Below are 72,089 nucleotides of genomic sequence, written 5' to 3'. Positions count from 1 at the left end.
CTTTGGTTTAGTTGCGATTTGCTTCATGATTGAAGTATCTGGTGAGTCACTTTACTCTCCGCTGGACGGTTCTGTCTAAACCGTCTCAGTAATATTGCAATTTGACTATGTTACTTCAGTTGGCCTCTTGGTTATTCAGTTTAGTATTTCTCTTTCCACTATCAATCTCAGCATTAAGGCTGTTTGAAGAAGAGCTTGGTACACGAACCAAGACATCAGGAGCCTCATTCTTCTGGGACATATTTCAGTATAAACTGCATCTTGCATATTTTGGTCACAAAAGGAATTGGACACAGAGAAATATAATGGCAGAAAGCACACAGATGCCCCTGCATCTAACACTTTGTCACATGCCTCAGGTTTCCAGTACATTCTCACGTGCGTCATGGTAACCCTGCCACAACTCCACCATTCTCACTTCAAGCACAATTTCCCACAGTGCAATGGGGTTTTAAGAGAGTTTATCGGAGAATGTAAGTGGCCAACGGGTTGCAGTTGCACTTCAGTATTTTAAGAAAAGATATCAAGGGGATGTTGTCAATAATTCTCCCAGTTTTCTGCTTTTACTGATTTTTGCACATAAATACAGCCAGAAAACACCGTGTTTTCTGACTATATTTATTTTTGTAAGTGAACAATAGGGAAATTTGGTTTCTTGTGAGTGACTCTTCCTGTTGCCTTTCATGAATTCCTGGCCAACAGCTGAGCAGATAGACAGCATTGGCATTAGAAATCAGGATGAGATTACCTGCAATACAGTCATGTGTTGACGTACATTTATAGTATAATGTGAACATTCACATGTAGTGTTTTGATGTATTTGGCTGCTTAATTTGCTAAAACACAATAGGCATCAAAGTCTGTTTATCAGTTAAATAAATGTGGACCTACACCATTTTACCACTACCTTTATTCTCCAAATATAAAATAAATTGGATCAGTATTTAAAGGAGGACCACAAAATAGACATGTAGAAATACAAAGGTGAACTGTTAAAAATATTAAAGCAACGAGCCTTAGTTATGTTTTAAACAAATGAAGGCGGGTAAATAATACTTTATTTCTAAAAGGCACATGCCATGCCCTGTTCATTTTGCATGTAATGCCATAGCTGTGTGAGAAACTAAACTGCATTCAACGTTCAAGGCACAACCACACAGAACTCAGAACTGTGTGTCATAAGTGCAAAATCTAACCTGGTATGAACCTAACAGTGTCAGAAGAATGGTAAACCCAATCCTGTTTTCATTCAACGCAAGGCCACCTTGGTAGCAAGGGCAGGGTGCCAGGTCCCTAACTGTTCCCCAAGCATCTCCTCCCACACTCCCATCTGATGCTGTTGTTGACATATGTTTTCTGCAGTAATTCGGGGATCCTGGAGACATTTTCTCTCATCCCATCAATCCCAAATGGTGATGAATATCACACTTGTAAATCGACACCGCCATCTGCTAGAAGTCTGTTAGAAGGAGCTCCGACAATTTCTTCCGCACACACACATTTTACTCTTCTGGCCCACAATACACGTTGAGGAGAGAGGGATCGGGGGAGACAGAAAAAGTTTTTCAAAGCGTCAAAATCAGCTTTTTTGATTTCCAGCTCTTTGCTTCCTAAATAAGACGCATTTGTTAGGATTATGTATATGTAGTGTCTATTTGTCGACAGGTCAACGGGCACATGATTATATGGGCAGTGTGTTCACTTGGCATGATACATGTGTTCCCTTCGTTGTGTTTCGGTGGTGCTGATAGAAAACCGGTCGGACCCTAGTCCTACAACGCTGAAATGTAGCCATAGTTTTATGTGGATTTTGTGTAACATTCTTACCGCTGTGTCGTTCTTGACTTTTAAAAGACAGTAGGGCTTGTATTGTAGTTTGCTTGTTTTCGCTGTGTACAGTATCTTTTAAAAAAACAAAATCAAGGTAGGAAGACGCACTATGCTGAGAAAGGATTTCCCATTTTTTTTATGTCTGCAGACTATTTTTTTTTTTAAGCTGAATTACAGTAAACATATAAAGCAGTGTAAAATTAGTGGGATCATGCCAATATGTAAAAAAATCTGAAGTTTGGGTGGGGTTTGAGGGCTTTGATGTGGCTTGAGTTGCCATCCATCCCACAGTAAAACACTGGCCATATGCTTTAAGATTTTGCAAAGACGTGGATATGCCACTTGAAAAATAACTTTATATAAAATCTCTTGTATTCATTTTCATATTGGCTTTTCTGTCTTTATTTCTAAGTCATGGGTGAATAAGGGAGCTCTGGAACACATTTTAAACTGCTTTCTTCTTATATATACTATTTAAAATATGTACTGGTAAGGGGGTAAAATACCCCTTTTGGGCTGTTTTGCTAATGTGTGTAGTGGTCAGGACATGTTGGTAACCCTCTATGTCTGTGTTTTACTGGGGTTCAGGGTAGCCTTGAAGAGAAGCACTGGCCACAGCTTTCAGGGAAGAGACTGGCTAGGACTTGGAGAGGTAGGATGCTGGTTTGGAATTCAAGAATGGGATTTTAGGACTGACAGCGATTGAAATAGAAATATAAAAGTGCAGGTATGCCGTACCCCAGAGTAACTGTTCTCTACTGAGAATTGTGGTACTCCACTGTTAAAAGTATTGCACCAATGCTGGGCAGTGCTGGTATGCTTCCATTCAAATGAAGGAAGTCCAGCCAGTCAATACCTGACAGTTGAAGGATAGAGGCTGGTTATAGCTCCAGAGAGGACACCTCAGTGGGGATTTTATGTGGAGCTTTTCATGGGATGTGTGGTTCTGAGTTTTGAAGATTGGCCCTAACCTGTGTCGTGTAGAACAGTGGCTCCCAAACTTTTGACTTCTGTCGACCCCCATTTTATCATTACTGGAACCCGGGGACCCCCACTAAATCATTATTGGAATACGGGGACCCCCAATGAGTCATTGGGGACCTAAACTGTTAATATTGTTTCATTTTCTGAGCAGTCGCGGGCCCCCTGAGAAGGCTTCACGGACCCCCAGGGGTCCCCGGACCACAGGTTGGGAACCACTGCTGTAGAATATTTCTGAGTGGTGCTCTTTAGAATGTACCCTGAGTAGGGCTTTGCAGGTGGTGTCTGAATGGTGCTTTGTAGAGAAAGTCAGTACAGGGCTTTTGTAAATTGTGTTGGAATTGAAATTTACTGTGTCCAGAATATGACTTTATAGAGAAACATAAGGAAGACTCTTTTTCAAAGGAGGTCTAGATTTGGTTTTGATGAAGACCTGACTATGACTTTTGCCTTCATGGAACTCACATATGCTGAAGATTTAGTAACTCTTTCCCGTTCTCCATCCCCCCGATTCTAAAGTTTAAGGGTGGCTCAGTATGACAAAGTTTGAAGACTACTGCATCATGTGCGCATATGAAAGAACAGCAGTCTGCCCAGTATTTGGATAAACATAGGTGATCTTGCAGCTGCCTGCCCCAGATCACCTCTAATTCATAATACACCTGGCACAGATTTACTAGATTCTCACGCAGCACAGCAGCCAAACAATCTGTGCTGTGCTGCGTGTGAAGGAGAGAGCAGGAGGGCAAAATATTTATGGAAATATAGCTCTCTCCTCCCCTCTCCCTAGCGCTGGTGCTAATTTTAGCTGCAGAACACCACACACTCACCTTAGTGCCACAGTGCTAGGGTGTGTGCATAAGTCTAGCATAGGTTTTGTACTGAAAGGATACACTTCCAGTGCAAAATACTATGCATCAACACACTTTAAAACTTTTCCTACGTCGTATGTGTGCTCCACGGAGCAGCAGGCATGCAAAGTTGAAAAAGAAAGGAGAAATTAAAACATTTCTCCTTTTGATGCCTTGTTTTCAGCTGCTTTGATTTTTGACGCTAAACCCTGTCTACTAATGTTAGCAGGTGGGGTTTGGCGTAAAAAATTATGGATGGTTGCATGGGAATGCCCATGTACCACCCATGTCACGCCCCCTTTAACATTAAGTAACACAACGTAGTGCTTCACACTGCTTTGTGTTACCTTTAGTGTACTTTTCAGCACAAAATTTTCTTGCCTGAAAAGTAGGTAAGAAAAGATTTTATGTCAATTTGCATCACTTTTGTGACACAAACACGGCATAAAATCTTAGTAAATATACACCACCTGTGTTTAGTAAGACTGCAACAAGTTCACTCTTTCATCAAAATATGTGTGGTGCCATTTACTTTAGGTCACAACACACTTAAATGTAGCTCAAGGTATATTGGTTATCCAATCAAACACATCACATAAAGGGCAATATTAAAGGAGAGGGCAACACAATGCTGCTTCCCATGTCACGCTATAAAGTCATATTAATCTGCTATGCTGTTTACAGGATGCAATATAGGGTATCACTGCTGGTAGGGCTTGGTCAAAGCACATGAAACATCACTTTAAGGGTCAGCATGGGAAGGGCTAACTGCAGGGATGTATGTGTGTGCACACTGAGGCAGGTTTCATAATGTATGTCGAAGAATAACTGTTGTATCCTGGTATGTAGGTGTGTCTAGGCTTCAAGATCTACATAAGCCATTCTAAATATTCTTTGAAGATAAGCAATAATGTTAAATTCAGATGCACAGTGGGCAAAGGGTAATCTTCTCAATTACCATATCATTATTTTCTCTAAAAAGGCCGCTAGTACTATGGCGAGTGAATCTCATGTTTAGACATGTCTTTATGAATGTATGAGGAAAACAAGCACTATTTGCCTGTTGGCTAGTCTTCACCAAGTCCATATATATTTTAATCTCTGTATGATCAAGAAATCCCTGTGTTTGCTTGCTCACCTTGCGAACTGGACTTTTTTGTCAGTTTAGTCAATCAACGAACGGGCATTAGAGAGAGAGAGAAAATAGTGGCATACAGAGTTGATGGGTTTTGCTTTAAATCCAAAAGATTGTATGTGCAGTGGTCCTCCTCCTGAACATCTATGCTGCATGTTTTGACCCTAGGACTGGGTATGTGGGTCTTTCTCAGGACAGGCAGTACGGACATCTGTTGGTGGACCATAGAGATGTTCAAGTACAGGAAAGCTATAGGAGAAGGAAGTGTGGAGTAGAATTATACCTGAATGAGGAGACCTGTTTGTAGAAACTAGGGGGAAAAGGATCAGTATCAGTGTAACACAAAGAGAAGAGTAAAGGACACTTCCAAGTTAAGGGAAAAACATGCTTATTCAAGAGAGGGCAACTGGTTCTGAAAAAACGGTGGTATACCTGCTAATTCTTGTTGTTTTTTTCTATGTGAACAAGGTAAAAAGAGCAAACGTATTTTACTTTGCAGTTTGGGACTTGAAGTCTTGGAAACTTCTACAGATTTTAACTGGTGCATTGTGTGTCTTGGAGCAGTGAGACAGTGTCACGTGCACTGGGAACCTGACATAAATTTCCCTGGATCCCTCTGTCAAATAGACCGAAAAGGAATAGTGTGGAGTGCACTGTATACAAAACCAGGAGGTCCTGTATATTATCCTGTAAGGGAGAGCTTGACAGGGATTCTTGTCCAACCATGGACTGTATTGGGGTAATCTTTTTTTATGGTAGCCACTTCAAAACAAACCAGGTTTTACATGTTGAGGCCTCGGTTCTAGACGACGCGCATGTGCTGTCTCAAAACAAGACATGCTGTATCTGCTTTGAGGGCTTAAGCCCACCTGTAGACTTGCCATTTGCTGCCTTCCATGTCACTCTGTTATTCTGTCCCCCCATTTGTCCACGGTATGCATGTGTCATGTCCCTTCCCATCTTTACCACTCCAGAGAGCAGGGACCTAGTACACTATCCCTCCACTATCCCTCATTTTATGACTAATTTAGGCACATTTTATTCCTTTGTTTACATGACCTCAGGAGCGCTGACACAGATTCTACATAGAGGTTACTAGACCATGTCAGCTGGTGAACGAACAGGGGCTTTTGAGTTCATCTCCTGTGCTGGGTGCTCTTAGTCCCAGTATGTCGGACAGAGGATTGCTATGACGAGAAGCACTCACACAAATGGTCAGGCTGGTGCCAATGGTGAAGACAAGCACACGCAGGGGGACTGCACAGAATGACGAGTGAGGCCTATTCACCACCCAAGCAACAGTGGATTCACCAACAGAGTGACACTTTTAGTCAGGATTTAAAATCTTCAATTGGTGCCCAGGGTTGTTCATCCTCCTAGGGCGTGAGGTTTGGTCCAACATCTGTTACTCCTTTGCCGGAGGCAAACCAAGGGAATGTACCCATCAGATACATCAGTACCCATCTTTTCAAAGCTATTACACTGTCTACAGCTCTTTCCAACATAATTTCAGAGTCCAAAAAGATATGCAGATGAGTTTGTCAATGTGCATTTGTGTGGGACGTAAGCGGTTTAACTGCCACTAAGATGGCTGCAAGCAGACAGTCAATAGGAGGGAATATTAAGAGTGATTTAGAAGAAAAGCTAACCACATGCTGTGCTGGAGCGGAGGGTGAACACAGTACACGGAAGTGGGGTAAGGCAAGAGCAGCGCTACTTCACTGGCATTACGTTGTCTCCAGCCAATGGAAGTCAAGTGCCTACTACAAAGGAGTGACTTCTCCCAACACCAAGCATGCTGATGCACCACTTAGTTTTTCGTCTGGACAATATTCACTTCAACATTTGTTTGTTTACCAATCAGATCTAGCACGGTAATCTTTCTTGTATGCTATTCATAAGCGAGACAATTAAGGCATGATGTACACACCGGGATATAACTATGAGGGAACTTTAAACTCCGTTCAGAATATGTGTAACAGTTGTTGTTTGTGTAACTTGCACATGGTATATGTCTGGTGTCCGAGTATATTGTAGTCCCTCCCCACAGGCAGATCACCATTGGTTAATTCATGTAACGCCATACTGGTGCCTTGGCTTGTCTGAGCAGCGTCCTTGGGACATCATCCTTCAGGAAAAAAGGAACTGCCTCACGGGTAAGTTATTCATGTGAATTAATTATCCACGTGTTCAAATCTTAAATGAAAATAAATGCGGTTGATTTCTTTGTGGAGCATCCGATACATAATATTTTGCATCTCATGGAGAAACGTTGTATCCATCAGGGTGAAAGGAGGATGGGATCATAGTAGCTTCTTCCGAGATATGCACTGTTCTTTGACAACACATAGAAACAGGCCCATTGGAAGTTTAGAACACACATAGATGTGTCCTGTGTTGGCTGGCAATACACCACACCATCTCAGGTTTACCAGGTTGTAGCCTGAATAGCTCATCCAGTACAGAGTTTTTGCTTTGCATTCTGGGACTAGTAGTCCTGGAGTTATAATGGTATAAGTAGGACTATAAATACCAGTATGTAAAGCAAAAACCTTGAATGAATGAGCTTCTAAACCATGGGAAGCTTGATAGCCCTGTGTTGGACCTGGCCCTTGTGGCAGGTTCATCCCCTGACTTTTTGCCTCCTTCCATTTTTTCTGACCTCTTACTGTTGGCTCTAGGACTTTGAGCACTTTATCACTGCTGACCAGTGCTAAAGTGCAGGTGCTCTCCCATCTAAAGTTGGTATGATTGGCTTATACCTAATTGGCATATTTAATTTACCTATAAGTCCTTGTACAGTGGTATCTCTATACCCAGGGCCTGTAAATTAAATGCTACTAGTGGGCCTGCAGCGCTGCTTGCACCACCCACTGAAGTAGCCTTTCAAACCTGTCTCAGGCCTGCTAGCGCAGGGCTTGTGTGTGCAGTTTTCTGCCACAGGGACCTGGCATCTAAATTTACTTGCCAGGCCCAGAACTCCCCTTTTACTACATGTAATTCACCCCTAAGGTAGACCCTAGCTAGCCCTATGGGCAGGGTGTTATGTATGTAAAAGGCAGGACATGTGCCAGGTTGCGTGGCCTGTCCTGGTAGTGCCTAATAGCCTAACTTGGTGTCTTACTGCTGTGAGTGCTGCCTTCTCATAGGATTGCATTAGAAATGCCCTGCCGTATGTGTAGGGGGTATTCTCTGATTTATGAGGGGTAGCGTAGGCATGTTTGGTATGGTTGTAATGGTGGTAAGAAATGCAGATTACTGGTGTAGGTGTATTTTGTATTACTATTACAGAAATGCCATTTCTAGAAAGTACGCATTTATCTGTGCTTATGACTCTGGTGTTTTGCAGCTTGACTCCAATCCACGTCTGGGCAGAGTGACAGTTGGGGCTTTGTGCATACTTTTCAGACAGCGTGTACACAGGGAGGGTGGAGGTGTCACAGTGGTGCATCTGCATGCTGAATAGTCTTCCTGGGCTGAGTGAAGAGAGAGGCGGGGCACACCTGCATTTGTAAAGCTGTGCCCTGGCCTCACACAATAGGGTCGTTTACCCCAACTGATGTTTGGAGCCTGTGCAGGAGGAGAGAGGGGGCACTCCCAGAACCAGTTGTAACTGGTTGGAACCTCCTTTCCCCTTCCATTGTAAAACACTGAGTATAAGTACAGGGGAGTTTTCCCCACAACGGGGAGAGACATTCTTGGAACTGGACACAGAATGCTGGAAGGACTCATCAGGAACCACCAATGTACTGCTGCTGCTGTGCTGACCTTAGACCTGCTTGGTCTTTTACAAGACAGGAGTCATGTGTTATGGATGGTTGTGCGCCAGGAAATGACGCTAGGCTGGTTAGCGGCATTTTTTTGCCTCCAACCAGCCTAGCGTCATTGTTTGACGCTCAACCTCCATCTCCTCTACCACCACCTCCACCCGGCTAGCATCTTTTATTTTGATGCTAGGCCAAGCTTAGTGCCCGCTTACGCCATTCCTTAGATATGGCGCCCAGCTGGCGCTGTAGAATGGCGCAAGCCGGCGCTAAATGTTTTGATGCTAAAGTGCGTTAGCTCAGTTTTACATCAAAAAGTTAAAATATGCCCCAAAGTTTGTGTGAAAAAAGGATCCGTTCAAGCAACAAGCAAAATTTTATCGAAAGAAACAGTTATAATATGAACGCTTGGAAAGTGTCTGCGGTTTTATTTGGTTCCAGCAGTCATAGTTAGTTAAGTGAAAATACTCTGTATCTAATTTATAGTAGATTGAGTTATTAAAAATAACCAAATGAACGAGGTTGGCCTTGAGTCAGGAATCAGCAGGTTATTTGTACTAGGCCAGACTAGTGGACGAAAAAGCAACATATGTACATGTATCAAACATAACATAAAAGAAACAGTGATTGTCTATTCACAATTACACCTCCATACTACTCCAGTAGGTAGCTGTCCCTCCCTAGAGACATAACTTGCTTTAGCACTACGCAAATGAACGCTTTCGTTTGGTAGCAGGTTGCTAGATCATAAATGCATAGAAAATGTACATTATGAAACAATGTGCACACTACTATTAACTACATCTGGCGATTGCAGACTTAACCTTTCACAAGGACGTCAGGTTCCTTCTGTGGGTTCAGATTTTCTCTTTTTAGGTCTTGGCTAGAAGAGACACCACACAATGCCACAACACACAAATCCACGCTGCATAATTCCACTACACGCAATACATTCACACATCTCATATTTACACGCCACACAATTTAACTATACACACTTCCATGCCACATCTTTCCACTCCATGCCACATAATTACAAACCAATAAACTAAACTCCAAACATTTCCACTCCGCTCCATGCCACATAATTCCACTTCACATAATACCACTCCACGTTACATAATTCCACTTCACTCCAAGCCATATAATTACACTCCAAACAACACAATTCAACTCCAGATAATTCCACTACACATAATTCCGCTCCAATCCACATAATTACACTTCACGCTGCATATTTACACTCCAGATATATCCACTCAATTCCAAAACACATAATTACACTTCACAAAGCTAAGCTTTGCAACATGCCACATAATTCCACACCATATACCACTCCACCCCATGTCACATATTTCCACTCCACACCATGGCACATAATTCCACATAGCACCACAAAATTGTACACCACACAACATAATTGCACTCTACATAATACCACTCAACGCCACATAATTTAACTCCTCACAAACACACTCTGCTCAATACCACATCAATACACCCCACATAAATCCACTCTATGCCACATAGGAACAATACACATAAATATACTCCCCACCATACCACATAATTCCACTCAACATAATCTCACTAAACGCCACATGGTTCCACCCCACACTATTCAACTCCACACATTTCCATTCCACACCACATAATTCCACACCAAACCATATAATTCCACTCCACAACATAATTCCACAACACACCACACCACATACATCCAATCCACACCACACAATGTCACATCATGCCACACAATTCAACACCTCAGCACATAATTCAACTCCACTATGTGCCACTCCACAACACACAATACCACTCACCATAATGTCACTCTATAGCACACAATTCCACTCCACATAATTCCAGTACACTCAATACCACATATTTACTATACACATATTTCCACTGCATACTATGCCACAAAAGTCCACTACACATAAGTCCACTCAACACCACACAATTCCATGCCACACAATTCCACAACAAATCATTCCAATACAACCCCCATAATTCCACACCACATACATCCGCCCTACTCCATAACACATGGCTAAAACACATTGTTATTTACAACGCCAATAGCTCTCAGATTGCTGAGACATATTGGCTTTGCCAATGTTTGTTTATCTTGAATTGATTATGGCAGAAGTGGTGCAATCTGTGCTGGATGCTAGTTCTAGCCTTTAGCGAAGAGCCATATAATGTAGACTAAATGCAAATCTTCACAACATCAAATGAACTTACCCAAGGATGTACGGAATATCTCATGGGGCAGGTACCCTTCAAGAGCAACAATAGCAATATAGGCAGTACATAGGGGAACAGAGAGAAATGAGTGTCCCTGCAGTCTAGAAAACATGGCCTCGAGCATCTGTTTGTGGTAACAGGAATATCAGCAATTCAGTAGACTCGGTTTCACCACATGGTGCAGGGAAGTAGGGTGAGTTGAGGGACACTGTGGATTTGCACATTGAGCAGTAGGCATCAGCTGCATATTACTTAAATAGGATGTATCCTATTAGTCTGATTTATGCTGTCACTAACTGACCAGTCACAAATAGCTTGCTAGGGAGGTTACATTCTGGTAGAGAAAAAGAGGTGCAACTCATGTGCTTCGCAACTCGACAGATGGTATTCAGGTGTTTCACTACCTGGATAAATAGGTATGCTCCTCTTTCCAAGGCAGAAAAAACATCGAAGAAGTTAGTCAAATGATTCAGTCCCTAGCTATTTAAGCAGTCAAAATATATCAAAGTTAAGTGACCCCAGCAGCTTTATTCACAGAAGCTTCTTTCCCCACAGAAGGTGCTTCGTACGCTGCAGGCGTTTGATCAAGCTAAATCCTCTCCTCCCTTTTCGAGATGCACTTGGCATATTTCAGAGAATGGTTGAAATCTCAAAACGAAATTGCGTCACATTCACGGGTGGTCTTGTGACGTTGCCTACCACACCTTTTTTCGACACTGTACGTCTGCTCCCATGGTGCTGATCCCAGCGACTCCTGTATTTGTAGATCTCAGTCCTGGTGGCTAGTTGCCACTCATCTAAAGTGGAAAGGCAATGTCCTGCATCAGACAATGACTAAAGATTTATGTGTGGATAGGTGGATGGCTCCATAAGGTCTGCGTCAGTCCATGGACCATGGAGCAGGCCATCCTGCAGCCTGGATTGAGCTGGCATCTATTCACCAGCCCCTCCTAACCCCCAACCTTCATCCGTTTATCTACAAGGACAGTGGTGTAAATCCAAACAGACAATAAAGTGGCAAAAACAAATATATATATATACATAAATATATATATATATATATCTACATATATTTATATATCTACATATATATATATATTTATATATATATATATATATATATATATACATATATATATATATGTATATATATATATATATATATATATATATATATATTCATATACACTCAAAAAAACAAAGGTTACAGGGATGTTATAATTAGACTCACATTTTAAACGTACAAATCCACAGAAATGTACCTGTTAGAGGCATTTCAAGTAACTATAACTCGTGCCCTAAAGTAACTAAAACTTGTGACTCCGTCATTAATAATTTTACAGCAAATGTTAAAGTTAAATGATGTTATAAAAGATGTTATGAATGTTGTGTAATTAGTAGTGCATAGTGAGCGATTTATAGTTACCTTAGGGCATGCGTTATAGTTACTTGAAATAAGTCTAGCAGGTACATTTCTATGGTTTTTGTACATTTAAAATGTGAGCCTAACTATAACATCCCTGTAACCTTTGGTTAATTAAATTAATTTATTTTTTTAATGTAATCTTAATTACTATATGGTAATCCAACCACCGCCATGCACGTCTTTCAGCCGTGCGTGGCGAATGTTGACCAGAGGAACTAAAACCACCAAACCCCACGTCGCGCATGGCCATGTGTGGCGGGGTTGGCCGCAGGGCCTGGCCTGTGGCCAGTTCTTGCAGCCAACTCTCTAAAATCACTGACTACCATGCATGGCCTTTGGCGGTGCATGGCGGAGATTGCCTGCAGGGCCTGGCCTGTGCCCACGCCCTGTGGCCAACCCCCTAAAACCACCTAACCCTGCACCATGAACAGCCATTGGCCATGCGCAGTGTGGGGTTGGTCGTAGGGCCTGACCTGTGGCCAGGCCTTGTGGCCAACTCCTTATATTCGCCCACTGCTGTGCACAGCCTTTGACTGTGCATGGTGGGAGTTACCCGCAGGACCTGGCCTCTGGCCAGGCCATGCAGCAAACCCCCTATAACTAGCCAACCATGCACCATGCACAGCATTCAGCCATGCGCGGCAGGGGTTGTGGCCAACCCTCTTTAACCACCCAACCCCATGCTTTGCACGGCTGTGCCTGGTGGGGGTTGGCCGCAGGACCAGGCCTTGCTCCCAACCCCCTATACCCACCGCCACCTTGCTCCGTGCACGGCCTTTGGCTGTGCATGGCGGGATCAGGCCCTTTGGCCACCCCCCTATAACCATCCAACCCCGTGCCACTTGCAATGCGAAATGTTCTGATAAATAGAAAAAAACGTATTTGACAAGTAAAAAGAGTGATGCAACCTTTCTGTATGTACCTTACATTTTTTAAGTTGAAAAAAAGTTTAATGCTGTGAAATGACAACTGACATACCTAGACTGAAACTCTCAACCTTCTGTGTAAGGAACTAAGGGCCAGATGTAGCAAAAATGTGCGAGTCGCAAATGGCCCGAATCGCAATTTGCGACCCCGCAAAATCGGATATGGGATGCAAAAATCCCATTTCCGAATCGCGAATTGCGACGTGAGCCATTACCGACCCGCAAATTTTGCGACCCCATTGTGTGACTCGCAAATAGGGAGACGCAATTTGCGAGTCACAAACCGTATGAAAAAGCCACTCGCAAATTGCGACTAGTCGCAAAAAGCCCATTTTGCACACCCAAATTACCACTAACTCAGAGCAGGTGGTAACCGTAACCAAAGTATAAAAGGAGACCCAGAAGGCATCTGGGTTACTCAAAATGGCTGAAAATATGTGATAGCAAGGAGGAGGAGAGTCCACGCCGCACAGCAGAGGAGGAAGAGGAGCCAGAGACAGGAGAGGATATACAGAACCAGGCAGACACTTTTCCAACAAACTGAGGAGGAGATCTATGATAAATACAGACTCAGCAGTGCAGCAATATTAGAATTAATTGATCTACTCAATCCGCAGCTTCAACGACAGACTGTGCGCGGCAACGCCATCCCCACACATGTGCAAGTGCTATGCTCACTGCATCTCTTGGCCTCGGGTAGCTATCAGGGGGTGATTGTAGTGGCAGGTGGGGTATCCCAAAGTGCACTCTCACGGTTCTTCAGATGTTTCTTAGATGCCATACTCACACACATGTCCAGATACATATACCTACCCAGGAATGAGGCAGAAATCAACAGCACCAAGTTGGAATTCTACAAAATTGCCAACTTCCCACATGTAATAGGGTGTGTGGATGGGACACATATACAAATCTGCCCTCCTGCAAATCTGGAACATCTGCTCCGCAACCAGAAGTGTACCCACTCACTGAACATCCAGGTGGTATGTGACGCCCATTATGTCATCACTGACATGGTAGCCAAATTTCCAGGGAGTACACATGACTCTTACATTTTCAGGCACAGTGGGATACACCAACGCCTAGAACGTGGGGAGTTTTGAGACGGATATCTATGAGGTATTGCTACAGACACCCTGAAGCCATACACACAGGTCACTGTAGAAACCATCCATGCCCTGCTAACATTGTTCATTTTTGCCACACAGGTGACAGTGCATATGTGCTACGACCATGGATACTTACCCCGTACCTAACACCCAGCAATGAGAATGAGAGGCGATATAACAGTGCACATAGGAGGACCAGAAATGTCACAGAGAGGACCTTTGGACTGTTAAAGGCAAGATTCCGATGCCTCCACAGAAGTGGAGGTGCGCTCCAGTATGCCCCAATAACAGCTTTCAAGATAGTAGGCGCATGCGCTATACTGCACAACATTGCCACCAGACGTGGGCTACATCTCACACCTGAAGACCCAGATTCGGAGGATGACGAGCAAGAGCTACCACATCGCCAGCCTGGAAATAGAAGCATTGCAAATCAAGGCAGACAGAGACGGGACCACATTGCAAACCAATGCTTTGGAAGGTATGTGGTAACTGTCACCACACACACTAATGTCACACACAAAGAGCCCAGTTGTGAAGTGGATCAAACAATACTTTTTAATAAGTGAACCTAATAACGAAATAACGGAACTTTTGTTAAGGGGCTGTAAATGTCCACCCTCAATGAGGACACATTCACTCCATGTGCCTCATGTGTCCTGCAGTGCTTGGGCCTAACACCTCCGCCTGGGACGCCCAGCATGGCTTGTGATAGGTGTGTCAGCAGACCCCTGACGTGCACTGCCACTCCGCAAGACACGTGTGTCTGTGGCAGATGCGCTGCTGATGGTGGACCCCTCCTCACTGTCCTGAGGTGTCTCTGCCGTGCCCCTAGCCACCTGTCTAGCCTCCAGCATTTCCACAGCGTGGCTAATGCGACCCAGTCCCCGAGCCACATCCCCTGCAAAGTGGCCCAAGTCCACCTGCAAGCTCACAGTACGTCGTGACAGCCCTGTGGTGTTCACTGCAAGACAGACGATGGATGCAGCCATGCAGTCCAATCTCTGTACCAGTTGGCGCTCACAGCGCCTTGCACTCTGTCTCTCTGACACCAGTTCCGTCACCAGTTGCCGTATGGATAGTGCAAGGTCACTGACATTGTCGTTCAAACGTGTGAACTGTGTGTTCACTTCTGCCAGCCCATTTGTGAAATTGTGCTCCATCCGTTGCATTGACCAGATATGAGGGATGCCTCAGCCGCAGATATGGATGCGTTACCTAAATCCACCTGGGACACTGCTTGGACATGGAGTCTGCGTCTGCGACGCGGTGGTGCTTCGGGGTCCTGCTGTCTCACACTGTGGCTGGGACCAGGTGCTGTGTCTCTTTCCACCATGTCCACTTGGTTAGCTGGAGGGAACTGTGGTGGTGTGGTGCTGGGCCCTGTAGTGGCTGCTGCAGCCTCCTGCCCTGCCTGTGGGCTGCTTTCTTCACCCTGGACGGTGTGGCTGGTGGGGGTATCTTGTGGGAGACCTGTGGGATATAGGGAACACACTGTCAGTATCTAACATCTGTTGTATGTCTCCTAATAAACAGTTGCCTATAAGCTGACTACTATACTACATTGCCCATAATGCACCATTCTGGTGGTTGCTAGTCTGGAATGGAGCTAGTTTGGTTGTGCATGCTGCTGTGTACTTGGTGGGTGGGGGTATAGCATTTATGGGTGTACATGCATGTTTCATGGTACTCACTTTTTGATGTCCCTGGCGCTGACGTGTCCAGTACTCCCATTCCTGACACTGCCTCAGGCTCCAGGGTCTGTTGAACCAGTTCCTCCATGGCTGTGGGTGGTGGGATGGTGGATGGGCCTCATCCTGTGCCCCTCATCTCCCTGAGGCGCTCTGCCATCCTCTCCTTTGTCCTGGAGCGCAGGTCATACCACTGTTTTTTTATTTCCTCTATGCTTCTGTGGCTCACCCCTATGGCGTTGACCCTCTCCTGGATGTCTTGCCAGATTCTCCTCTTTTCAGTGTCTGGAACACTCAGGGCAGCCTTTCCAAACAGCTGGTCATGATGCTGGCAGCATTCCTCTGTCAGCACCTGAAGTTCCTTTTCAGAGAATTTAAATTTTCTCTTCCTGCCTGCACTGCCTGAGTCTTCCGTTGTTGCTGCTATTCCTCAGCAGTTAGAAAAGGGTGTGGTCCTCCCTCCTCCCAGGTGTATTTGATGTCTTCCTGGCTCTGATGTCATCAGCAAGAGCCAGGAAGTGTTTTTCAAACTGTTTTGCTGCACCTGCATGCAATTTGCGGCACAGTCACAATTTGCGATACCCACTCGCAATTTGCGAGTTCGTTTTTAGCGAGGTCGCAAAAAGCGACCTCGCTAACAGCGGACTCGCAATCTGCGGTGCGACTTCATTTGCGAGTCGCAAAATTAAGTCGCTTTTTTTTGTTGGATCCCATTTTGCGAGTCGGAAATTGCGAGTCGCAAAGACTCGCAATTTCCGACTCGCAATTTTTTGGCTTCCTACATATGGCCCTTAGGTCCTCATTATGACATTGGCAGTAAATGCTGCTTACTGCCGCGGTGACGGCCGCTAACATACCGTCGCTGTGGCGAACATTTGTTTGTCATATTATGAGACACACACACCAAACCGACAGAATACTGCCACAAACACAAATCCGCCAGCCCAAAGGTCAGTGTTAAGGTGTTGGTATGAACACCCATACCGTTATGCCAACAAAACAATGCCCACCACATTATGACCCACAAATCACCACGGCAGACATTCAATGGCAGTAAACCATTGGCGGTGCTCATCGGCGCGCTCAGAATTGCCACCCAGATACAAAACAACACAACATTGGACAATACCAAAAACACACACCTGACACTCATACACACACCACACATACCCACCCACAGCACTATAAAACACACACCCTCATCACCCACAAACCTTTACGAATAAAAATGATTGCCACCAGACTGACACCAAGACCACTGCAACAACTAGACACACTCACCGCATACACCCATACACCCCTCACGCACCCCACTACTCACACCCAACCACAGTACCCAACACCCACACACTTACACACACCACCCATGTCCCCACAAAGCCACCCCCATTTCACAGATGAGGAGTTGCGGGTCGTGGTGGAGGAAATAGTCAGGGTGGAGCCACATCTGTTTGGAGCACAGGTACAGCAAATATCCATTGCCAGGAAGATGGAGCTATGGCGGAGAATTGTGGACAGGGTGAACACCATGGGACAGCATCCAAAAACAAGGGACGACATCAGGAAGAGGTGGAACCACCTACAGGGGAAGGTACGATCCATAGCAGCAAGGCACCTGCTCGCCATACAGAGGACCAGTAGTCCCCCATTAGTATGCAACACCACAGCACCTGCCCAGCATCCCCACACTTCTGTCCCGAGGACATGTCAAGCAATAGTGTGTCCACCTGTACAGGGACCCCAGTGCATACCTCAACCCCAAGACAATCAGGGACCTGGGGTCAGTGACAGTGGGCACACCGTTCAGGGGACACAGGCACAGGAAACAGGGACACTGGAAGGACCACTGTGCACCAGGGGGAGGACAGGCCCAGGAAACTGACTCTCCAGGAGGCACTCACCAAGATCCTGGGTGCCTACCATCAATCCCAGGACACGATGGGCCAGATCCTTGACAACATGCAGGAGAACAATAGGCTGCAAGAGGAACACCATCAGGAGATCAGGGAGGACTTGCAGGCCCCCAGCACCACCATGATCTCCATAGCAGGGGTGCTGGCAGACATGGCCAACATCATGAGGTAATGGACAGCACACCAGCGGGCCCCTACCACTAGCCAGTCTATTGACCAGCCCACCACTTCCACTGCAGTTAGTGGGCAGGAGGCCCGCCACCGGACCCACAGTCCACCAGCACCCCTCCCTCTGCAGAAGGTGAACCAACCCGTAAACGTTCCCTGCGACCCAGACAGAAGCCAGAGACACTTGCCAAGACCAAGACCACCACCAGGAAATGAGACTCTCCTGATTGTCCCCCTTGTGTCCCACCCTGTCACCATATCCTCTTTGAACTGCCTTTGCTCCCCTTTCTATGACCCCTTGGACACTGGACCTGTGCTACAAACAGTAGGTACCAATACCTGGACTTTCCTCTACCATCACCCCATTCCATTGCACTTTTCCCTCAATTTTATAGCACTACAATAAACACCCTTGAACACAACTTGACTTATAGTACTTTATGTGTTGAGAATGTGCAATTAGATGAACAGTCACATCTGGTGCAAATGATCGGAACACTGTGATAGCATACAATTAATGACCTGTAACTGTCTGTAGTAATCACATCAGGACACTGTTGTCATATCACCAACATCTGTAAAATGACAAGCCATAGGTGACAATTAAGATGAGATGCAAAGGAAGTGAATGCCATCATGCTACAGTCACACAGATGAAATCAATAGTCAGAGCAATGATCAGTTCCACTGTCTCACCTGTGTGTCATTGGAAGTATTGACGTATAACTGTTGTTCCTTTGTCCAAATCTACATCCTCTGCCTCCTCATTCTCACTGTGCTCAGGGTCCACTGCTGCCACAGGGGCGTCTCCAGTCTCCTCCTCCTGCAGAAAAGGCACATATCATCTGAGGGCCAGGTTTTGCAACATGCAGCATGCCACTACTACCTGGCAGACTTTCCCGGGTGAGTAGCACAGGGATTCACCTGTCAGATGGAGGCACCTGAACCTGGCCTTCAGGAAGCCCAAGGTCCTTTCGATTATTCTTCTGGTTCGCCCATGTGCCTCATTATAAGGGTTCTCAGCCCCTGTCCTGGCATTCCTCACAGGGGTCAGGAGCCACGATAGGTTTGGGTAGCCAGAGTAACCTGCAAGTATTGAGGGACAAACATTAGCGTAACACAATGCTTTGAGGATAGCCCCTGACGGAATATACTGACCTACAGTGGGTGGTGACTCTGGCTAATCTATTACCCACACCCTGTGCCTCTGTAGTTGGGCCATCATATTAGGGACACTGCTATTCCTCAGGACAAAGGCATCATGCACCGCCCCAGGATACATAATATGGCCCTCATTACAACCCTGGCGGTCGGTGCTAAAGCGGTGGTAATACCGCTAACAGGCCGGTGGTCAAAAAAATGGAATTACCACCATGGCGGAAACCGCCAACACAGACAGCCACTTTAACACACCGACCAACATGGCGGTAGAAACAAACACCGCGGCGGTAACCGCCAACAGACAGGCAGAACACAATGTACCGTCCACACTATTACAAGGCACCAATCCGCCAGCTTTTCCGGGGTGGTACCAACGCCATCAAAAGCACGACGGAAACAGTCTTTGGAAGGGGAACCACTCACCTCTCGACACCCAACGAGGAACCAGGACGCCATGGAGCCCGAACTACAGGTGTTACTAATGTTGGCGTATCTTCTCATCTACCAGGAGTACGAACGGCGACTGCGACGACCACAGTGAGTACTGCACCTAGCACAAAGGGGAGGGGAGGAGGGAAAAGAGAGTGACACACACACACAACACGCAACACCGCTCAACCCCCACCCACAACACCACACACACATATCCAATAACATCACAGATACACCCCGTCACCCCCTGGAAGAACGCAAGGACCAAACGAAATGAGTTTAACTAGTGAAATATTCGAACAATCAGATAGCCCAAGGGAACAGTAAATAATCAGTATATACAAATATATACTGCAAGTACACAAGTCCGTACACTGTCCCATGAAATGTCCGTGGACCAGAGGTCCCAAAAAGCATGGGCCAAGCCCACACATGACACCTGCCTCAAAACGGAGAGAACACTGCAGGGGCATCAGGTAAAAAAAAAAACAGGCACCTCAGGGGGAGGGGGAGCACCTCAGCTGGATGATGGGATGACGCCACTGCTCCTCGAGGGGGCTCCATGCCCACTGCCTGGTCCTGGGGAGTGCAAAGCCACAGTCTCTCAAGTGGGTGGGTTGCCCACTGCTTGGTCCTGGGGAGTGCAAAGCCACAGTATCTCATGTCTCTCAAGTGGATCCACTGCCTACTGCTTGATCCTGGGGAGTGCAAAACCACAGTCTCTCAAGTCTCTCAAGTGGGTCCACTGCCCACTGCTTGCTCCTGGGGAGTGCAAAGCCACAGTCTCTCAAGTCGGTGACATGTTCCACTGGTTCTGGAGGGGGCTTTGTGCCCAGAGTGCTTCATCCTGCCAAGGACTGGGTTAGTGGATGTATCTCTCCACTTGTTCTGGAGGGGGCTTTGTGCCCATAGTGCTTCATCCTGCCAAGGACTGGGTTAGTGGATGCCCTTCTCCACTGGTTCTGGAGGGGGCTTTGTGCCCAGGGCGCTTCATCCTGCCAAGGACTGGGTTAGTGGATGTATCTATCCACTGGTTTTGGAGGGGGCTTTGTGCCCAGAGTGCTTCATCCTGCCAAGGACTGGGTTAGTGGATGTATCTCTCCACTGGTTCTGGAGGGGGCTTTGTGCCCAGTGATGCTGCACCTGGGGTGTGGCAGTTCCCCTTCCCTCACCTGGGTGTCTGAGCCATGAGATTTTCAGGGAACGGGTAGCATGATACTCCATGGAGGCAGAGCCACACTCCACCCTGCGGCAATTTATGCTGCAAACTGCTGGTAGTGCCAGTGCTGGTGGTGACTCATGTAGTGGGTGCAGGGTCCAGGACATCTCCTGCAGCCTCGGACGGCTGCCCACTGGGGATGCTGCTGATGTCCGCTGTAGTGGCACTGGCTGGGCACATGGTAGGGCAGGTGGCGGTAGCTGCGGCGGTGTCTGCGGCAGAGATCCTGCCGGTGCTACCCGTGGTACAGGTGTCTGTAGTAGTGGAGGGAGACACCAGGCCGTCTCCAGCAGCCTCGGACGGCTGCCCACCGGGGAAGATGCTGGTGACTGTATTTGTGGCAGCTGCTGTGCAGGTGGTGGTGCAGGTGGCGGTCGTCGCGGCGGTGCTCACCGTGGTACAGGTTGCTGGCCTGTCATGAGAAATGGGGGTCACCAGTCCCTCACCAGGAGGCTCCGTGGCCTGAGGTGACTTTCCTTTGCTTTTGTGACCCCTCCCCACCTTGGTAGTCGCTGCTGGGACCTTGGCACTGTCCTCCTTGGTTCTGTATGAGGCCTTGCTGGGTGGGTGGTGCGTTTTTTCCCTTCTGCATGCTGGCCCCTTCTTTACCTTGGCAGGTGGTGGGATCAGTGGTCCTTAGCTTCAGTAGGTGGCACACTGGCAGCCCTGATGGGTGCCCCCTTCGATCCTCCCAGACTTGCAGGGACCACACTGGATGCCGATTTGGTGGTTGAGGTGCTGGTCTGGACTCTAGACATCCTGGCCCTAGGGGAAGGATGGGGGGGGGGGTGTAGGGAAGAGGACAATGTTAGCCATGAAAAGTTTATTTGACACACTGGGACGGGAAGATGGAGGGGGTGTGGGAGTGGAGGATGAGGTAGTGGTTATAGGAGGTGTACGTCTGCCGATTTTGGGTGCAGGTGCATGGGCTTGAGGCTGTTATGAGGCGGATGGCTATTGGGTGGGTGTGTGCCTTTTTTTGTGTACTTTGGGAGGAGGGCTCACAGACACACTGGGAGAGGACACAGGGGACGTGTGCATGGTTGTGGGGGTGGTGATTGCTCGTGAGTGGTGTGTTGTGATGGGCGTGCTGGTGATGGAGGCAGTGGCTGAGGATGTAGTGCATGCAGGTGTGAGTGGAGACGAGACAGGGAGGGAGGTGGAGGACGTGGAGGAGGGGGACACAGTGGAGGAAGTGGATGTTGGTGTGTCTGCATGGGTATGGTACTTGTGTGAGTGCCTGTGGGATGTGTGGTGCTTATGTTTGCCTGAGCCACTTTTGTGTGTTGATGTGTGTGCATGCTGGTCTGATGGTGTGCTTGTGATAGGCTGAGGTAGAGGGGATTGGGTATGGGTAGAGGAAGTTGGAGGGGGAGGCTTGACACAGGGACAATGGCTGCCATCAGTGCTGAGGCCAGAGCCTGAAATGCTCTCTGTTGGGCCGCCACGCCAGAATGAATGCCCTCCAGGTATGCATGTGTTTGTTGCAAAAGCCTCTCAACACCCTGGATGGCATTCAAAATGGTTTACTGCCCAACAGTGAGGGATCTCGGGAGGTCAATAGTCTCCTCACTGAGGGCAGCAGGGCTGAATGTGGCAAGGCCTGAGGTGCCTGGGGCGAAGGAGATGCCCACTCTCCTGGGTGAGCAGGCACGGGAAACACGCTGAGGGGCTGCTGGGAGGGCGGTGCTGGTACGGGGGGTGGTGGCTGTACCTGTAGTTGCGGTGGGCACAGAAGTGCCCACCACCGCAAGGGAGCTCCCATCAGAGGAGGAGCCGCTGTCGCTGGTGTCCCCTCCGTGGAGCTCCCCTCGCCCTCTGTCCAACTGGTGCCTTCAGACTCCGTAGATTCACCCTCCTGGGTTATGTGGGATGCAGCTCCCTCCATCTCCAGTGCCTCTGCTCCTCCGCCAGATGATGATAATGCACACAAGGACAGGGTGACAAAACAAGATGGGGGAAAAGACAGAGGAGACACTTGGTCAATGCCAGCAACACCACTACCGTTGGCGGACACAATACACAGGGAGCAGCCCTATGCACTAGGCCATGCACTACCAGTTAGTAGGAAAAACACCTGCCCATGGGGGACTATGCCTAACCCCATTTGCTGCACACCTGGAACCCACAGGAAGCTGTCTAGTTGTAGATGGCCACTACCACTATTGGGGTTGGTGTGCCACAGAGCCTGCCTAACAAGGGACCTACCCTACCACGTTTGCCCTGGCCTAGGGGAACCCACAGCCCACATCCCCCACCCAGACACCTCGGAAAGCACGCAGAGTCAGCTGAATGAGACTGTACTCACCCCCTTGTGGCTGCTGTGATGCCCTCAAGCGCCCATCCAACTCCAGATATGCTACCGTCAGGATCCGGAACATCAGGGGGGTTATGGTGCGACGGGCACCCCTTCCAAGTTGGGAGGCCATCCCCAGCTGGGCCTCCGCCGTGTTCTTGCTCCAGCGGCGCAAGTCCTCCCATCTCTTGCGGCAATGGTTGCTCTGTCTATGATAGACCCCCAGGGTCCGCACTTCCTTGGAGATGGCACGCCAAGTACCCTTCTTCTGGTGGGTGCTGACCTATAGGAAAGGTATAGGATGATAGGAAATTACTCTCCTATCTGGTTCATCATACTCATTGCCCACCACTTCCCACCCATGCCCTGACACACATACACTCACCATCCTCTCATGCAGGCCTCAGCCCCCAACCCCACATGTATCTTCCATCCACACCACTCCATACATTCATGTCCCACGCATCATGCTCCCAGTGTACTCACCTGTTTGTCTGGAGGACCACAGAGTAGCGCGTACTGGGGAAGGACCCCATTCACTAGTCTCTGCAACTCCTCCGAAGTGAAGGCAGGGCCTTTCCCCAGACACTCAAGCCATTGTTGCTTCCAGACACAGGTCACAGCAGCACTTGCAGTGTAGGTCCTCTCCTGTTGAAGGTCAGGTATCAAGTGAGTGAACAGATAGAAAATGGCGGTCCCGTCCGCGGGGGTGCGTACCGTCACCGCCGGCATAAATCGTCATTGGCTCCTGGAACCCATAGGTGCCCAGAGATCATCAATGCAGAATTGCACAGCGGTCTTCGACCGCCTACCGCTATGCTGCACAACGCCAGCACACTTACCTCATTTCCCCTTGTCCCTCCTCACAGGTCAGGCAGCCGCCATTTCAGGGTGGCACATGGCATGGCACCTAACTGCGTCACAGCACATTTGGGCAGAAATACGGACAGACAACGCCACACACAGATTTACTCACATTACTGTAAAAACACTTGTGCAACCTATGTGGTACATGACCCTCTGCTCACCATTCTTCTCCATAGGGCACATCCGCAGGGGCAGATGATGAGATGGCATTATCCTCCGGTGTACAGACCCCTGGTGGTCCTGTCGACAATGGAAGACAGAAACATCATTGTCACCTACAGACTTGATTGTGCCACAATCCAAGAACTGTGTGCCCAATTGGAGTCTGACCTGATGTCAGCTATCCGCCATCCCACAGGTATCCCCCCCTCTAGTGCGGGTCCTGTCAGTGCTCCATTTCCTGGTAAGTGGTTCTTTCCAAACAACAGTAACCATGGCATCAGGGACGTCTCAGCCAATGTTCTCTAACGTGTTGACCAGAGTGTTATCTGCTCTCCTGAAACACATGCGCAGCTACATCGTTTTCCCCCAGGTGGAGGATTTGGCCACAGTGGAAGCTGACTTCTATATCCTGGGACATATTCCCAACATAATTGGTGCCATTGATGGTACACATGTGGCATTTGTCCCCCCCCCCCCACAGGAATGAACAGGTGTACAGAAATCAAAAAAGCTACCATTCAATGAACGTGCAGATGGTGTGTTTGGCAGACCAGTACATCTCTCATGTGAATGCCAACTATCCTGGCTCTGTGCATGACGCTTACATTTTTAGGAATAGCAGCATCCCTTATGTGATGGGGCAACTCCAGAGGCACCAGGTGTGGCTAATAGGTGAGCCCCAGGTCCCCACACAGTATGAATAGGTGTCTGGGTATGGGGTAGTCCCTAAGGGTTAGTGTGTGTCTAACAGATATCCATAAACATGTGCAGGTGACTCTGGTTACCCCAGCCTCTCATGGCTACTGACCCCAGTGAAGAATGCCAGGACAAGGGCAGAGGAACACTACAATGAGGCACATGGGCAAACTAGGCGTATTATTGAGCGGACTTCCAGCCTCCTGAAGGCCAGATTCCGGTGCCTCCATCTAACAGGTGGCTCCCTATACTACTCACTGAAGAAGGTGTGCCAAATAATTGTGGCATGCTGCATGTTGCACACCCTGGCTTTGCGACGCCAGGTGCCTTTTCTGCATGAGGATGAGCCTGATGATGGTCTTGTGGCAGCTGTGGAGCCTGTAAACAGTGAGGAAGAGGAGGGAGAGAAAGAAGATATTGACAACCGAAACAACATCATCATACAGTACTTCCAGTGAGACACAGGTAAGAGACTGGCACTGCTCATCTCATATCTGACTACTGTAGGACATTGTATAAGTCAGCCTCTTAACCTCTGTGTATGGACCCTGACATTTCACTTTGGCTTCCCTTTTCACAGATCTGGGTACCTCATTCTGCCTTCTGATATGTTTACTGCTGCCCAACAACTGTCATACATTGGTATGTGAAAATGAACATTGACATTGCTATTTGTCTGAGTGGTTGTAAAAACACACTTGTGAAGGTCCTGACTGACTCCAAATCATTTTGTGATTCAAGGGTGTTTATTTAAGTGCTAATCAGTGGCGGGGTATGTGCAATGGACTGGGGTGATGGTGGAGGAAAGTCCAGGATAGAGTCCATTCTATTGGTATCACAGGTGCATTGTCCAAGGGGGCATAGGAAGTGGAGCAATGGCAGTTCAAGGTGGACAGGGTGACAGAGTGGGACACAAGGGTGACAATCAGTAGAGTCTTATTTCCTGGCAGGGGTCTTGGCAATAGTCTCTGGCTTCTGCCTGGATCGCAGGGACCATTTGTGGGGTGGTTCTCCTACTGCAGGGGAAGGGGGTGCTGGTGGCATGTTGGTCCTGTGGCAGGGCCTCCTGTCCACTAGCGGCAGTGGAAGTGGAGGGCTGTTCATCGGTTTGGCTGGTGTCAGGGGCCCGGTGGTGTGCCACTGCCTCCCTCATGGTGTTGACCATGTCTGCCAGCACCCCGGCAATGGTGAACAGGGTGGTGTGGATGTCCTTCAGGCCTCCCTGATCCCCAGGTACTGTCCCTCCTGCAGCCGCTGGGTCTCCTGCAAGTTGGCCAGCATCTGGCCTATCATCTCCTAGGAATGGTGGTATGCTCCCAGGATCTTGGTGAGTGCCTCCTGGAGTGTCGGTCCCTGGGCCTGCCCTAACCCTGTCGCACAGGAGTCCTCCCAGCTTCCCTGTTGTCCTGTGCCTCTGTCCCCTGAACCGTGTGCCCACTGCCACTGACCCCAGGTCTCTGATCGTCGAGTGTTTGTGGGGTTGCCTGGGGTCCCTGTAGTGGTGGACACACTGCTGATTGACATGTCCTGGGGACAGAGGTATGGGCCCGCTGGGTGGGTACTGTGCTGGTGTGTCCTGAGGGGGTAGGCTCTGTGGTGGTATGGGACTGTGCCTGGGTAACCGACTGCCTGGAGATCCCTGATGGGCCAGGTTGGTCATCTGGATCCAGGTGTCCAGAGCTGCTGTCATCACTGTGGGCCTCTTCTGTTGGCGGACTGGATGTTGCTGGATGTTGCTGGCACCTCCATCGGTGACGTTGTGTGGGGGACCTGTGGGGATGTAGATGCAGTGTTATTGTTTCTGCGTTTGACATCTTGTGCATGGGTGTGTTGCCCTGTATGGTTGTGATTGCCCTGTCAGCTTTGCCTTGTGTGAGTAGTGATTTTGTGGGCTAGGTGATTCTCTCTAATGTGCATGCTTAAGTGATGGGTGTCCATGCAGAGCTGTGAGTGATGTCCATGCATTGGTGTTGCATGCAGGGCTTGGTATTGGGATGGTTGGGTTGTGATGGTGGGGTGTATGTGAGGTGGTAGGGTGATGGGGTGAGGGTAGGGGTGGGGGTATGTGATGGCATGCAGGTAGGGGGGTGGTAGTAATAGAGATTTAACTTACCAGAGTCCAGTCCTCCTGCTACTGCTGTCAGGCACTCAGGATGCAGTTTTGGCAAGACTTGCTCCTCCCATCTTGTTAATTGTGGGGAAAGGAGGTGGGGGTCCACTGCCAGTCCTCTGTACAGCTATCCGGTGTCTTGCAACCACTGAACGCACCTTCTCCCATAGGTCGTTCCACCTCTTCCTGATGTCATCCCTTATTCTGGGGTGCTGTCCCACGGCATTGACCCTGTCCACGATTCTCCCCCATAGCTCCATCTTCCTAGCAATGGACGTCTGCTGCACCTGTGATCCGAATAGCTGTCGCTCTACCCAGATGATTTCCTCCACCATGACCCTTAGCTCCTCCTCTGAGAACATGGGGTGTCTTTGTGGTGCCATGGGTGTAGTGTGTGTAGTGTGTGTGAGGGTGTGTGGGGTGATGTGTTGGGGTGTGAGCTCTAAGGTGCATGGATGGTGTATGGGTGACGGTGTTCTGTGGCTCTGGTTGTGTGGGTGCTCTTGGTGCCACTCTCTCTCTCTGTTGTCAATTTATTTGAGTCGTAAAGGGTTGTGGGTGGTGTGTGGGTGCTTTCTAGTGTTGTGGGTGTGTGTGTGGTGTGTGTATGTGTGTCAGGTGTTTGTTTTTTGAATTGTCTTATGTAGTGTTGTTTTGTTAGTGTGTGTGTATTTTGAGTGCAGCGGTATGTACCACCAATGGTTTACCACGGTTGAATGTCCGCCGTGGTGATTCGTGGGTCATAACACTGTGGGCGTAGTTCTGTTGGCATAACAGTGTGGGTTTTGCTACCGGCAGTTTATCACCGACTTTAGGGCTGGAGGACTTGTGTGTGTGGCTGTATAGTGACAGATTGCTATGTGTGGGTCACAATATGAGTAGCGTAAAACAGCGGCGGCGGCGGTATGTTGGCGCATTCGCCATGGCGATAAGCGGGACTTACCGCCAATGTCATAATGAGGGCCTATGTGTCAAAACCTTCCACTCGAAAAAAAGGTTTATGTAATGCACCTGAAACTTGTTATACACATTGCAGAAATGAAATAGAAATAAGCAATATTCTCCTTTATCATTAACAATAAATAAAATGTACATCCAATCCCACTAAAGAGACACTCCTCCATGTCAATTAATTTTACTCGTACAACTCCGGACAAGAAAGAAAAAGCCCTTTCTTCTGGGAAAAGTAGAATATAAACTCCGCCATGTGGCAGACTATTTTCTAATCATCCACACCCAGTTTTAACTGCCTTGCCCATCACTCTGTTGAATTGTTTGGGGATGTCACCTCCATTATCACTAACAATAAATAAACTGTATATCCAACCCCTCTAGAGAGACATTCCCCCATGTAAATTAATTTTAATGTAATATTTGCAGTAAAAATTTTCATTAAAAAACTGTGCATGGCGGGGGCGCAAGTTATAGTTACCTTAGGGCACGAGTTATAGTGATCCCGCTCCAACTACAGTGTTGCCCCAGGAGGTGATGGTCCCCGGGGCAGCGGGGTGGCAGACGGCCCCCCTACATATTACAATAAAGCCCTGGGGAGGTGGCGGTCCCCAGGGCAGTGGGGGGACATAGGCCCCCCATTCCAAAAAATTAGCCTTGGGGACTTGCCCCACCTGGGGCATTAAAGTAACGAAGCGCAGGAGACGTGCTTCATTTTTAAAAAAAATTACGAGGAGATTCACAGATCCACCGCGTCTCAGCCCGTAAAATAAAAATGCTTTTTAGCCCGAGGAAGGCCCCTTTAGACACCACCACCAGAGCTAAGGGGTCAGGGTGTTAGTACCCAGTCCTTTTTTTAAAAAAACTTTTTTTTAGGACTCTGTTGAAGCTGAGTCCCAAGGTGTCTGACACAACACTTCAACAGCTTCTGTTGTTGAAAGGTCATCAGCCAATCAGATCTCAACATGAGATCGTTAGGGGTCCCAAATCCTTCACGTCCCTAGATATACAAATTTGTTTTCCCCTTAAATTCTCAAAAATTACTGAACGGATTTACACCTAAACAAAAAAAACACTCTTACTGGACCAGGACCTACATTCCTGCCAAATTTGGTGTAATTCTGTCATCACAAAATCGTTAGGGGTCGCAAACCCTTTGCGTCACTGACCATGTCATATGTGAGGTCATAAGCAGTGCGTTACAGGGGCACAAGTTATAGTTAGCTCTGATAACTATAACTGGTGAATTTGGTTTTTGTATGAATGACATGTGAGCCTAACTATAACGTTCCTGTAACCTTTGTTTTTTTCAGTGAATTTGTTAGGTGTTTATTATTCTATTTCCTAACTATAACTTATTTGTTACGTATGTTTTTTTCAGTGAATTTCTAAGTTGTTTTTTTTCACCATAAAGTAATGTAATTATTGCAATACAATAATCAAACCAATATAAAGATTGTATCTAGTGACTTGTAACACTAGAAAGAGCTACAGGATTACTAATCATTTTTATACAGAATATATATTTATATTATAGAATAATGTTTATTTTTTATAAAAATATTGGAAGTTGCCCACCTGCTATAAACCTCCGGGATCGTTATGCGACTCCGTTGAACATTTCAATTTTCAGAAGAGGTTAGAGGTTTTCTAACAACCTTATAAATATATTGAGAAAGTAAAGACATTGGAGATTTTTATTGTTTTAGAGAAAATTGAGGCGTTGCGACGCCACTGCGTATCTTGCCGGCACGTGTTTCCAGAATCGCGGTGGGTATGCGACTCTGGTGTTTTAAAAAAATCTAAATACCATAACACATACTTCTAAAGTTTAATTTAACTAAAGAGGTTTAGTAATAGTGATAAAAAATACTACTGGTAAGAAAATGATTTATTTCTAAAGTTGTTTTCATATACTTTACGGAACCAAAACCTGTACGTGATGGCGCCACACAGGAGTAGCGCACCCCATGTGACATAGGAAACATTGCTTCTGGTAGGTGGAACACCTTTCTATCAATAATACAGAAATGGCCCAACTCTATCATTTTGGGAGTAGCAACACATATGCACACTTCTACTGGGAGATTTGCAGACTGGATTTGGCCTTCTTATTTTGACATTTTTCTTACCAGCAAAAAAAATGGCAACTGCTGCAGAAAATGTCAAAGAGGAAGAACAGAATATTGTGGTGGAAGAAGAAGAACAAGAAGAGCCTCCAAAAAAAGAGAGACCATTGTCTGGGACATCTTCAGTATGCCAGAGGGGCAAAAAGTAAATGTTCACAAAGTTACCTGCAATGTATGCCAAAGATACTTTCAAGGGGCAGTGAGAAAAAATACAGCTGTGGTACATCCAATATGTACAAACACCTTAGCACAATTCATTCCCCTCGATTGGCAAGAGCGGAAATGAAGAGGTTGAAGACAGAAAAAAGAACAACATCTTCTTCAAACAACCAGCCGGGAACATCATCCAGCACTGCTCATGTTTCCTCTCTGCCACCTACAATTCCAGGGTTCTCCAAAGTTGGAGCGTGAGTGAATGAATGCATGAGTGGCTGTATGGGTGATTGAATGGGTGCATGAGTGCCTGTATGGGTGAGTGATTGGGTGTGTAAGTGGTTGTATGGGTGAGTGAATGGGTGAATGAGTGTGTATATGGGTGAGTGGGTGGGTGCATGAGTGACTGTATGAATGAGTGACTGGGTGCATGAGTGGCTGTATGGGTGAGTGAATGGGTGCATGAGTGTGTAAATGGGAGAGCGAGTGGATGAATGAGTGTCTGTATGGGTGAGTGACTTTGTGCATAAGAGTCTGTATGGTTGAGTGAATGAGTGGCTGTATGGATGAGTGATTGGGTGTGTAATTGGTTGTACTGGTGAATTAGTGTGTGCATGAGTGACTGTATGGATCAGTGAATGGGTGCAAGAGTGTCTGTGTGGGTGAGTGAATGGATTCATGAGTGTCTCTATGGATGATTGAGTGTGTACATGAGTGATTGTAAGGGTGAGTGACTGGGTGCGTAAGCGACAGTATGGGTGAGTGAATCAGTGCATGAGTGGCTGTATGGGTGAGTGAATGGGTACATGATTGCCTCTATGGGTGAGTCAATGGGCGCGTAAATGGTTGTATGGGTGAGTGAGTGGGTGCATGAGTATCTGTATGGATGAGTGAATGTGTGCATGAGTGGTTATATAGGTGATTGAGTGGGTACATGAGTGACTGTATGGGTGAGTGACTGGGTGGGCAAGTCTCTGTATGGGTGATTGAATGAGTGCATGAGTGGCTCTATGGGTGAGTGAATGGGTGCTTCAAGGGTAAATGGGTGAGTGAATGGGTGCATGAGTATTTGTATAGGTGAATGAGTGGGTGAATGAGTGACTGTATGAGTGAGTGATGGGTGCGCAAGTGTCTGTATGGGTGAGTGAATGAGTGCATGAGTGGATGTATGGGTGAGTGAATGGGTGCATCAGGGGTTAATGGGTGAGTGAATGGGTATATGATTGTCTGTATGGATGAGTGAGTGGGTGCATGAGTGGCTGTATGGGTGAGTGACTGGATGTGTACGTGTCTGTATGGGTGAGTGAATTAGTGCTTGAGTGGCTGTATGGGTGAGTGAATGGGTGCCCGAGTGCCTGTATGGGTGTGTGTAAATAGTTGTATGGGTGAGTGAGTGGGTGCATGAGTGTCTTTATGGGTGAGCGGATGGGAGCACGAGTGTCTGTATGGGTGAGTGAATGGGTGCATGAGTGTCTGCATGGGTGAGTGAGTGGGTGCATGAGTGACTGTATGGGTTAGTGACTGGATGTATAAGTGTCTGTAAAGGTGAGTTAGTGAGTGCATGAGTAGCTGTATGGGTGAGTGAGTGGGTGCATCAGGGGTCAATAGGTTAGTGAATTAGTGCATGGGTGTCTGTATTGGTGAGTGACTGGGTGCATAAGTGTCTGTAAGGGTGAGTGAATGAGTGCATGTGTGGCTGTATGGCTGAGTGAATGAGTGGATGAGTGCCTGTATGGGTGAGTGACGAGGTATGGAAGTTGTATGGGTGAGTGATTGAGTGCATGAATGGCTGTATGTGTGAGTCAGTGTGTGCATGAGTGCCTGTATGAGTGAGTGTCTGGGTGCGTAAGTGTATGTATGGGTGAGTGAATGTGTGCATGAGTGGCTGTATGGGTCAGTGAATGGGTGCATGAGTGCCTGTATGAGTGAGTGAATGGGTGCATGAGTGGTTGTAGAGGTAAGTAGGTGCATGAGTGACTGTATTGGTCAGTGACTGGGTGCGTAAGTATCAGTATGGGTTAGTGAATGAGTACATGAGTGGTTGTATAGGTGAGTGAGAGGGTGCATGAGTGACTGTATGGGTTAATGACTGGGTGTGTCAGTGTCTGTATAGGTGAGTGAATGAGTGCATGAGTGCATGAGTGGCTGTATGGGTGAGTAAATGGGTACATCTGTTGTTAATGGGTGAGTGAATGGGTGCATGAGTGTCTGTATAGGTGAGTAAGTGGGTGTGTGAGTGACTGAAGTTACTTGGTGCTTGAGAGTCTGTGTTGAAGAGTGAATGGGTGCTTAGGTACCTGTATAGGCGATTGGGTGCATAGGTGGGTGTGTGGGTGAATGACTGGGTGCATAAGTTTCTGTATGGATGAGTGATAGGATGCATCAGTGACTAGATGGGTGAATCCATGGGTGAATCAGTGGGTGCATAACTGACTGCATGGATGGGTGAATGGATGCATTAGTGGCTGTAAGAGTGAGTCAATGGGAGCATGATGGGTTGAATAGGTTAGTGAATAGGTGCATAAGTGACTGTATGGGTGAGTGTCTGGCTGCGTTAGAATATGTATGGATTATCTATTAATGAACGACCATTTACTTACCTGCATTACTGCCAGAAAATGTCCTTTGATCTGGAAAATAATAGTTATACTTAATATATAATTATTATATCTATTAAAGGTTCTCAATCTGTAATATAAAAGTTATTATTAATAACAAAATATAAGCAACTTTTTCTTTTTTATATGGCAGTTATACATATTATATAGACATTTTATGTTCCCTTGTTCACTGTTCTCACGTTCTATACTTTTTCACTATAAAAAAGTGTGTTTAGCTGCTCATTACTGAACAGTGGAGGGAAAAAACAGTCATATGGATGAAAAACAAACCCATTAGCACATAGAACATTATTTAAAATTAACAATACTGTGGATGACAATTGTAACTTCACAGTATTTCACTCGAAATAACTGTGATTGGCACTCAGTATAATTTCTAAAATAATGTTACTTAAACTACAATTACTATACTAAAGAAAAGTATGGGTCCTGAAAACACGTTGCTTAATATTATACCTAGTACAAAAGTATGTTTTCATAGAAATAGTATGAACATATTCATACTGAGTTCATTTTTCCATAGCTTTTCTTGACATCACCCTTGATAGGCCAAATGATATCTTAACCAGTTATGATCGATGTACAGAGAAGGCTTATACCAGTTTTTTTCCTGAAAATTATTTAAATACATTTCATGCACACAACACGTTTTTACATCTTTTTGAAGACATCATTCTTGATTGGCCGAATTATGTCTTAAGTAGTAATGATCCACATAGAAAGAAGACTGTATCCAGTATTATCCCACTCACCACCTTAGAACTTTGGTTGAAGAAGCAATAAATAATAATTAGGAAGTTTGAAAGGTAGTTTTTGTTTGAATTGCAGAGTGATATCACTGCATTCTGTCCATCCACTTTGAGTCTTTAATTATACAGTAATATGCCCAGGTGTAATATTTATGCCTTTATAGAAGATGATAGCCAACGTGCAATATGTTCTATCAGAAATTGATATCTGTCCAGTTTTAAAGTTTGGAATCTCGGTGTCCAATTTTGTTCCATTGACTCTGCATCGATGATAGCTATAATGTATTTGCCACGCCTCTGTATGATGAATGTAGATAATACATTTGATTTACAAGTTGGACAGGTCATATTTTGGTCACTCTTCTTTACTAATTTATCAAAAGACACATTTTGTGTTCTGCACAATGTGTTTGGTGGTTTTACTTGCATTGTATTTACAACATGTGGTAGATGGAAGAGAATATTGAGAACAACATTAGCATAGCAGTCAGCACCCACTAGTGTTAACTGACTGGTAACCAGCAATATCTCCATACTTTCCCAGTTGTCTTTCCTTCACGCCTTCTTTTTTATCTTTGTTTTCTCTCTTTTCTAAAAATACATTTTGATTGTTTTGTCATTTTGCGCTTAGGACACAATACTCATTTCTGATATACAGTATACATGTCCTAAATGAGAAGCATATTTACTTCTTAATCTGTTGTACTCTCTCACACAATTTGCATCTGCAGTAAGCTTCTTTTCATCAAAATCCACCAAAAGCAAACCATATAATGTTCTAACTTGTGACAATGCTACATATGACATTCCTTCTTTAAGAAAACGTACTTCCAATATTAATAAATGCAGCATCAATCCTTAAACCTGGGACCTTGTGGATAGTCACAGCATACGTGAGACAGACTGGAATTGTTTTTGTCAAACACAGAAGTAAAAAGCGGTCAACATACTGTCCAATTTGCTTAATACCATCAATCTGATCAAACTTTATAGCTAAGAATTCAATCTCATCATGGTTAGGAAAATGAATGGAATCAACAACTTTACCCATGGCAGCATTTACCAATCCTTCTTCAACATTTAAATTACATCTTAAATCACTCTACATTTTTTGCAGACACGTAAACACTTCTCTAGACCAGCAGTCTTGGATACAGATTTCTCCAAAGAGTTTTATTTATCTTGTAATTTTTCACTGAGTAGTACAGTTACTCCTTGATGTTCCATTTTGTCAATAACAATAATCTCCAAAATGTCCTAAATCTCTGGTTTTAGTACTTCTTCAGTAAATTCAGCACACTCTTGAAGTGTAGGCATCAAAAAAACTATAGGCTTCCCGCCTTTACAAAAGTTATACATTAGCTCTGCTGTTGTCTTTTTTGAGCCAAACACTTTCTTAATCGACTTTCCAACATCAGTTTTCTCTCCTCTGTCAGAATTTCTACACTAATGTCATTTAGACCATTTTCCATACTCCATGTCAGAGGCTTGATACATATTTTTCACAAGTTCCTTGTATCGAACATATTGCCAAATGTTTACATTGCCAATACTTCCTAATGAGTTACGAATGTTTTCATGAGAATGTTTTAAAAACAGGCTGACCTTTTACAGGAGTAAGTTGTATTAGGTTTCCAAAAACAATCAAATGCGTTCCTCCAAACAAGATTCCATATTCAGTTTTTAATACCTTTTGCATTTTTAGGTAAACAAAAGCAAACATTAGCTTTGAAACCATGCTTACCTCATCAATTACCAAAAGCTTCATTTTCTTTAGAACTCTTGCCATCTCATGACAAGCTTCACCAAATAACGTCTGATATTCAAGTTTATAGTCATGTTCAACTGGTAGCATTAGTAGTCTATGTAGAGTAATTACTTTGCTATTGTGTGCAACTAGTCCAGTAAGTTATGCTACTACAAACAAAAAGTTTGAATCTGTAATTTTGTAAGTAAGTAGAGATACGTTTGAATAAAAAGCTTTTTCCAGTACCAGCTTGACCACTGATATATAATAGTATTGGTTTAAATGAAGAGCAATTGCATTCTTTCTTCTCATGAAGAATTCCATGTTGTATTTTGGGGTTATTACAACATCGGCGGTAACAGCCGCTTACTGCCGTACAGAAGACCACCAATACACCGCCGCGGCCGCGGAATTCCGCCACAGCTATTATGACACACATCACGGAATCCGCCGAAATTGAGACACCCACACAAGTCCACCACACCAAAGGTCAGTGATAAACTGGCGAAAACAAATCCTCCATCGTCACGCCAACAGAAACACGCCCATGCTATTACGACCCACAAATCCATGTGGCGGTCTTTCAACCGCGGTATTCCATTGGCGGTACACACCGCCGCGCTCAAAATACACACACATCTCCAAAACACCGCCACATTGGACAATTCAAAATACACACACCTGATACACATACAAACACCACTCCCACACACCCAACACAATATAAAACACACACCCACATCACCCACAAACCCCTACGACCACAATTACTGAGAGAAGGCCAGAGAGAGACACCACCATCAGCAATACTAGCATCCACAGGCACACAACACCATCACCCACACAACATCCACGCACAAAACACCCCACACCACTACACATCACCACACTCATCACCACATACACCACCCCACACATTACCTACAACAACCAATGGCACGCCAAAGACACCCCAGGTTTTCGGAAGAGGAGCTCAGGGTCATGGTGGAGGAAATCGTACGGGTAGAGCCACAGCTATTTGGATCACAGGTGCAGCACACCTCTATAGCTAGGAAGATGGAGCTATGGCGAAGAATAGTCGACAGGGTCAACGCAGTGGGACAGCACCCAAGAAATCGGGAGGACATCAGGAAGAGGCGGAACGACCTAAGGGGGAAGGTGCGTTCCGTGGTCTCCAGACACCACCTAGCGGTTCAGAGGACTGGCGGCAGACCCCCCATCTCCTCCCCCACAACTAACAACATGGGAGGAGCAGGTCTTGACCATTATGCATCCTCAGGGCCTCGGAGGAGTCGGTGGAGGAATGGACTCTGGTAAGTCACATCTTAACTATTACAACCCCCACCCTACCTGCATGCCATCACATACCCCCACCCTCACCCCCTCACCTATCACTCCAACTCCTCACTAATGTACTAATAACATAAACCACACATCCCAACACCAAGCCCTGCATGACACAACAAAGCATGGACACCCATCACTAAAGCATGCCCACTGCACATACCCATAACAACCCCTAACCATCATCACACAAGCCCCCACACAGGAATGCTAGCACAGGGGTACACGCTCACCCACCCGTTGCACACCATGACACACACACATGCAATAATCATGCTTTTATACCCCTGCAGGACCACTACCTAACGTCACCAGACAGGAGGGTCCAGACATCTCTACCCCACCCACAGAAGAGGCCCACAGTGATGATAGCAGCTCTGGCCAACTGGATCCAAATGACCAGCCCGGACCATCGTGGGCCTCGGGACAGTCGGTTCCCCTCGCACAGGCACAGCCCAACACTGATCTTCCACCCTCTGGAAACACCAGTACAGCACCCACTCAGCGGGCCCATACCTCCGTCCCCAGGACACGTCAATCAGCTGTGTGTCCACCACTACAGGGAACCCAGGATAACCCACCACCCCAACAACAACAGGGACCTGGGGGCAGTGGCAGTGGGCACACGGTCCAGGGGACGGAGTGACAGGAACACAGGGGAACTGGGAGGGCTGCCGTGCGGCAGGGGGCGGACAGGCCAAGGGAACCCACTCTCCACGAGGCCCTCTCCTCCATCATGGGAGCATACCACCACTCCCAGGAGACGATGGCTACGGTCCTGGCCAAGTTTCAGGAGACCCAGCGCATGCAGGAGGAACAGTATTTGGGGTTCAGGGAGGAACTCAGAACCATCAGCTCCACCCTGGGCACCATCGTAGGGGTGCTGAAGGACATACAGAACAATATGAGGGACACCATGGCACTACAAGGGGCCCCTGACACTAGCATGGACGATGAACTGCCCACCACCTCCGCCGGCGCTAGTGGACAGGACGCCCCGCCACAGGACCACCACACCAGCACCCCACCCCCTGCAGACGGAGAACCACCCCGCAAGCGGTCCCTGAGATCCAGGAACAGGACAGAGCACGATGGCAAGACCCCCGCCAAAAAATGAGACCACCCTGATTGTCATCCCACTGTCCCACTTTGTAACCCTGTCCATATTGGAACTGCCCCAGCTCCACTTCCTATGCCCATATGGGCAGTGCACCTGTGAGACTAATAGACTGGACTCTGCCATGGACATTCCTCCACCATCACCCATCACCATTTTACCACCCCTCCAATAATTAGCACTTCAATAAACACCCTTGAAGCACAAAACAATGTGGAGTCAGTCTGTTAGTTTGAAAAAGTGTATTAGCTATGACAATGACAAATTCCGTTCTCAATAGTAATGTCAACATACCTATGTCACACATCACAAGTCCATGAAGGATGCAAGCAGATGACACACGTTGGTAACCTCACCTGTGAAACCGTTATGGAAATGTACAACTCAGTTACCAAATACTGCTTGCAATTGACAGACAGGATAGAGGTAGAAGTGTGAAAGTAAGTGTATTAGTAAAGAAAGTGTTCTCACCTGTGTGTCACTGGAAATATTGCTGTATGACAGAGTCCCTGTTGTCAATGTCTTCTTCCTCTGCTTCCCCTTCATCACTGTCCACAGGCTCCACAGCTGCCACACCACCGTCATCTGGACCATCCTCCTGCAGAAAAGGCACCTGGCGTCGCAAAGCAAGATTGTGAAGCATAGAGCAGGCGATGATGATCTGGCACACCTTCCTTGGTGAATAGAATAGGGAACCACCTGTCATATGGAGGCACCTGAACCTGGCCTTCAGGAGGCCGAAGGTGCGTTCGATCACCCTCCTAGTCCGCCCATGGGCCTCATTGTAGCGTTCCTCTGCCCTGGTCCTGGGATTCCTCACTGGGGTCAATAGCCATGACAGGTTGGGGTAACCAGAGTCCCCTAATAGCAACACCCGATGCCTCTGGAGTTGACCCATCACATAAGGGATGCTGCTATTCCACAGGATGTAGGCGTCATGCACTGAGCCAGGGAACATAGCATTTACCTGAGAGATGTACTGGTCTGCCAAACATATCATCTGTACATTCATCGAATGATAACTCTTCCGGTTCCTGTACACATGTTCACTCCTGTGGGGGGGGACCAGAGCTACATGGGTCCCATCAATGGCACCTATGATGTTACGGATATGTCCCAGGGCATAGAAGTCACCTTTAACTGTAGCCAAATCCTCCACCTGAGGGAAAACGATGTAGCTCCGCATGTGTTTCAGCAGGGAAGACAACACTCTGGACAACATGTTGGAAAACATGGGCTGGGACATCCCTGATGCCATGGCCACTGTTGTTTGAAAGGACCCACTTGCTAGGAAATGGAGCACTGATAGCACCTGCACTTGAGGGGGGATTCCTGTGGGATGGCGGATTGCTGACATCAGGTCAGGCTCCAACTGGGCACACAGTTCCTGGATTGTGGCACGGTCAAACCTGTAGGTGATGATTAAATGTCGCTCCTCCGTTGTCAACAGGTCCACCACCGGTCGGTACACCGGAGGATTCCGCCATCTCCTCACATGTCCCAGCTGACGGTGCCTAGGAAGGACAACAGCGACCACAGAGTCAAGCAATTCAGAGGTATGTACCCACATCTACACAGAACACGAAACAAACTCCAAAAAGTTGTCTGTATGTGTGTTGAGTCCAGGCCTAGGTATGTGTGACGCAGTTGAAAATGAAGCCATGTGGGCCCCTGAAATGGCGGCTGCCAGACCTCTAAAGTGGGACAATGGGATGTGAGGTAACTGCGCTGGCGTTGTACACCGTCACGGTAGGTGGTCGTAGACCACTGCGCAGAGCTGCATTGGTTAACATTGGACCCTATGGGTCCCAGGAGCCATTGACGCAGTGCGCCGGCGGTGATGATACGCACCGCCGCGGACGTCACCGCCACGGACGTGACCGCCATTTTCTATCTGTTCAATCACTCGATACCTGATCTTCGACAGGAGAAGACCTACACTGCAAGTGCTGCTGTGACCTCGGTCTGGAAGAGACAATGGCTCGTGCGTCTGGGGAAAGGGACCCTGCCTTCACTGCACAGGAGTTGGAGAAGCTCGTGGACGGGCTCCTCCCCCAGTACACGCTACTCTACGGTCCTCCAGACCAACAGGTGAGTACATATGGTGAAAGTTGTATGGGCTATGGCTGTGTGGAGAGGGCTGGATGTGAGAAGGAAGGGGGCTGAGTTCTGCGAGCATGAAGGAGTGTGAATGCATGTGCCACATGGCAAGGGCAGGGATGTGGGCCACTCACTTCGACGGTGAAGTTGTTAATGACTTATTTTCTTCCCCTGTACATGTCATGTAGGTCAGCGCCCACCAGAAGAAGGATATTTGGCGTGCCATCGCCAAGGACTTCCAGACCCTGGGGGTCCACCAGAGACGGAGCACCCAGTGCCGTAAAAGATGGGAGGACATTCGCCGCTGGAGCAAGAAGACGGCGGAGGCTCAGCTGGGGATGGCCTCCCAACGTGGGAGGGGTGCCCGTCGCACCATGACCCCCCTGATGTTCCGGATCCTGGCGGTAGCCTACCCGGAGTTGGATGGGCGCATGAGGGCATCACAGCAGACACAAGGGGGTGAGTACACTCTCATTCAGTGGACCTTGCGTGCTGTGAAGGTGTCTGGGTGGGGGAGGAGGGCTGTGGGTTTCCCTAGGCCAGGGCGAGTTCCGTAGGCTAGGCCCCTCCGTAATGCAGGCCATGTGCCACTCCACCCCACCTCTGTAGAGTGCCAAGTACAGGTATACATGCCCCTGTGTCATCTATGTGTGCAGATGTCCACCATAGCCATGTAGGCCATATCCCTGGAACTGCATCTGTAGAGCCCAAGAGCGCGGCGTAGTGCAGGGGGCTGCTGTGTCTGTATTGTCCGCCAACGGTAGCGGTAAGCCATGCACTCAACCTGTCTTTCTTCTGTTTCCCAACCCCTTTTTGTACTCTCCCCGTTCTTTTGTGCATCAGCATCATCAGGCGGAGGTACAGTGGCACCGGAGCACCAGGGGGCTGCATCCCACATGGCCATGGAGGGCCACACCACGGACTCCGAATACACCAGTGGGACGGAGGGCGAGGGGAGCTTCACGGCGGTCACCGGATCAGCAACCAGTGACACGGACTCGTCCTCCGATGGGAGCTCCCTTGTGGTGACGGCACCATCTGTGCCCCCCACTTCTACAGGTACAGCCACCACTCCCCCCTACCAGCACTGCCCTCCCAGCAGCCCCTCAGCCTTCACCCCGTGCCCGCTCACCCATCACCTTCGCCACAGGCACCTCAGCCCCTGCCCCTGTCACCCCTGCTGCCCTCAGTGAGGAGGCCATTGACCTCCTCAGGTCACTCACTGTTGGGCAGTCTACCATTGTGAATGCCATCCAGGGTGTAGAAAGGGAGTTGCAACACACTAATGCATTCCTGGAGGGCATTCATTCTGGTCAGGCTGCCCATCATCGAACCCTGCAATCTCTGGCCTCAGCACTGATGGCAGCCATTGTCTCTGTGTCTAGCCTCCCCCTTCCAACTTCCTCCACCCAGACCCAATCCCCTGTACCTCAGCCTATCCCAAGCACACCCACAGACCAGCCTGCACACACCTCAACACACAAGGGCAGCTCAGGCAAACATAGGCACCACACATCCCACAGGCACTCACACAAGCATCCTCTCCCAGTGTATCTGTGACGCCCCCTCCCAAAGTACACAAACGCGGGCACACACCCACCCAACATCCATCCACCTCACGACAGCCTCCAGAACATGCACCTGCACCCAAATCATCAAAAGTTACACCACCTACAACCACCTCCTCTTCCTCCACTCCCAGACCCCCTCCAGCTACCCGTCCCAGTGTTCGTCAGAAACGTTTCCTGAGCAACGTTGACCTTTTTCCCATCACCCCTCCCCCCGATTCATAGGTCCCGTAGTAGCACCTCAGCCAAAAAATGTCCGGTACCAGTGGTGCCTGTTAGAGGTATGTGGAGTGCACCGGGCACCAGGGCAGCCAGTGTGACACGGAGCCAAAGCACAGCCAGTTCCCCCCCCTGTGAAGCACCAGAAGTTGGACAGTGCCCGACGGGAGAGGGTGAAGACTCCTGCAGGCAAAGCCGCTCACAAGGGTCCCAGGGGGAGTGTCGAGTCAGCTGTGACTCCTCCCAAGGTAGGGAAGGGGCAGAAGAAAGCACCAAAGTCTGGGAGGAGCAGCACGGCGGAGAAGGCCGCCATCATCCCCGCTGCCCAGGACGCCACCGCCAGCCCCATCATCACTGGTCAGGAGACCACCGCCAGAGTCAGTGCCCAGGAGGGCAGCACAATCGTCACTGGTCAGGAGACCACCGCCAGAGTCAGTGCCCAGGAGGGCAGCACAATAGTCACTGGTCAGGAGACCACCACCAGAGTCAGTGCCCAGGAGGGCCCCGGTAGCCACAGCCCCGCTGGGCAATGAGGGACCGCCATGACACACACCGCTGCCCAGGTCTGAGACAGCAAAGTCAAGCACCGCTGAACAGGCCAAAGACCGCCATGGCAAGCACCGCTGAACAGGGCAAGCACCGCTGAACAGGTCAGAGACAGCAAAGTGAAGCACCGCTCTAAACAGGGCAAAGACCGTCATGGCAAGCACCGCTGAACAGGGCAAGCACCACTGAACAGGTCAGAGACAGCAAAGTCAAGCACCGCTTAACAGGGCAAAGACCGCCATGGCAAGCAGCGCTGAACAGGTCAGAGACAGCAAAGTCAAGCACTGCTGAACAGGGCAAAGACCGCCATGGCAAGCACCGCTGAACAGGGCAAGCACCGTCAACACAAGCATCGCTAGCCCATGTGCGGCAGGGGCAGTGACGGAACACTCTGGGCGCCAGTCCCCCTCCAGAACCAGAGAACCAGTGGAGACTGTTATTCACTTGAGAGACTGTGGCTTTGCACTCCCCAGGATGGTACAGTGGGCAAACCACCCACTGTAGAGACTTGAGAGACTGTGGCTTTGCACTCCCCAGGATGTAACAGTGGGCAACCCACCCACTGTAGAGACTTGAGAGACTGTGGCTTTGCACTCCCCAGGATGGTACAGTGGGCAAACCACCCACTGTAGAGACTTGAGAGACTGTGGCTTTGCACTCCCCAGCATGTAACAGTGGGCAACCCACCCACTGTAGAGACTTGAGAGACTATGTCGTGGATCTGGCGTGGTGCTGTCATCCGGCTGAGGTGCCCCCCCTTCCCTTCCCCCTGAGGTGCCTGTTGTATTTCTATCTGATGCCCCTGCAGTGTTCTCTCCGTTTCTGGACAGGTATCTTGTGTGGGCCTCGCACATGCATTTTGGGCCCAGTGGTCCACGGACATTGAATGGTGCATACCTGCACTACTGATCGTGATGTATATTTTTGGACTGTGTATATATTTCTGTATATATTAGCTTACTGTATTTTGATACATTACAATGGTTTCATTAATTTCCTTTTGTCTTTGCATTCTTTCGGGGGGCTTGGGGGTTGTTACTGTGATGTTTGGATATGCATTGGTGTGTGTGTTGTAGTGTGTGAGGGTTGGGATGGGGGTGGGGGTGTTGCGTGTGTGTGTCTGTGACTTTTGCCTCCCCTATGTCGTAGGTGCAGTACTCACCGTTGTCTTCGGCGCCGGCGTTGCTGATGTTCGTAGAGGAGCAGGAACACTATCGTAGGGAGTATTTGGAGTTCCGGCTCCATGGTGCCCTCCTTCCTCGTGGAGTGTGTTAAGGTGAGCGTTTTCCCATTGAAATGGCTGTTTCCGCCGTGTTTTTATCCGCTGTGAATCCGCCCCGGAAAAGGTGGCGGATTGGCCTGTTGTAATACTGTGGGCGGTACTTTGTCTTCTGTCTGTCTGTTGGCGGTGACTGCCGCGTTGATTGTCTGTACCGCCGTGGCGGTCGGAGTGTTAAAGTGGCTGTCTATGTTGGCGGTTTCCGCCACGGTCATAATTCCCTTTTTTTTCCGCCGGCCTGTTTGCGGTATTACTGCCGCTTTAACACCGTCCGCCAGGGTTGTATTGACCCCCTTTGTCTCTTACTTCAATATAAATATCTTTCTGTTCGTTGTTGAGTTGTCCAGATCCAAAGATTCCTGTCTAGTTTTTTCCATTGCAGTTTCCACTCCATTCATAGCTATTGCAGCTTCATTTTCAATAATAGGTTGTCCAAGAGCATTTTGACTTAAAGTTACTGAACTTTGGCTGATTTGAGAGCTGTCCTTAGCTAGATCAACAGCTTTAGTTTCTTTCTGTTGGAACTCATCATTTAACATTTGTAAATAAGTTTGAAATATGAAACACTAAATCGTATCTTTCACCGCACTGAAATAATCTTTGTAGCAAACATAGGCCCTCATTACAACCCTGGCAGTCAGTGATAAAGCGGCAGTAATACTGCCAACAGGCCGGCGGTAACAAAAATGGAATTATGACCATGGTGGAAACCGCTAAGACAGACAGCCACTTTAACACACCGACCGCCACGGCGGAATTAACAAGCACCACGGCGGTATTATGACCGACCTTTCCGCCACCTTTTCCTGGGCGGTACCAACGACATCAAAAGCCTGGCGGAAACAGATCTCAGAAGTCAAAGGACTCACCTGTGGAGACTCAGGGAACAACCACAACGTCATGGAGCCCGAGCTTCCCATATTCCCCATGCTCATCTATCTTCTGCTGCATTATGAACATCAACGCCGGCGAAGACGACCACAGTGAGTACTGCTGCCTAGCACACAGGGGAGGGGGGAGGAAAAAGAGAGTGACACACACACGCAACACCCCCACCCCCTACACCATACACACAACCAGATGCAGTAACATTACATATTCACCCCGTACCCCTCAGGAATAATGCAAGGACAAAATTATTTGAAGAAAGTGAGTGTAATACGACAAAATACTATGAATAAGTGCATCAAAATCCAAACGTATGTCCATATTTACAAATGTAGGGACACTGCTTGGTCCTGGGGAGTGCAAGGCCACAGTCTCTCAAGTGGGTGGTTTGCCCACTGCTTGGTCCTGGGGAGTGCAAGGCCACAGTCTCTCTAGTGGGTGGCTAATTCCACTGGTTCTGGAGGGGGCATTGTGCCCAGTGTGCTTCACCCTGGGAAGGATGGGGTGAGTGGATGGCTTCTTTCACTGGTTCTTGAGGGGGCATTGTGCCCAGTGTGTTTCACCCTGGGAAGGATGGGGTGAGTAGATGGCTTCTCCACTGTTTCTGGAGGGGGCATTGTGCCCAGTGTACTTCATCCTGGGAAGGATGGGGTGAGTGGATGGCTTCTCCACTGGTTCTGGAGGGGGCATTGTGCCCTGTGATGCAGATCTTGGGGAGTGCAAGGTCACAGTCTCTCACCTGGGTGTCAGACCCACAGAATTTGCAGGGCCCAGGCCGCACAACAGCCCACGGATGAAGGACTACACCCTGCCCGCCGGCGGTGACGGCTGCTCAGTGGTGGTGCAGGTGTCGGTGCTGGCAGTGGTGGGGGGAGGCTCCAGCCTTTCCCATGCAGCCTCGGATGGCTGCCCACTGGGGCTGCTGCTGCCGGTGGAGGTCTGGTGGCGGTGCTGGCAGTGGTGGGGGGAGGCTCAAGCCCTTCCCCTGCAGCCTCAGATGGCTGCCCACTGGGGCTGCTGCTGCTGGTGGTGGTGCTGGCAGTGGTGAGGTGCGGCTCCAACCCTTCCCCTGCAGCCTCAAATAGCTGCCCACTGAGGCTGCTGCTGCTAGAGGCGGTGCTGGTGGTGGTGCTGGCATTGGTGGGGGGAGGCTCCAGCCCTTCTCTTGCAGCCTCGGACGGCTGAACCACCATGGTTGGGGTTCCGAATGAGTCCCAGCACCATGCCTCCTGCCCTTCCTGCCTGCTGGTGCAGGCTCTTCATGTCAGCAGCCGGTGATTGCCTCTTGCTCTTCCCTGTAGCAGCTGGGGGTGCCTTCTTGCCCTTCCTAGACACAGCTGGTGGTGCCTCCTTGCCCTTCCCTGTAGCAGCTGGTGGTGCCTCCTTGCCCTTCCTTGAAGCACCCAGTGGAGAGGAAAAGCTTCTTAGGGACATTGGGGGGGAAGAGGTTGAAGGTTTGGGAGTGGAGGAAGTGGTTGTAGGAGGTGTCTGTCTGCAGATTTTGGGTGCAGGTGTATGGGCTGGATGCTTTTGTGAGGTGGATGGCTGTTGGGTGTCTGAGTGCTTGCATTTGTGTACTTTGGGAGGAGGGGGCACAGACACAGTGGGAGAGGACACAGGGGACGTGTGCATGGATGTGGGGGTGGTGACTGCCAGTGAGGGGCGTGTAGTGATATGCATGATGATGGTAGTGGATGAGGATGTAGTGCATGCAGGTGTGAGTGTTGACGCTACTGGGCGGTAGGTGGATGACGAGGAGGAGGGGGACACAGTGGAGGCACTGGATGTTTTTATGTTTGCATCGGATGATGTTTGTGTGAGTGCTTCTGGGATGATGTCTGGTGCTTGTGTATGCCTGAACCACTCCTGTGTGTTGTCTTGTGTGCATGCTTGTCTGCGTGTGTGCTTGGGATAGGTTGGGGTTGAGGGGAATGGGATTGGGTAGAGGAAGTTGGAGGAGGGAGGCTAGAAACAGGGAGGAGGCCAGAGCCTGGATTAATCTCTGTTGGGCTGCCATGACAGAGTGAATGCCCTCCAGGAATGCATTTGTCTGTTGCAAATGGGCTGCCAGCCCCTGGATGGCATTCACAATGGCTGACTGCCCAACAGAGATGGATCACAGGAGGTCAATAGCCTCCTCACTCTGGGCAGCAGGGCTAACTGGGGCAGGGCCTGAGGTGCCTGGGTCGAAGGAGATGCCCACCCTCCTGGGTTAGCGGCTGTGGGAAACACGCTGAGGGGCTGCTGGGAGGGCGGTGCTGGTACGGGGTGGTGGCTATACCTGTAGTTGGGGTTGGGCACAGAGGTGTCCACCACCACCAGGTAGCTTCCATTAGACTAGGTATCACTGTCTGAACTGTCCCCTCCAGTGTCTGCTGTGGTGCTCCCCTGGCTGTCTGTCCCACTGGTACCCTCACTGTTGGTGGATTCGGCATCCTGGGCCCTGTGGGATGCAGCTCTCCCCATCGCCGGTGCCTCTGCTCCTCCACCAGATGATGCTAACGCACATAAGGACAGGGAGACAAAACAAAAAAAGGAGGGAGAGACAAGGAATACACTTGGTCAATGGCAGCAACAACACCACCGTTCGCGTACACAACACACACACACACACAGGGAACAGCCCTACGCACTAGGCAATGCACTAACAGTCACAATGCTAGTCACCAACCAATGGGCAGGGACACCTAACGCCAATTGCAGCATACCTGAGACTCACAGACCCCCGCCCAGTAGTAGATGCCTACTAGCTTGGTTGGAGGAAGTTTACATCAGACGCTGCCCAAAATGGGTCCTACAATGCAATGTCTGGCCTGGCCTAGGGGCACCCACAGGCCCACATCCCCCACCCAGAGGCCACCCCACCACGCGCAAGTAGTATATTGAGGCACTGTACTCACCCCCTTGTGGCTGCTGTGATGCCCCCAAGCGCCCATCCAGCTCCAGATAGTCTACCACCAGTATGCGGGCCATCAGGGGGTCAGGGTTCAACGGGCAGCCCTTCCTCGTTGGAAGGCCATCCCCAACTGGGACTCCACAGTCTTCCATACCCAGCATCTCAGGTCCTCCCACCGTTTCTGACAGTGGGTGCCCCGCCTGCTGTAAACCCCAGGGACCGCATGTCCTTGGCGATGGCATATACCCTTTTTCTGATGGGCACTGACCTGCAGAGAAATACACATAGGAAAAGGTATCAGTCAGACCATCCTGCCTGTTACACTCATGGCCCACCATAGCCCTCACATCCCCTTACTCACAGACATGGCCCACCATACAAGCAGCACACTGCCTAGGGCCTTTCCACCAACTCCCCCCCCACACGAGGCCTTCACACATACCACTCTTTGCATTCATGCCCCATGCATCGTGCTCACAGTGTACTCACCTGTTGGTCTGGAGGCCCATACAGCATTCGATACTGGGGTAGGACCCCATCCACCAGCCTCTCAAACTCTGCTGCGGTGAAAGCAGGGGCTCTTTCCCCAGTGACACGAGCCATGGTCGGTTCCAGACACAGGTCACAGCAGCACATGCAGTGTAGGTACTCTCCTGTTGAAGGTCAGTTAGCAAGTGAGTGAACTGATAGAAATTGGCGGTCACGTCCGTGGTGGTGCGTACTGTCACCGCCGGCGTACATCACTATTGGCCACTGTAATCCGTAGGGCCCAATGGTAACCAATGAGGAGTTGCACAGCGGTTCTTGACCACCTCCTTCAACGGCGCACAACGTCTGTGGAATTACCTGATTTCCACATGTCCCTCCTAACAGGACAGGCGGACGCCATTTCAAGGGGGGGCAGGCCATGGCACCTAACTGCATCACAGTACACATAAGCACCATTTGGGCCTATCCAACAATATACTGTTACAGTCATGACATGCAATGAAGTGTAGTGTTTGGAAATATGGGATACTGACCAGCTGCTCACCGTTTTGCCCCCTAGATTGCAACCGCTGAGGATGAATAGGAGATGGAGACATCCCCCCATGTACAGGCCCCAGATGGACTTGGCAACAATGGAGGACAGGCACATAATCCTCACCCGTAGACTGGACAGGGCCACAATCACAGAGCTGTGTGCCCAATTGGAGCTTGACCTTATATCTGCTATCCGTCACCCCACCGGGATACCCCCTTTTGTCCGAGTCCTATCTGTGCTCTAATGCCTGGCAACTGGCTCCTTCCAAGTGACAGTGGGCTTGGCAGCAGGAATGTCACAACCAATGTTCTCAATAGTGCTGACCAGAGTGTTGTATCCCCTTATTAAACACATGCGCAGCTACATCGTTCTCCCCCAGGTGGAGGATTTGGCCACAGTGAAAGCTGATTTCTATGCAATGGGACATATCCCCAACAATTATTGGGGCTATTGATGGTACACATATTGCATTTGTCCCCCCCCCGAGAAATGAACAGGTGCTCAGAAATTGAAAGAGCTTTCACTCCATGAATGTGCAGATAGTGTGCCTGCCGGACCATTACATCTTCCATGTAAATGCAAAGTATCCTGGGTCTGTGCATGGTGCCTGAGGAACAGCAGCATCCCATATGTGATGGCTCAACTCCAGAGGCACAGGGTGTGGCTAATAGGTGAGCCCTGGTTCCCACCCAGTTGGTGTTGGTGTATGGGTATGGCATGGACTTTATCCATATGGCGTTTGGGTTATTGTGTGGCCAACAGTTGTCCCTCTATATTTTCAGGTGACTCTGGTTACCCCAACCTCTCATGGCTACTGACCCCTGTGTGGAATCCCAGGACAAGGGCAGAGGAATGTTACAATGATGCACATGGGCGAACAAGAAGAATCATAGAGAGGACATTCGACCTCCTGAAGGCTAGGTTTTGTTGCCTCCATCTGACAGGTGGTTCCCTGTGCTACTCACCCAAGAAGGTCTGCCAGATCATCGTGGCATGCTGTATGTTGCACAACCTTGCCTTACGTCACCAGGTGCCTTTTCTGCAGGAGGATGAGGCTGGAGATGGGCATGTGGCAGCAGTGAACCCTGTGGACAGTGAAGATGAGGAGGCAGAGGATGAGGACAACAGAAGAGCAATAATTTGTCAATACTTCCAATGGCACACAGGTAAGACAGTGTAACTTTACTTTTAATTGACAGTTTTGTGTTTGACATTGTCACTGGCAGGCTGATTTTCCCACTTCTATGGCCACTTACTATACCCTTTGTCATCTCTATTTGGGGATATTTGTGCCCCACTATCGCTCCTGGTGTGTTGACTGCAGCCAACTACAGGTCATTCATATGTATACATTACTGTACAGTTGTATTGCAGTGTTTAAAGCTTGTTTAAAGAATACATAGTTCAATCATTTGACAGACTCCATACTTGTATTTTTTCAAATGGTGTTTATTTAAGTGCTAATAAGTAGAGGGGGGTGATCAGTGGGCTGGGGTGATGCTGGAGGAAAGTCCAGGATAGAGTCCAGTCAATGTGGATCAGAGGTGCATTGTCCCAGGGGGCAGAGGAAGTGGAGCAATGGCAGTTCAAGTTGGACAGGGTGACAGGGTGGGACACAAGGGTGACAATCAGGAGAGTCTTATTTTCTGGCGGGGTCTTGGCAATAGTCTCTGGCTTCTGCCTAGATCGCAGGGAACGTTTGCGTGGTGGGGTCTCCTTGTGCAGGAGGAAGGGTGCTGGTAGCCTTTTGGTCCTGTGGCAGGGCCTCCTGTACACTAGCGGCAGCGGAGATGGCGGGCTGTTCATCGGTTTAGCTAGTGGTAGGGACCCGGTGGTGTGCCAATGCCTCCCTCATACTGCTGGCCATGTCTGGCAGCACCCCTGTAATGGAGACCCGGGTGGTGTTAATGGACTTCAAGTCCTCCCTGATCCCCAGGTACTGTCCCTCCTGCAGCTGCTGGTTCTCCAGTATCTGACCCATCGTCTCCTGGGAATGGTGGTATGCTCCCAGGATCTTGGTGAGTGCCTCCTGGAGAGTCAGTTCCCTGGGCCTGTCCTCCCCCTGTCACACAGTAGTCCTCACAGCTTCCCTGTTGTCTTGTGCCTCTGTCCCCTGAACAGTGTGCCCACTGCCACTGACCCCAGGTCCTCGATCGTCCTGTGTTTGTGGGGTGGCCTGGGGTCCCTCTAGTGGCAGACACACTGCTAATTGAAGTGTTCTGGGGTTAGAGGCATGGGCCCGCAGGGTGGGTACTGTGCTGGTGTTTCCTGAGGGGGGAGGTTCTGTGGTGGCAATCAATCAATCAATCACTATATTTATATAGCGCGCTACATAACCATTAGGGTTTCAAGGTGCTGAGGGGGGTGGGGTTATGCTGCTACTGGTCGAAGAGCCAGGTCTTGAGGTGTCTTCTGAAGGTGAGTAGGTCCTGGGTCCGTCGCAGGTTGGTTGGGAGAGTGTTCCATGTCTTGGCGACGAGGTAGGAGAAGGATCTGCCGCCGGATGTCTTTCGGTGGATGCGGGGGACGGTGGCGAGTGCGAGGTCTGCGGAGCGGAGCTGTCGGGTGGGGGTGTAGAAGCTGAGTCTGTTGTTGAGGTAAGCAGGTCCAGTGCTGTGGAGTGCATTGTGTGCGTGGGTGAGGAGCTTGAATGTCATCCTCTTGTCAACGGGGAGCCAGTGGAGGTCTCTCAGATGGGGTGTGATGTGGTTGCGGCGGGGTACGTTGAGGATTAGTCAGGCGGAGGCGTTTTGGATGCGTTGGAGGCGCCGCAGGTGTTTTGTCGGGATGCCTGTGTACAGTGCTTTGCCGTAGTCTAGCCTGTTGCTAACGAGGGCCTGTGTCACTGTTTTTCTTGTGTCTGTTGGGATCCACTTGTAGATCCTGCAGAGCATGCGGAGAGTGTTGTAGCAGAAGGAGGAGACTGCGTTGACCTGTTTTGACATGGAGAGGGAGGAGTTGAGGATGAAGCCCAGAATGCATGCGTGGTCGGTCGGTGTTGGTGGGGTTCCTAGAGATGTTGGCCACCAGGATTCGTCCCAGGCGGAGGGGTTGGGTCCGAGGATGAGGACCTCAGTCTTGTCTGAGTTCAGTTTTAGGTGGCTGTTTCTCATCCATTTGGCAACGGCCTGCATTCCCTCATGGAGGTTGGACTTGGCGGTGTGCGGGTCCTTGGTGAGGGAGAGGATGAGCTGGGTGTCGTCGGCGTAGGAGATGATGTTGAGGTTGTATTGGCGGGCTACTTGAGCGAGGGGTGCCATGTAGATGTTGAATACAGTTGGGCTGAGGGATGAGCCCTGGGGACTGTGCCTGGGTAACCGACTGTGTGGAGATCCCTGATGGGCCAGGTTGGTCATCCAGATCCAGGTGCCCAGAGCTGCTGTCATCACTGTGGGCCTCTTCTGGGGGGGGGGGCAGGATGTTGCTGGCACCTCCTCTCCGGTGACGTTGGTTGGGGGACCTGTGGGGATGTAAATGCAGTGTTATTGTTTCTGCGTGTGACAACTTGTGCATGGGTGTGTTGCCCTCTATGGTTGTTATTGCCCAGGCAATTTTGCCTTGTGTGAGTAGTTATTTGGTGGGCTTGCTGTTTCCCTCTAGTGTGCTTTAGTGATGGGTGTCCATGCATGTCTGTGATGGGGGTCCATGCATTGGTAGAGCATGCAGGGCTTGGTATTGGGAGGGGTGGGTTGTGACCATGGGGTGTGTGGGAGGTGGTGGAGTGATGGGAGTGAGGGTAAGGGTGGGGGTATGTGATGGCATGTAGGTAGAGGTGGTGATCGAAATAAAGATTTGACTTACCAGAGTCCAGTCCTCCTGCTACTCCTGCCAGTCCCTCAGGATGCATGACTGTCAAGACTTGCTCCTCCCATGTTGTTAGTGGTGGGGAAGGAGGTGGGAGTCCACCGCCAGTCCTCTGTACAGCTATTTGGTTTCTTGCTGCCACAGAACGCACCTTCCCCCGTAGGTTGTTCCACCTCTTCCTGATGTCATCCCTTGTTCTGGGGTGCTGTCCCTCGGCGTTGACCCTGTGCACGATTCTTCGCCATACCTCCATCTTCCTAGCAAAGGATGTCTGCTGAACCTGTGATCCGAATAGCTGAGGCTCTACCCGGATGATTTCCTCCACCATGACCCTTAGCTTCTCCTCTGAGAACCTGGGGTGTCACTGTGGTGCCATGTGTGTAGTGTGAATCGTGTGGGTGAGGGTGTGTGGGGTGATTTGTTTGGGTGTGAGATGTAAAGTGAGTGGATGGTGTATAGGCGATGGTGGTGTGTGGCTGTGGTCTTGTTTGTGGTCTTGCTATCTCTCTTGTGGCACTTGTTTGTAGTCATAAAGGGTTGTGGGTAATGTGGGTGTGTGTTTTATAGTGGTGTGGTGTGTGTATGGGTGTCAGGTGTGTGTTTTTGTAATTGTCCAATGTACTGTTGTTTTGTATGTGTGTGTATTTTGATCGTGGCAGTATGCAGCGCCAATGGTTTACTGCCATTGAATTTCCGCCGCAGCAATTCATGGGTCATAATGTTGGACGTAGTTCTATTGGTGTAAAAGTGTGGGTTTTGCTACCGCCAGTTTATCACTGACCTTTGGGCTGGCGGTCTTGTGTGTGTGGCTGTATAGTTACGGATTGCTATGTGTGTGTCATAATAAAGGGTAGCGGTAATCCACTGTGGTTGTGGTATGTTGGCGGCAGTCAGCATGGGGGTAAGTGGTACTTACCGCCAATATCATAATGAGGGCCATAATCTCCAAGTAATTCCAATTCAGTACACCAATGTTTGACTAGCTGAAGAAGAGCTAAATAGAAAAATTCTCCTTTCTGAAACGTTTGACAGCTAAGGTTTCAGTGGTTAATTAGGTTTTCTTTTCCATGTTTTACTAAACAACCCTCACATCCATGTACTGCATATTTCCCTTCTGCTAGGTTTTCACTTACATTACTTCAGTATTTATAGTTTTGAAGAATTTCATAAAGGCACTTGTCTTCTAAATGTTGACTTCTTCTTGGATAGTATGTATCCAACATATTTGATTTTACGCTGTCTGTGCTTTCTGGTTAAAACTCTGCCAGGTAATTAATTTCAGGGAAAGAGTTCAGTATTCTGTGTCTTGTAATAGATAGGCCAAGATTTACCCAAACAATTCCTTTTGATTTTGAGACCAAACTTGCCGAAATCAACCTGTCACAGGCTTCATAGGAACCCATTTCCTTTATTGGAAAGTAGTTTCAGACTAGAAAAACAAACTTTCTTGCTAAGACTCTTCTCTGAAGAAATCTCCTCCCACATCTCCTTCATCTCAGTTGTTTTTGGATTTTGTGATGTATGATGTCACATACCAAGCCACCGTGATGAAGTTGTCTGCAACAAATGGAATGTCCATGTTAGCATTCGAAATTTTAAGATCACAAGATTGTAGTCATTAATATATTTGGAATCTTCGGTTCTCTTTAAGTTAGATGTATTCTTTGGTGATTTCCGTGTCAGAGTATTTCTGACTGAAGACAAGCAGCTGTTTAATCTTCCTTTTGAAATGACAGGTCATAGAAATCCAAATCGACATCTTGTGTAAAACTTCTTTGGAGCTGTTTGTACGACAGCAGCACTTTCCACATCTATGTGTTTGGAATGGCAAAACTTGATCTCTAAGACCTTTTTCACCAGTGCATTTTGGTATGCTATATGTGACATACTGTTGTATAAATGACACCACAGATTCACCACTTTCTGCTCCACATTTGGGTGCGTCTTTTATCTATATTAGCATGTGAATGTGAGGAGCACCTCTTGCCTGGTACTCTTTCCACCAAAATAAAACACTTAAGTCTCCAAGAGGAGGAATGCTTTTGTTGCAGATAAAAGCTTAACTTGGAACCTGTGGTTAAAATATCTACAGATGCTATCAGGATCTAATGAGCACAGCTCTCCTGCTGTCTTTAAATTTATATCTTTTATATTAGAGTTTGCTTTTCTCAAGAATTGAATCAGGTCATCCCATGCATACTCTGCACAACTCAATGTCAAAGACCAGGTTGGTGGACTCAGGTTTCTCAGCATTCACTTCAGCTCTCCAAGATGACAGAACCAATATTCGTTGATGCCACGTTGGCATGTCATTAAATTAATCGAGTTGTATTTTAAGTTTTCATTCTTTTCTTGCACTTTGTTAAAAAAAATTGCACAGACATATTTTGAAGATTAACTCCTGTTTTTAGAATGTGATTCACTGCATATGATAGTCCAGACAAGCCAATCTCAAATAGAAGGTGGAATATGTATGGGTTACACTATCTGAACCTTGAATCCTCTGAAAATAATTGGGTTGATCGGTATTCAGCTGCTGGTAGTTGTATGGGCCAGTCATCATACTGACTTTCTATTTCTGTGGGAAACAAGTGAGGGAAACACTTTTCCCATATACTCATAGGAGCTTCCTTAGATTGCTTCTTTTGGAAAATGTCTGTAGTATTACCAATGACTTCTTTGGAATGCAATGGATGGATGCTGTAGTGCTCATAAATTGTTCTGATCAGATGGATCTACTTTTGCTATTTGTCCATATGGTAGCGAACTGTCATCATCATCAACATGTGGAACATCAGGCTAAGCATTAACATTTGTGTAATTAACATAATTTTGTAACAGGTATAATGTTGCGTGTTTAACTTTATTAACATCAACCAACTCTTGCCAAATTGTTTTATTCTTAGTCAGTACACCATTTACCAGGATGATAAGTGGCTCTTCATTGTCTTTCTCTATTCCTATAGTTTCAACATTTTTTTAGGTATAATGGCAAATGCACTACTCTTTCTTTAAGGCCTTTCAATACATTTGTATTATGCATTTTATCTGTTTTTGGTTCCAATCATAATTTTGGTTTGTAATCATTTGAAATGGATGTACAGATTGTGTAAGGATAGATTCATATACATTTGAGCCTCATACTTGTTCTGGAATATTCACAGTTCCTAACCTGTTATCCACTGCTCTATCTGGTATTGTTTCATCCTCTAACTTATCGTAGCAGTACTTACATAGAGCTTGTAGAGTGGGGATGTCAAAACACTCCTCCACAATTACATAAGCAACAAATTCTTGCCACTTTTCTCTGTTTTCCTATTCAGTTTTGGAAAATAAGTCTACATTTTGTGTTTTACTTTTATAGTGAGTGGGTCTACAACCAACAAGTTAGAACAAGTTGTATTAAAATTTATAATCTCGTGCAAAATTCTCAGTAGTAATACCTGTGCTCTCTTCTTCAACACCTTTACCTACTAATTCCTCATTCTCCATGGAATCTTCTTCAGGAACAAAGGACCAAAACTGCACATCCTCACGAACTTTTTCTACCTCTTGTATGGTGCCATGCAAGAGTATTCATCTCTCCTAAACATAACGCTGGAGTCTTCATATACTAAAGTCTCCTAACTAAACTTCATAATTTTGAATGGTGAACTACCAACATTCTAAAGTGATGAAGAGTGCTTTGACACACTTTCTTGGATAAACATATTATTGAATGTCCTTGTAAATTATTATGCTTTCTTACTGGACATGGATTTAAATCTTGCAAAACTGAAATCTTTCTCTTCAGAGCTCCACATGGAAAGGCATGTACAAAAGTTTGTAATAAATCAATAGATTGCTGATGAATGCTACAAATACCACTACAATTCCATTTGAAAACAGGGCCCTGTCCACGCCTTCCCTGAACTTCTACAGCTATATCCTCTTCCATATTTCTAGAAACAATCTCCTCTTTTTCAATAGGACTCCCATCCTTAATCTCATAAACCAGTTGAATCAACTGCATGTAGAAATGTGTTCCCTCGAAATAGCCTTCTTCATTAAAGAAAGGTTCTGTACATGATGTATGTTTCCATTCGCCACTAAATATTTTACAAAATTAGTTTTATTAACAAATCTTTTTCTTTAGCTGCATCTCTTCATACCCAACAACTTTTTATCCAATGTTCTCATTCTATTAATAAACAAAATTAAACATTTCCTCTTCAAGATGAAGTTTGCCTTATCAACTACAGCCTCAACATATTTTTTTGTATCAGTACGTCTCTTCTGGTTGAGATTTTGGGTTACTCCTTTGATATCTTTGTTCTAAGCTGACAACTTTTTTTAACTTCCTGTGACTGATTTAAAAGTGTCCTTTTTGCATTCTTCATTTTGCAAATGTTTCTGTTTTGCATGAACAATTTAAAAAAAAAAATGATTTTCTTACCAGCAGGTCATTTCTATTTATTGCATTGTCTACATGTTGTACTTGTTTTTTCTGACTTGCAAGTAGGTGATATATTTTCCTCAATTTCCTATATGTTTACATTCACATCATATGCTACTCAATTTTATATTATAAACATATCAATGTAATAAAAAAATTAAATCACTATATTCTCACACTCTACATGTCTTAGTTTTATGTTTAAATAACAGTAAACCTCTCTATTATTGTATATATGACTGACTCATTGTTTCAGCTTGTGAATGAATGTGTGCTTCACTGTGGTATAGTGTGTATCAATGTATGCTTGGGTATCTTCTCACCTACATTAGTCTTTTTCTAGTTATATTAGTCTATACATTACTGTGACCCTTGCTGTCAGCATATGTATCAGTCTATGCCTGGGAGTTTAATTGCATAATTAATTATATGCATCCTTATTTTACTGTTTGGATTAGAATCTAAGGGCCAAATTACGAAAATGCAAAACGCAATGTGCTAAGTAGGAATCGCTATTAGGAAATCACTATTAAGAAATCCCATTGCATTTGAGTCATTGGGACGGTTTTGCATTTCCTAAATAGCAATTTCTAATTAGGAAATCGCTATTTAGGATATACAAAACCAAGGCTGGCAATGAGCAAAAGGTGCATCTCTAAAATAGGGGTGCACCTGTAACGCACACATATGCAAAAGGGGTATGTGTGGGTTCTATTGCCGTTAAAAAAAAAACTTTTGGGTGCTTTTTTGAAAGTGCACCTGGTTACTATAGACTTCAAGTCGATGGTAATTGCATCTACTAAATGCCCAAGTCACAATTAGTAAATGCATGGTACATCAGAATAGAAATCGCAAATAGGAAATCCCTATTTGCGATTTCCTATTCTGGGAATCGCAAAATGTGATTTCTACATGATATTAGCAATTCCTTAAAGGGCTTTATGAATAAGAAAAGCACGGTTTGCATTTCTTAACGGCCTGATATAGCGATTCAGACCATAAAAAAAAATGCAAATAGGCTTCATTCATCTGGCCCTAATTGGGTGTATCAGTGTATTTACGAGTGCGTTAATACATGTGCTTGTGTGTACATAATCCTATACTTTGTATTTTACTGAATCTATCAGACTCTTATTATGTTGAAGCCACATGAATATCATGCATTCCCAGCTACAGAGATGTACAAATTCATCAGATTCCTACACCAACCTTTCTTTTAATCTATTTTGTTATTTATCTTTAATTGACCCCATTTTTTCTTCTTTCTATCTCAGCTACATTCTGAAGCACACAAAGAAATAGGAGAACACCTCTCATGATTTCTTTTGTATAGGATAGTATAATTTTCTACACAAAAATAATTAATCCCAACAACACAGGCAGCCATGCACTATGGTGAAAGCCTGTGTGCATTAGCACTAGCCAGGAATTTCTGCATTGTCACAAAGATAAAGTACAAAACTTCACTCTATCTTGTACATACAGTACTTTTCTGACATATTTAAGTAGGCCTGACAACACTACAAAGCACTTGCTACACTGCTTTGCAGCATAGGCCTTGTGAATGAGGCCCTGTATGTCTTTCATTATAAGCACATACCATCCTTCTTATAACTAATGTACATCCTAGTTCAGACGTAAACTCTCTGTAGGGTAAAAGGAACTATTGGTCTTTCTAAGTGTTTTCAAATACCAACTCAGCTTGAAAGTTCAAGTGTTAACAAAAGAACTATAGTGCTACATTAAAAGCATGGTTGCACATCTTGTACTTTTATTCATTCTATGAAATAATAAATACATATATAAATAACATTATCAAAACCTCTCTGGCTACACCTGACTTAGAATAGTTTTATGTACATCACATACACTTTTATTACTTTTATTTACAAACAGAGCTTGGTTTAAAACTAATGCTGTAATTCACATACTTGTTAATAGCTTTCGGTGATAGATAAAATACTGTCACAATATTTCTTCTACTCTTTTTTTTAATAACAATCAAATCTCAGAATAAGAATGGTAGCACACTCTTAGACCAAGCAACCAGTAATGGCAAACTGTTCACATTTGTTGTCACTGATACTGTCCTAATTATCTAATCACAAACTGTGTTTCATCTTTTCTTTATGTTATGCCACATTTGAATGGTTAGTGGCTGTTAACCCTTTTTTGTCTTTTTTGGTAAGAAGCCCAATCTGCTACTGTGTACTCCCGGAGTCGCGACACCGTCATGGTGTTCAACGCGGCTCCTAGTGTAACTTTGCGCTGGAGTCCCACTTCCGGTCCGGGGTTTGGAAATATATTTCCCATTATTGTTTTCCTCAATTTCTTCCACATTTTGCATTCTGTGATATCACTGCATTTAAAAAGTGTTTCATTATATTTCTTTGTATAAGAAAAAATCTCTAAATTTAAAAAAATGTATGTGTTCTTTAACAGTTCAACTTCCCCCACACTCTTTCACCTCAGCTGCCATAGCAAACTCCTTTAGAACACTGTAGCAGTAGTTCAAAAGTTAATTGCATTTTTTTATCAGCACACTAGCTTTAATGTGTGCTGTAGCAGATGTGGTTGAATATTACAGAATGCTAGTGTATCCAGAATGGCTTTACTTCATTATGGAAAGTTAAGAACCAATCAGTGATTGACTGACTTACTATTTTACACCACAACCTGTTTTTCTATCTCCCAACCTATGCACAATATCCAATCAAAATAATGTTTTTTTTTAATCCACTGCCCCCTCCATTTTAACCACCTCACATTTTGAAAACTCCATCATTCAGATGTAGCCTTCTCTGTGCTACTGCTCCTTCCCTTCAAATTGTTCAAAGTGTTGATTATAGGTCACAGCTATGTTTTTGAGCTACTGCGTATGCTAGAAAGAGTGGCATTAACAGGGACCTGGGTTTGCCTAACATGGATATTACTTGGGTTGGCCACAGAGGTTTAAAGTGGCAGCAATTGCTTCCATTGGTTGGAAGCATTAGAGATTGCTAACCCCCTCCCCTCATGATTGTGCACTGTGGTGCCAATGACCTGGGCACACTGACTGGGGTAAGTTTGGAAATGCTAACAAAGGATACCTTTGTTCAATTAATGCACCTTTTCCCTTGCACTACCTTTGTGCTCTCTGACATATGCCAGAGGCAGAAATGGACGTGTTCAACTGAATTCTGTCCACAGATAGACAAAGCCATGGAACATGTTGATAAAACTGTTTCAGCATTCCTCAGAGATCATAACATGGGCTCAATCTACAATAATACCCCGCACTTTCAGATGGGTGGGATATATAGAAAATATGGTGTTCACTTCACAGATGAAGGCAACAGAGTGTTTCTGAGCAACTTACAACTCTGCATCCGCTCTTATATTTGCTGATTCTATGGACACAACAAACACAAAGGCTCTTCTTAGAGCCACCTTATATCCCAAACACTATTTAAATTTAAAAATAAATCTGATTTTTTTCAACAAAAAGGAATTGCAACTCTGTCGATGATTCACAAAACGAAAGCACAAATTCAATACACAACACCCAACATATTTTGCATATGTTTTTTTTCACTCTCCAGGTAGCAGTACATTTCTGAATACCTCATTGGAAGTATAATTGGGTATAATAATGGATGCACAAGTGGGAAAGTATATGAGTGTGTGAATGAGTCTATGAGTGGGTATTTGAGTGTTGTAGTGGGTCTATGAGTGGGTGTGTGAGTGTCTGAGTGGGTCTGTGAGTGGGTAGGTGAATGTGTCTGTGAGTGTGTGTGTGTGAGTGTCACTAGGTCTGTGAGTAGGTGCATGATGGTCTCAATGGGTCTCAGAGTGGGTCTATACGTGTCAGTGGGTCTGTGAATGGGCACATGAGTGTGTGACTGGGTATTTGAACATGTTTGTGAGTGGCTGAGTGGGACTCTGAATGGGTGTAAGAGTGTCACTGCATCTGCAAGTGGGTGCCTAGGGGTCTGAGTGGTTCTGTGAGTGGGTGCATAAGAGTCTGAGTGGGTTTGTGAGTGGGTGTAAACATGTCAGTGGGTCTGTCAGTGGGAGCATGTGTGGGTGACTGGGTCTGTGCGTGGGTATCTGAGTGTCTGAGTGTATGAGAGTTTGAGTGGGTATGTGAGTGGGTGCATAGGTGTCAGTGGGTCAGTTAGTGGGTGCATGAGTGTGTGGCTGGGTTTGTGAGTGGGTATCTAAGTGTCTCTGAGTGCTTCTATGAATGGGTGTGTGAGTGGGTGTGTGAGTGTCTCAGTGCATTTGTGAGAAGGTGTATGAGTGTCACTAAGTCTTTCGGTGCATAAGGTTCTTAGTGTTTGCATAAGTGCCAGTAGGTCTGTGAGTTGATACACAAGTGTATGACTGGGTCTGCGAGTGTCTGAGTGAGTCTGTGAGTGGGTGTATACATGTAAGTGGGTCTGTGAGTGGGTGCATGAGTATGTGACTGGGTCTTTGAGCAGGTATCTGAATGTCTGAGTGGGTCTGTGAGAGAATGTGTAAGTGTCTGAGTGGGTCTGTGAGTGGGTGTGTGTGTCTGAGTTGGTCTGTGAACGGGTATATGAGTGCCACTGGATCTGTGAATGGGTGCTTGAGCATGTGAGTGGGTCTGTGAGTTGGTGCATAGGAGTCTGAGTGGGTCTGAGTGTGGGAGTATAAGTGTCAGTGGGTCTGTGAGTGGGCGTGTGAGTGTGCGACTGGGTCTATTCGTGAGAATCTGAGTGGGTCTGTGAATGGGTGTGTGAGTGCCTGAGTGGGTCTGTGAGCGGGTGTGTGAGTGTCTGAGTGCATCTGTGAGTGGGTGTGTGAATGTCTGAGTTGGTTTGTGAGTTATGTTATGTTATAGATACTTGTAAAGTGCTCGATTACCCTTAGGTGTCTTGGTACTAGCTCCTCTGTATAATTAGATCCACATTCTATTTGTTAGAAAGCAAAGTTTTTAAAGCCTTCCAAAAAGCAAGCAAATTTGGCACATATTTTAGACTGGGGGGTAAAGGATTCCAAGCTGTGGTGGCTCCCAGAGCAAAACTTTTGCCTCCCCAGGCGGCTTTCTTAAATCTGGGGATGACTATGTTCTTTGAGGAGGCTGATCATAGGGTCCTAGCCGGGATGTGCCAATTGAGGCGATCCTTTAGATAAGCGGGGTTTGGGCCACTCAGAGCTTCGTAGGTAATGCAGAAGGCTTTAAAGACAATTCTATGTTTAATTGGAAACCGTGCAAGTGTCTAAGTACTTTGAATGCTGACTGAAATTTAGGGATTTTATAGAGTAGCCTTGCTGCAGCATTCTGAGCCATTTGTAGCAGGGATGGCTCCTCCGCTAGGGCAGAGGAGCGTTCCCCCCGCCAGCAGCAGCAGCTGCCAAACTTCTTCTGCAATGCAATGTTAATAACCTGAGTTTATTAATGTAGTATTGTTGAAGGGGCGGGGAAACAGGGCTGATGAGCACAGAGGGGGCATGCTCAGCACTCCCCCTCAGTACGCATGCATGTTTGGCCGGCCATCTCAGGCTGACCAAATGTACATGTGTTCTAAACTCTGTCCAACTCGGAACTGCAGTGCAGGGTTGGAGGGAGCCGGCAGACTCTCCCAGTCTGCCTGGAACACTGCTGTCATCGGAACGCTGCTGTCATGCTGTTAGTAGCATGACAGCATTGAGATTGGCTGGATGGCAGGCTGAAAGCCTGTGCCTGTGGCCAAGGAAAGAGGAGCTGAGCGATGGTGGCGGAGGCTTCAGGTAAGTTGTTTGTGTTTGTTTTATTAGTATTTTTTCTCCCCCCACGCCGCACAGCCAAGTACCGCAAGCCGCTCCTGGTTTGTAGTCTGTAAAACAAATGTTGTTGCATGTTAAGATATAGGCTGATACAGTAGTCCAATTTAGAAGAATCAAGGAACTCACTACTGTTTTCTGAAGATTAATAGGAATGAAAGTAATAATTTTCTTTATTGTTCTATGGACATAAAAAGCAGAAGAAACCACAGAGTTTATGTAGTCTCCATATGTTAGTTTATCATCAATTAGGATCCCAAGATTCTGGGTTTTACTGACTGGGGCCGTCAGAGGGCACAGTTTTTGCGGCCACCAAGTTGTGGGCCAGATAGAGATTTGATTGCCAAATAGGAAAACTTCCGTCTTTCCTGAATTGAGCTTCAAGCTATTTTTTGTCATCCAGTCACTAACCGCCAACATGCAATCATGAAATCTGGGTCCTATTTTAGTGTCATTGTTAGCCAAATAAACTGCAATTTGCATATCATCAGTGTAGGACATAAGGGCAAGGCGAAAAGACCTTATAAAGTCAGCTAGGGACGTCATGTAAATAGTGAAAAGCACTGGGGTCAATGAAGATCCCTTAGGGTCCCTGCAAGGAAGACAAAAAGGATTTTGAGTTAAAGTTGCCTAGGACCAGTAATTGTTCTCGGCCCATGAGGAAAGAGCTATGAAGATCCCAAGCTGAACCTTTGAGCCCAAGCTGGGCATTCGATGCAGTAGTATCTGATGGTTGACCGTATCAAACGTATAAGTCAAGTAATATGAGAGCTGCTCCACCACACTGGTCAAGTACAGTTCTTATTTCCTTTATGGCATTTATAAGCGCTGTCTCTGTGCTGTGTCCTGATCTGAAACCAAACTTGTGGAATCTAACATTTGATTGTTTTGAAATGTAATCAGTTAGCTGTTCATTCATAATTTTTTCTTTTATTTAAGCTATATTGAATTCAATTATTATGTGAGTGGGTGCATGATGGTCAGAGTGAGTCTGTGAATGCAGGAGGAGTGTCTGAGTGAGTCTGACAGTGTGTGTAACAGTGAGTATATGAATATATATATTTTTTTCTTTACCTGCAGGATTCACGACCCTGTCACAACGTTACACTGGGGGCCACACTGAGCGCCACAATGGAGTCCAGACTCCACGATCATCAAAAAACAAAAGGGGGTTTTAACCTTTTTAAACTCATAATGGGTCCCTCACAAACCCATTCATTACCCCCATGAGGTCACAGTACCTCTCCCCTGACCCCTCCTATTAATTTGTCAGTGAAACTCCATCCCCTACGACCATTGCCGGTCGATAAAATCACACCCACAACTTTCTGAACAGCTTGCAGCCAGTCAATCACACTGCTCCGTTTCACAACACAGATTTGCAACGCTCTGCATAGGAGTCACAATGAATCCGCGTCCACTGAACACATTTACACCAAATCACAAATAGGTTGGTTTCTGGACGAGGACCTTTCTGCCAAATTTGGTGTAATTCCATCCAGTAGTTTCAGTGCTATCGCTGTTCAAAATCCCCACGGAAAAATGAATGGAGAAAAAGCGATTTGGGACTTCCCTTTTTCTCAGCCCCCGCTTGACTGATCACCCCAAAACTTTACAGACAGCAGCTGACGTGACTGGCAAATATTTTTGGAAAAATTTGTGAAGATTCATCAACCAGCGCCAAAGATATAGTTAAGTAAAAACACGCTTTTTTCTATAGAAACCAGGTCCTAACTATAACCGCCTAGTGGCGACTGCCAGTAGGTTTTATATGTATCTTTATACACACATATATAAAATATATAATCTTTTTTACCACCTGATTTTTCAGGATCTTATTCACTTTTATAATTGTCCAAACCTCGATTATTTTTTGTAGTATTTTTTCTTCAGAATGAAAACTCAGGGCCAGGTTTATCAAAATGCGATGCAGCACAATGCAGCAAGACAACTTGCTGTGCTGCCTGTGTCAAATGGAGAGGGCAGGAGTGCATTGTATTTACAGAGATATGGCACTTGTGAGAAATTGGGTTGTTGGCTGACTGGATTGTGAGCCCTGGTCAAGCAGCAACCACAATCCTTTACATGGTAAGTCACAAGCAAACCCCAAATTAACCTGTGCTCAAACCCTGGTAGCTTGGAATAGAGCAGTGATACTTACCTGAGAGGCAACGTGTAAAGTATTATTACAGCACACGGTAAAACAATGAAAACACTACAGAAAAAGATCCCACACCAGGTTAGACAAATAGAGCTGCATTTATTAGCTAAGGACAACATGACAATGATCCAGTCAGTAGAACTGGGGTTATGAATTTTTAGGTCATAAATTGTAAAATAGAGCTTAAAAGCATAAAGCACCAACTGAGTCTATCTGGTCACACTGGACTGGTTCAAAGTCAAACGTTCAGGCCAACCTTGACAGAGGACAGGTCAGATACAGTCTCAGATTAGTCCTGCTGAACTTTTACCTTCTAAAGTTTTGTGCCAAATGCCCTGTTCACGTGGAGAGGTTCGCAGAGAGAAAAGCGAGAGTGGCAGTGGTTGTTGGTGTAATGCAAAGAGCAGGCCTGGTGCCGGCAATGGGTGGGCTGGAACTTCCCGTTGGTGGTCCCCGCAGCCTGCCAATGCTGCTGTGCGGAGAGAATTTTGATGTGAGTGATATAGCCTCAGAGAGAACGGGCCCGTTTGCAGTCTTGAAGAGCCCAAAAGCTTGATTTTGAGACCACTGAGACACACCAGGAGTCCAGGACCTGAGGATCAGTGCTTTGGGGTCAGGAACTCACTGCAGCCGGGTCCAGGAGCTGGTTGGGGAGCTTTGTAAGCCCCTGAGGCTCAGATCAGGAGGCCAGTAGACTAGCCCTTGGGGTCCTGGTTTCAAGATAAAGTTACAGGTCCAGTTATTCCCAAAGTAACAGGGCAGCAGGCAGCAGGTCAGCACAGCAGGGCAGCAGTTCCTTTACAGCAGCAGTCTTTGTAGCAGCACAACAGTCCTTCTTTTTGGCAAAATATTCACAGGTCCAGATGTATACTGAAGAGTTGGTGTCTGAGGCCCTTCTTTTAAACAGCATTGTGCATTTCAATTGGGGAGAAGCTTCTACAGGCACTCGTTTGAAGTGCACAGATTTCCTGCCTTCCTGGCCCCAGACTAACTACAGGGGGTATGCACCTTTTGTGTGAAGACAGGACAAAGGATATTCAAGTGTAAATGGGGTTGGGCCCAGCTCCTCCAACCCATTCTGCCAGTAATGCCACATCCAGTCACACCTAAGGTCCCCATTGTGTGTGGCTGTCTAGGAGGAGTACACAAAGCTCAGCTGTCAAGTACACCAAGTCATATGAAAGGAGGCAGGCTACAGGCACACAATGCCTAAGGCAGGAAAATGCCAACTTTCTAAAAGTAAAACAAAAGGACAATGGACGGAGTGCTGAAACTTTTCAAACACTCTCTCACCCACAGTCACAAATCTGGGTTAGGTCCATTGTTCTTTTGCTCACCATGCTACTCCAGTTTTTGATCCAGTCGTATCGAAATCAGTCTTGGCCCTGCTCCCCATGGGAACAGTCCAGTCCGAACTGCCAGGCCAGGACTTTCATGGACCAGAAAAAAGCATCCTGGGACCGGTTTTGGTGTATCACCCCTCATCAGACAGGCTAACCTGAATCCAGTGGCATAGTGAGCAAGAGACCCACGTCTCAGCATACCCTGGCCCCTCAGGGAAACAAAAGAAAAAAAACAAGAGATGGACGGCATGCTGGACAATGCAAACACTCCCCCCAGTCGCAGGATGCATGCAACAACCAGATTTCCTGAAACATTTTTCTTTATATACTCTAGCCATGGTAGACCTTACCACATGCCACACATTTGGTAATAATGTCTCCATTAAGGGCCCCCTTCTCAGTTCTCAAAATAGATAGCCAGAGGAGTAAAGGGTTAGCTCTAATACCATCACCCATATAAGTCAAACCAACTCCTTGTGGCAAGTGAAATTAGAGGAGGATGTGGGGCAGAGAGAACTTTTCTACAGAAGCAGATTTCCTCCACATATAAGGCTTTGAAATTGGCAATACCCAATATCTCATCCCTATATGTTGCAACAGGTACACACTGCATTGCATAAATCTGCAAAAGTGGTGAGAGTGCTCTCTACCCAGAGGGCTGAGTTAAACTTAAAAGTGAGACAATGCCCTAGATAGCTTCAGCCTACGCTGTGTGATGTTAGTTACCTATGTGCCGGCTGAATAAAAAATGATCTCTAGATAAGAAAAAGTGGTAGTTCTTTCTGAGTCATTTGAACCAATAACAAGAATATGAATCTGTGTGTGCTTAAGGCCACAGGCCATAACATATGGCTTTGAGAAATTAGTTTGAAAATTAAGATTGGCCATGAATTGAATAAAAGTGGACACCAACAAATGTAGAGCTTTTTTAGGAGTGAGCCATCAACATGGCATTGTTGCGATATAGCAAAGGAGGAACTGAAACACAATTTACCTAAGAGACATATGGATTAATAGTAGTTAAATAGGGACTGAGCTCATTATTATATAATATAAACAATTAGGGCACCAAGACACAACCTCGCCTCACACCTCAAGAGATTTTAAACTCATTAGAAACTTCACAATTAGCCACATTATTCTGGCCTTCATATTCTCATGGAGGGTGGCCAGAAGGTGTATAAGTGCTTACTCCATCCCCTTAGAGAGGAGAAGTTGCCAAAGCTTTGAGCGATTCACACAATCAAAAGCCACAGTCAAATCCATAAATGCAAGATACAATGGTGTGTGCTTGGCTTTAGTGTATTTATCTATAAATGCTGGTTCAGGCGTTTCTCAGTTGTACCTTCTAAATCCATACTAACAGGAATGTAAAACAGCATGATCTGAGGTCCATTCCTTAATTCTATTGTATTTAACTATGCATAGTATTTTCACAGATGTGTCAATGAGTAAAATTGGGTAGTACAACTAGCTGAGACCAATCACCTTCTTTAAATATCATGAAAATAGTTGAAGCAGTCCAGGAACTCTGTATGGAGGAAGGTTATTTAATACATTAGTCAGTAGTGGAGCCTAAAGTTCAATGTTACATGTTATCAGATCTATAGAGAATCCAACCGGCCCAAGTGCCATCACACTTATTCTCTGTTGGATGGAGTCAACAACTTCACAGTGAGTAACCTGAATACCCTGGTGGTTGCTACCTGACATTTGCGGTTGCAAGGTCGTTATTGTGGCAGAATACAATTTGAAAAAATTAGTCTCCCAAGCCTCGCTGGAAATGTGGCAGCTAGTCAGAGTCACCGTGTGGTTTATTGTTCTCATGACAGTTATAGTGGACCAGAAGGACTTGCAGTCCTTCATAGATGCAGCTTGGGCTAGTGTGTTCCAATGCTGCATAATAACCTCCTTCCATTTCATTTACTGCCTGACTGATGAAGTAGAACATACATGGGTAGTTTGTTCTTTTGTTGTTCTTCATGTCCAACTGTTTAAATACACTGCACCCTGCCCTTGGGGCTGTCCAGGGCCTATCTTAGGGGTGACATACATAGTAACAGAAATGTTTGGGCCTGGCAAAAGATTTACTTGTGAGGTCAAAATGGTTGTTTAAAACTGCACACACAAGCTCTGCAATGGCAGGCCTGAGACATGTTTAAAGGGCTGCCTAAGTGGATGGCACAATTAGTGCTGCAGCCCACTAGTAGCATGCATTTTATAAGCCCTGAGCACATGTAGTCCCACTTCACCAGGGACTTACAAGTAAATTAAATATGTCAATTGGGTATAAACTGATTTTACCATGTTTGAAGAAGAGAGAGCACAGGCACTTTTGAAAGGTTAGCAGTGGTAAAGTGTACAGAGTCCTAACGCCAACAAAAACGAATTCAGCAAAAATAGAGGAGTGAAGGGAAAAAGTCTGGGATGACCCATCAAAAAGAGCTGCACAACCCCCTCCAGCCAAATGCCAGGGTAGACTAATCAATATCTTGATGGGCGTCCCTGCTTAGGTAATAGAATATAGATGAAGGCCATGTCATGCAGGGGCACCTGTCAGTTCGATGCTTCTCTGAACTTAGTTGGATCCCTCCGTCTGTACTCTCCTGAGCCATTGGACTAACCCTTAGGGAACACTTCTTTTCACTTGTGGACCCCGTCTGTGAAGCACCTAACCTTACCTTGCTCAAAGATGCATGCCAGTAGGCAGACGGTACCACCATGGCCACCAAAATTATGTGGACAGTTCCACCCCTTGAATGAGACTTCTGTCCCCAACCCAGGGAAAAGTCTGCCCATTAGGACAGTAACCAACAGAGGCCACTGACAGCTGTCAGTGTCAGGAGCCAGGCCCTGAGCCATCCAAGGGCCTTTGCCCTCTGTGGTTTCTCAGAGTTGGGTGGCAACAGCCCAGGTGTTAGGCACCCTTTTTTCACTCTCCTTACCACCAGTTCAGGGTGGTAGCCAGAGATTGGTCACCAAGCCCAGGATCTGTACCATGAGGCTGAACAGGAGTCAGGGGTAAGTCCTTCCTCACCCCACCTGGGCCTCTCTACCCTCTGTTTTGGGGTGGTATGCCCAGATTTCTGAGCTTTCAGGGTGCCCTGAGCAGAAACCTCTCCTAGCTCTTCTATCACCGGTGGCAACTCATTCCCCAGAAAACAGTCAGTATTCATTTGGGGAGTAACTATGACCCTTCTTTGGGTCACCTCCTCACCTCACTCCAGGGATACCAGGGCTGTAGGGCCTGTGGGCCTGAGTTACCCTACACACCTGAGCAGTGTACTGATTTGGGAAAACTATTGTGGTTTGGCTGGACACAGTGTCCCTTAGAATAGTGACAGGGGCCCCATTCACCTTGACTTGGTGGAAGTGATGACTCCCAGGGATCACCAGTCTAACCTCTGAGTTCTTTTCTGATCTGAAGCAGATTAGGGCATGTTCTACTTCCTGCCCATGGGCACCAACCCCCCCCCCCCCCAAGGCCACCGGCGTCACCCCCTGTTGAGGTCCCAATAGTGAGAGTTTTTTTTGGACAGACAGAGTCCCCCTGCTAGTGTCCTAGCTGGGAACAATCAAAGCAACAGAGTTGGAAATGGGATGCCGTGGACCATCATCCACCAGAGCCTCCCTCCTCCTTCTCAGAAGAGGCATGGGAACCCTTTCCTACCCACTTAGCCTGGGACTTATCTTGGTCTTCCTTGCCCTTCCCCTCACTCTGTTGTGGGGAACCTGAACAACCCTTCTTGGGGTCACTCACAGGTACCTTTTTGGACACTCTGATGCTGACCCAAAAGTACACATCCTTAGCAAGCTTCCCTGGGGTCAGCAACCTTACTATCTACTAGGTATTGACACAGCTCTGTGAAAAATATTGAACATGTGCTCCCTCAAAATTAGGTTGTACAGCCCAGTAAAATAATCCACGTTGCTGCCTGTCAGTGCCATACTGGCATGATGTAAGAAATCCACCCAGGAATGGTTAGGGAGCTGAATCTCTGATGGTACTTCTCTGGGGTCAGCCTTCATGGGGGCATACCTGGTCTGATCCTCTGACTTTAGTGTCAGGAGTTTGTCCCTCCCCACCGTGGGCATGTGTTTCTGCAGGCTGCCTCCCCCTAGTATTCTTCTGCGACCTTATGTATCCTTAGTGCAACTTCATAAGCAGCAAACCGCTTGTCTATATCATCTCCTACTATATAGTTAGGCACCAACTTCTGAGGGTATTCAGACCCTCGTTTCTCCAGCAGACACTGTTGGTATGCTGCCACCATCACTGGTGGATCGTGTAGACTGCCTAGCCTTTAGCTCCAGCTCCCTCATGCTCTTTTCATGCTCCAACAGTAGCTTTTTGTTAGCCTAAGCTGTCTCAGTCTTCTTCCTTGCCAAGGCCCTCTGAGCCTCATCCATCTTTTTCTCTGTGTCCAGCTTTAATTTGCAAGCTCTAGCTTAAGGCTACTTTTTTTCCCTCCTGTCGTCCAACTCCTCAGGCGCCTGGAAAACACACTGCTTCTTGCATGGGGAGGGATTGCCAATCCTGGGAGAAGGTTACCCCCCTCTTCAACTGACTGCATTTGAAGATCCTCCTGCAGGTCCTACTCTGACCATTGCTCATCATACTGTCCCTCCTGGTCATCTGTTAGCAACTGGTGGGCCTCTGTCCATGCCCTCAAGGCCTTCTGGAGCTCTACCTTCCTGGTGTTCCTTTTGGAGGGCAGCCTCCTCTCCTGGCAAAACTGCCTGAGCTCAGCCACAGTGTAGTTCTGTTGGTAAGGTCAAACTCCATCCTTGCAGGTGGGGGTCACAGACACAAAAAAGTCAGGTAGAGTAGGAATTAATTCAGAAGCATAGCTTGGTCAGTAAGATTGGGGGTAAGAGCTTCAGATTTTCCAACAACCAGGCTGACATATAGGGGGTCATTATGACCCAGGCCGTAGGCGATAATGTGGTGGTAGTACACCCAAAAGGCTGGCGGTACATACCGCTACAATATGACATTGCCGGGTTGGCTGTAGCCAACCCGTCAATTTACCACTCCGACCGCCATGGCAGTAGCAGACGCCGGGCCGGAGATAACAATCTCCAGCCCGGCGGGTGCTATTTTACCGCCGGTGGCAGTTGACCCTGCCTACCGCAATGGTTTTCGTGGTGTTTGCAACGCCACGTAAACCATGGTGGTAGGCCCTACCAGTGACAGTGAATACCTTCCCTGTCACTGGTAGGAGGCTCACCCACCCCCAAACACTCCCCAGATGCCCCCCACCCCCTCTCCATCAACGCTCCCGCTTCTGATCCCCCACCCCATTCACGCACACTCGTAGACACGCACTACGCATACACACTCACACTGGCATACAAGCATGCATTCAGGCATGCATCCATTCACTCGCACACACATCCGTACACACATTCAGACTGACACACAGACACTCATTCACATTTCCCTTCTTACACGCATCCTCATACATGCATACACCCATGCAAACAACACTACACACACAGTCGCATTCACGCACATACTCACACATTCATGCACACAACCCTCCCACACACACACACTACACCCCCACCTCCCTCCCCTGTCGGAAGCCCAACTTACCTGCATCCAGGGGTCTTCCGGAAGGGAACAGGCCGGGGCACTGCTACCGCCAACAGCGCCCGCAGCAGAACATCTTTATTTGTCATAATACGGCTGGCGGCGGTCTACTGGTGTGGTGCTGCTGGTGGTAGCAGCGCCGCCTTAACACCGTCCACCAGTATGGCCACAGCTGGATTTCCGCCCTTCTTGTTTCAATCTGGCCGTGGTCATAATCTGGCGGACGGATGTTAACCGCGGCAACGGTCTTTTGGCGGCTGTCACCGCGGTGGTTGGCGGCATTTACCGACAATGTTAAAATGAGGGCCATAATGTTTAAATATATCATACGACAAGGAGGGTGCATGAGTGGGGAATAAGGAGCAGTGGAAAGGGGGAGGAAGAACACGGATTGGTAGGATTACTAAGAGAGAGAACACAATATTTGCACAATATTTTGCAAAAACAACCAATATTTTAGAGCACTTTCAAAACAGTGGGAGAGAGAGCATGTGTACGTTTTTGTCAGAGTGCATGTAAAAATTCCTGGTGAAATCCAACAGACATTTCATCATACTCGACTGAAAGCATTTGTACCCAACTATTTATCAGAACATTCATTTATGAGGGTGGGGTAACACCCCATGCACCCCCCCTTTCCCAAAGATACACCCCTCAATGAAT

The sequence above is a fragment of the Pleurodeles waltl genome, chromosome 7, assembly GCF_031143425.1.
Source record: "Pleurodeles waltl isolate 20211129_DDA chromosome 7, aPleWal1.hap1.20221129, whole genome shotgun sequence".
In the NCBI taxonomy this organism is placed as follows: Eukaryota; Metazoa; Chordata; class Amphibia; order Caudata; family Salamandridae; genus Pleurodeles; species Pleurodeles waltl.
The sequence above is the reverse complement of the archived record's forward strand: the minus strand, read 5'-3'. Positions refer to the sequence as shown.